At 61.6% G+C, this 65,372-nt stretch overlaps 5 protein-coding genes and 1 non-coding gene across 13 annotated transcripts; 3 read left to right on the top strand and 3 right to left on the bottom strand.

Moving 5' to 3' along the window:
- The first annotated feature begins 12,420 nt into the window (after positions 1–12,420).
- On the top strand, positions 12,421–17,846 carry LOC134562651 (dual specificity protein phosphatase 26-like). The gene is made up of 4 exons (XM_063420145.1): positions 12,421–12,692; positions 15,383–15,655; positions 16,496–16,704; positions 17,272–17,846. The coding sequence occupies exons 2-4, from the start codon at positions 15,477–15,479 to the stop codon at positions 17,469–17,471; spliced, it is 588 nt and encodes a 195-aa protein (XP_063276215.1). The 5' UTR covers positions 12,421–12,692; positions 15,383–15,476; the 3' UTR covers positions 17,472–17,846.
- A 1,332-nt stretch (positions 17,847–19,178) lies between these two features.
- LOC134562671 (small nucleolar RNA U13) lies at positions 19,179–19,271 on the bottom strand. The gene has a single exon (XR_010083236.1). It is a non-coding gene; the product is annotated as a small nucleolar RNA U13 (small nucleolar RNA).
- Positions 19,272–19,540: 269 nt separating this feature from the next.
- On the top strand, positions 19,541–24,090 carry LOC134562648 (TELO2-interacting protein 2-like). Of its 6 annotated transcripts, none has more exons than XR_010083233.1 (10): positions 19,541–19,681; positions 19,768–20,446; positions 20,654–20,840; positions 21,202–21,294; positions 21,594–21,778; positions 22,125–22,268; positions 22,699–22,881; positions 22,963–23,002; positions 23,180–23,304; positions 23,407–24,090. XR_010083233.1 is itself a non-coding variant. In XM_063420141.1 (8 exons), the coding sequence occupies exons 2-8, from the start codon at positions 19,938–19,940 to the stop codon at positions 24,039–24,041; spliced, it is 1,362 nt and encodes a 453-aa protein (XP_063276211.1). In that variant the 5' UTR covers positions 19,541–19,681; positions 19,768–19,937; the 3' UTR covers positions 24,042–24,090. The 6 variants fall into 6 exon arrangements, 1 of the variants encoding a protein (XP_063276211.1); XR_010083232.1 differs by having other exon boundaries at positions 22,699–22,922; positions 23,220–23,304; positions 23,345–24,090; XR_010083231.1 differs by having other exon boundaries at positions 22,699–22,922; positions 23,200–23,304; positions 23,345–24,090.
- A 45-nt stretch (positions 24,091–24,135) lies between these two features.
- LOC134562652 (protein MAK16 homolog) lies at positions 24,136–29,135 on the bottom strand. Its single transcript, XM_063420146.1, has 10 exons — positions 29,042–29,135; positions 28,652–28,701; positions 28,331–28,440; positions 27,435–27,499; positions 26,646–26,797; positions 25,911–25,965; positions 25,352–25,426; positions 25,041–25,157; positions 24,855–24,905; positions 24,136–24,616 (listed from the first exon to the last, which is right to left on the bottom strand). Exons 1-10 carry the CDS (start codon positions 29,054–29,056, stop codon positions 24,434–24,436), a joined length of 873 nt encoding a protein of 290 aa, XP_063276216.1. The 5' UTR covers positions 29,057–29,135; the 3' UTR covers positions 24,136–24,433.
- Positions 29,136–31,313: 2,178 nt separating this feature from the next.
- On the top strand, positions 31,314–41,018 carry LOC134562557 (V-type proton ATPase subunit B, brain isoform). The gene is made up of 14 exons (XM_063419999.1): positions 31,314–31,472; positions 33,604–33,659; positions 34,610–34,708; positions 35,359–35,452; positions 35,543–35,620; positions 36,043–36,182; positions 36,287–36,388; positions 36,825–36,922; positions 37,594–37,717; positions 38,190–38,340; positions 38,603–38,685; positions 38,774–38,878; positions 39,361–39,490; positions 39,587–41,018. The coding sequence occupies exons 1-14, from the start codon at positions 31,364–31,366 to the stop codon at positions 39,721–39,723; spliced, it is 1,506 nt and encodes a 501-aa protein (XP_063276069.1). The 5' UTR covers positions 31,314–31,363; the 3' UTR covers positions 39,724–41,018.
- A 4,520-nt stretch (positions 41,019–45,538) lies between these two features.
- On the bottom strand, positions 45,539–59,324 carry LOC134562556 (leucine zipper putative tumor suppressor 1-like). 3 transcript variants are annotated; one of them, XM_063419996.1, is made up of 4 exons: positions 59,186–59,324; positions 48,091–48,494; positions 46,826–47,650; positions 45,539–46,198 (listed from the first exon to the last, which is right to left on the bottom strand). In XM_063419996.1, the coding sequence occupies exons 2-4, from the start codon at positions 48,442–48,444 to the stop codon at positions 45,539–45,541; spliced, it is 1,839 nt and encodes a 612-aa protein (XP_063276066.1). In that variant the 5' UTR covers positions 48,445–48,494; positions 59,186–59,324. The 3 variants fall into 3 exon arrangements, with proteins under 3 accessions (XP_063276066.1, XP_063276067.1, XP_063276068.1); XM_063419997.1 differs by lacking the exon at positions 59,186–59,324 and adding an exon at positions 58,539–58,675; XM_063419998.1 differs by lacking the exon at positions 59,186–59,324 and adding an exon at positions 48,621–49,071.
- Between the last annotated feature and the right edge of the window lie 6,048 nt (positions 59,325–65,372).

The raw sequence follows: 65,372 nt of genomic DNA, 5'->3' as shown, positions 1-65,372 counted from the left end.
GTGGTTTCCTGGCAGATCCAGCGGGTTCCTGGCGGATCCAGGAGCAGCCTGGGGAGCCGTGGGGAGGGACGGGCTCTGTTTACAGACAGAACCGTTCCTTTAATCGCCGTTTCTGCCTCATTTTCCGAGCTCTGTGCTCCGGCTCGGGTCGTTAAGCAATGCCCGAGCCATCCCCACATCCCCAGCTCTGCTCTAATCAGCTCTGTAAACAAAACCTGCCGAGATGGAAAGGCCACAGCCTGATTACAGCCACCAATTTGGGCTCATTAAGTTCTGAGAAGGGAAAAAGCAAATGGAATCTTTATCAGTCTCGCTGAGGGGCTGGAGGGGGATTCCCACCCTCCTGAGGGGCAGGAGGAGCCCCCCAGGCACTCCCGGGGCTCTCTGGGGGTGTTTGAGGGGATTCAGCTCTGCCCTCACCCCAAAGCGAGGAAGGGAGTGATAAATTAATTAAATCTTCATCTGCCTGGAAGGGCCAGCAGGGCTGTGCCATTCCCCCTCTTCGCTGTGGAAGAGAAGAACAATTTAACAATTCCCAGCTTTCCTCTGCCTGTTGGGAGCTGTTCCCGTGGGATTGCCAATTTTATATTCTTTTCTGGCCATTTTAGATTTATTTCTTTTCCATGCCTGCAATTAAAGCAAACAAAGCCTGAAGCAGATCCCATCTCTGTTCCCATCTCTTCCCAGCCACGCTCTCTGTAATGTGTCACATTTTACCAATTAAAAACAAATTCTCATTGTGATCATCTGGGACTATTCCAGCAAAAAATCCCTGAATTTCACTGGGGAAAACTGAAATAATCCTCAGCGCTTGCTGGATAAACTCCTCCCCGTGGAGTCCTTCCTGCTGCAGGTGCTCCCCTGAATTCGGGGCGGATTTACTCAGAGTGTGCAATGGGAAAACCTCGGCCAAGTGTGAGAGGCTGGAATTTCCACTGGGAATGGGAAATTCAGGGAATGCTCAGAGGCAAAGCTGCGGTGCCTTCAGATGGAATCCTGCGTGATCGTATCTTTAATTTTATACCGAATAAATAAAATCCTTCCCCATCTCCCTCTGCAGATCCCCTCTTATCCTGGGACACTCCCCCGCCCCTCCGTGCCCTGTCCTTGTCCTTGTCCTTGTCCCTCCCTCCCGCAGCCCAAATCCTGAATTAAACCGGAGCAAGAGGCTCCCTCAGCGACTCCCGTGGGCGTCACAGCACGAGCTGAGGATTTAAAAACTGAAACAGGTTTTGCTTTCAGAGGAGGAGATGCAGCATGGGGTTATTTCTTCACTTTTCATGGTTTTTTCTGAGTCCTTTTAAACTTTTTTATTTTTTTTTTCCCCCAGCCATCACAGCTTTGAGCCCTGCAAAGAGGTTTGGGAGCTCGGGGCTCCTCTGTCACCTCCAGAGGGTGTGGAGGGTCCGTCCTGCCCGTGGGATTTGGGGTCTCACCTGGCCAAGGTGGGGAGCCGGGAATGTCACCCCCAATCCCAGGATGTCACCCCCAGCCTCGAGAATGCCACCCCCAACCCCGGGAATGTCACTTCCAACCCTGGGAATGTCACCCACCAATCCAGGGAATGTCACCCCCAGTCCCAGGATGTCACCTTCAACCCCGGGAATGTCAGTCCAAGCTCCGGGAATGTCACCTCCAGCCCTGGGAATGTCACCCACCAATCCAGGGAATGTCACCCCCAGTCCCAGGAATATCACTCCAAGCTCCAGGATGACGGAGTTTAGCAAGGCGCGGTTTTACCCCCGGCTGGTGGAGTTTAGCAAGGCCCGGTTTTCCCTGCAGCTGCTCGGGTTTCAGGGTTTTTCCCCAAAATCCCCGATTTTCGGAGTTTGCGGCGGCTGCGCAGCGCCACCCGCGGGCCGCGCCGAGGGAGCTTTGGGTGATTTTTTTGAACGATTCCATCACCAAAAAATCCCGCAGAGCTGCGGAGGCTCCCGCGGGGTCTGGGGCTGCTCCTCGTGCCTGTGACACAGGGATGGAGGGAGAGGTGGGATTTGGGCTGCACCAGGTTCGGTTTTAAGGAGAAAAGGAAGGAAATAAAGCGCAGTGAAAGCTGCAGGACACCCCCGACAGTTCTGTCCCTGCTCGGAGCAGAGTGAGGAGCGCACAGGAGCCGCCCCTGGGACACCTCAGGGAATATCCCGGCTCCAAGAATTCCCTGGAATTGCACAGGGACGCACAAACAGCCGTGGCAAAACGGCGTGAGAGAAAAAGGAAAAAAAGAAAAAAAGAAAAATAATAATTCCAGTATTTCCGAGTGCCCGATGCTGTTTTGCCTTTTGATGTTTGTTTTCTGCGCGGTGCCAGCAGCTCCTGGCAGCCCGGCTGCCAAGGCTCTTGTTCGGCCTGGTGCCTGCTCTCAGTATTTTTAGCAGAGCGGATCTTTAATCACGGGCCCATTGTTTTGGGGGCGGTTGTTTTATTTTCTGTTTTGTTTTCAGTTTTGTTTTCTGCGTGTCCAAAAGCAGAGCTGAGGCTCTGTGATGATCCCGCAGGCAGAGAGGACAAAGAGGGAGGGATGGGACAAACCCTGAGGCCGTCTAGAACAATGTTGAATTTAGCTGGAATTTAATTCCCTGCCCTCTGCTCCATCCACCTTTTTTACACAGAATGATGAATCCAGGCAGAGCAGAGCCCCCTCCGACACCCAGAAATTCAATATTTACGTGATGACACAAGCAAGTCACAGCCACAGCCGAGACTTTGCCGTGCTCAGGGCTCCCATTGTTGAGTTGATGCCTTAAATTTTATCTTTGGTGTTTTTCACTCCCTGTGGTGCCCAGGGTGCAGCTCTGAGCTCACACTCAGGCTCACTCAGCTCCTCACACTGCAGGGACACAAAAATCCTTTTCTGCTGAGGACCAAGGACAACTTTCAGCCCAAAAACACAGACAAGGCTGGAGGGAGGAACAAGAAGGATGGGACTGCATCACCTGCAGCTGGAATTGGACAATTCAACCAAATATGCAAATAGACCAAAACTTATAAAAGTGTGAGTGAGACCTCGTGACCAGGAGTCCATTTGAGGTCCATTTTGGATCAATTTTGGGTCCATTTTGTGCCCATTTTGTGCCCATTTTGTGCCCATTTTGGTTCCATTTCATGCCCATTTTGGGTCCATTTTGGGTCCACCTTGGGTGCAGCCCTGGCCAGGCTCTTGCCCAAGGTTCACCCTTCAAGACCTTTCAATAAATCTCTATTTTATTCCCCAGCTCTGCCCAGTCTGTTCCAGCTCAGCCTTCCCCAGGCACCCGTGTCTGATTTCTGGGGGTGGGGAACTCCTCACGTCCCCGAGGGCGCAGCAGATGCAGATTCAGGCTGGGCTTTTCATCCTTTCCTTTTAACGATCCCGCAATCAAAGGGGCTGATTTGGGATTTAAGAACCGCAGCTACGGGAGACGCTGACCTTGAATTTGTTCCCCCTTGAGGTGAATCTCACCGGAAAAACGCCGATTTTGGAGCTCAAAGCTGCGGTGAATTTCGGGAATTTCGCTGCTCTGTTGGCGTGTGTGTGATAAAGGAATTGAACAATGCAGCTCCGGGATCAGAGGCTTCAGAGCAGCTCAGAAAATCTCCGGTGATTATCTGGATCAATTCGGGAATGCGGAATTGATGGAAAAACTTTGCAGGAGCACCTGTTGGAATCCAAACCAGGCATTTTTCACCCTCACACATCGAATCCACAGCCGGGCCCAGCTGCAGAGCCAAACCCAGCAAAAAGGAGATTTTTCTGCGCAGTCAGGACGGGCTGAGAGCTCCCGTGGGCAGGTCCTGGCTGGTGAGAACCCAGCTTTTAACTCCCGGTCGCTTTTTTTCCCTCTCAAAAACCCCCATTTTCCCCAGATGGATACAAAGTTGCATTAAATGGCTGCAAAGTGGCAGAGGCAGGGATAAGATGGATTTCGGGAAGGAATTCCTGCCTGTGAGGGCGCTGGGATGGGATTCCCAGCGGATCCGTGGCTGCTCCATGCCTGGAGGTGCGGCTGGAGCAGCCTGGGGTGTGGGAGGTGTCCCTGGAATGGGATTTCGGGCAGATCCAGGTCCTGGCTGCTGCTCCTGGGGGTGCCCCTGCCCTCCCTGAGCCCCCGGCAGCACATCCGGCTTCTCCCGTGTAATTAAAGGGATAATTATTAATTATTCCCTGTCCAGAACATTTCCCTTTCTCATAGCCAGCCTGTGGAAGGATTAAAGTTGATTAAACGCAAATGTTGCTGTGGAGAGCTCCTCCAGTCCCAGACAGAGGCAGGAAAGGGGAGCAAAGGCGGGAGAAAATGAATGGAATATTCTGCAAATGCAGGAGAAAAGAGGCACCTGAGGAGAACAGATCCTGACAGAAGCAGCCGAATCAGAGGGGGAAATGTTATTCCCAATTATTTCCTGGTGGTTTCCTGCACGGGGAATTGGCCAAGCAAGGTCTGAGGGGTGCGCACAGATATTTATATATCAATAATTCCACGTTCTGTGCATGCCCATCACGGGAAAGCCACGGCAGTTCAGGAAGAGGGAATCTTGCAGGAGAGAAAGAAACTCAATCCCCAAGGCTCTCAAAGACTTTTATTTAACCAGCGTGAAAACGAAGCCAAAGCAAAGCAATTTCCTCCTTGCCCGCTCTCGGAGCAGCCCCAAAGTGGCCACAAATAAGGACCTGATGGGTCCTGAAAGCATCGCGGGCGAAAGGGATGGAAATGGCCCTTTCTTTCCCGGTAATTGCCTGCGCTCCGGCTGCCGAGGGACCGCGACTTTTCTAATTTGAAGCGCTCTGAAGTGCTTTGAATGTCGCTTTTCTCTCGGTGCCGCGGCCCGGCAGAAGCGCTGAGGAGGGATTTTCTGTGCCCGTAAACACAGCGATAAAACGGGTTTTATCTCTGTCCCCACAAAGCAGGGACGGCGACAATCGGGGATGGAGAGAGGGACAAAAACCGCGGGAAAGGGAATTGGGACACGGCAGGGAGAGAATGGGGTCTGTGATCACAGGGAAGGGAAGGTTTGGGAAGGTTTGGGAAGGGAAGGTTTGGGAAGGTTTGGGAAGGTTTGGGAAGGTTTGGGAAGGGAAGGTTTGGGAAGGTTTGGGAAGGTTTGGGAAGGTTTGGGAAGGTTTGGGAAGGGAAGGTTTGGGAAGGGAAGGTTTGGGAAGGTTTGGGAAGGTTTGGGAAGGTTTGGGAAGGTTTGGGAAGGTTTGGGAAGGGAAGGTTTGGGAAGGGAAGGTTTGGGAAGGGAAGGTTTGGGAAGGGAAGGGAAGGTTTGGGAAGGTTTGGGAAGGTTTGGGAAGGTTTGGGAAGGTTTGGGAAGGTTTGGGAAGGTTTGGGAAGGGAAGGGAAGGGAAGGGAAGGGAAGGGAAGGGAAGGGAAGGGAAGGGAAGGGAAGGGAAGGGAAGGGAAGGGAAGGGAAGGGAAGGGAAGGGAAGGGAAGGGAAGGGAAGGGAAGGGAAGGGAAGGGAAGGGAAGGGAAGGGAAGGGAAGGGAAGGGAAGGGAAGGGAAGGGAAGGGAAGGGAAGGGAAGGGAAGGGAAGGGAAGGGCCCTTCTGCTTTAGCTGAAGGCAGAGCAGGAGCAGCTCTCCCGTCTCTCCCCTTCCCTAAACAAACCCATCTGCAACACTTCCAATTTGAATCCAAATAATCTCTGGGCTTTGGGATTCGGCAGTGAACCAGCTCAGGGTCCACAGTCCCAGCGCCTGATGTTTGGGGGTGTTGGGATTTGGAGCTAATTAATTCAGCCACCTGTAATTGTTGCTCACATGTGCTGTCTGCCTTTTCCTTGGATGTATCGTATGGTTTGGAAAGCTGCAGACGGAGCCAGCCTGAATCCCAATCCCTCTGTGCGGCCTCCTTTTATTCCCAAAAATCTTTCCCTTATTTTGGTTTATTCAAGCTTTTTTCTTGTTCCCTCTTCCTTCCTCCCACCTCCCTCCTGCTGCTCTCTCCCTCTTCCTGGTCCTTGCTCAGAAACAGGCCCAGCAACAACAAAAATAATCTGAATTTCAGTGAGTGGTCGGGCTGGAATTGTCTTTTCCCCTCAGGGCTGGCCTCAGGATGGTGCTCCCAGCGCTGCCCCAGTGTCCCTGACTGGTTTTATCTCAGCACAAAAGCTCCAGTGCCGGGTGCTCCTGTCGGGAACAGGGCTCCAGGTGATAAATATTGCAGGATTTAGAAAGCCCAGGAGTCCTGTCCTGATTTCCGTCCCTTGGCAGGGAAAGGATGGGAGAAGAATGAAAAGATAATGAGTTTGGAGTTCGGAGAAATTAACTGGAAAAGGTTAATCCGTTCTTTTTAGGGCTGAGGGAAAACTTGGCTCAGGCTGGAGGGTCCTGGAGGCTGAGAGGGGCCACAGAGCTGTTCCCTGTGGGAATAAACTGGGAATGAACCCACAGCCACGGCTGGAGCGGGATTTCCCAGCTGTGGAGCCTGGAGCTGTCCTTGCCCAGAGCTGTCCCTGGGGCCAGGAGTGCCCAATCCTGCAGATTTTCCATTAAATCCAACATTTCCCAGTTCTCTGTGCTGTGCTGAGCTCCCAGAGCTGTCCCTGGGGTCAGGAGAGCCCAATCCTGCAGATTTTCCATTAAATCCAACATTTCCCAGTTCTCTGTGCTGTGCTGAGCTCCCAGAGCTGTCCCTGGGGTTGGGAGAGCCCAGTCCTGCAGATTTTCCATTCAATCCAACATTTCCCAGTTCTCTGTGGCAAGAGCTGCTCCAGGGAGTTCAGGGCTCATCCAGGGAGCTTTGGGAGCTCCTCCAGGAGGCTGCACTTAATTAAAACTGCAGAAGGGAGCAATTAATTAGCCCGGGCTGGGCAGTCCTGCAGAGTGGAGCAGCTCCCCAATCTCCCTTTTATCTCGTCGTTGATCCAGAGCCATCAGCTCCGATCATTCTCCCGGCTTTGATGGGTTCATTTGGAAACCACCCCGACAACAGCGGGATCGTTTCACTTTTCATTTAATTCGCCTCCCCTTCCTTCTCAGCGCTGCGGGGAGTTGATGCTCCGACCTCGGAGGGTGCGGGTTGGGCACCAAGGCCGGGGAAAGGATGATTTGGGATGATTTGGGATGATTTGGGATGATTTGGGATGATTTAGGAGGGTTTAGGATGATTTAGGAGGATTTGTGGCATTTCCAGGTGCTGCGGTGTGTCCCAGCCGTGCTGGTCGTTCCAGCACTGCAGAGTTTGGGGCCGGGAAAAGAAAAATGATGGATTTGTGGCTAGGTGGGAACTCCCTCAGCAATATTTCCTGGGCTGGCAGCGGCTTCTCGTGAAACATCCGCCACCTCCCGTGCTGTAAATCACCTTAGCAGGGGGAGCTGCCCTGATTTACACCAGATCCGGCCTTTATTCATTATTGAGGGCTGGAATGAATCCCCGCGGAGAAATCAGAGCAGTTCGGGAGGCTGGGATGGTTCCCTGCGAGTGTTTATCCGGCCCAGACAACTTCCAGAAACTCGGAGAGACGAAAACATCGGGCTGAGGCGAGCGTGAGTAATTGAGGCTGGGGACGAGGAGGTGTAATTACAATTAGCTGCACAAGAGCGTTAATCACGGCGATAATCGCGCGTCAGCGCTTTCCAAAAGGGAAGGGAGCGGTGATGAAGTGGCCCCAGAACCGCTTTTGTGACAAAAACCCCGCGGGGGAGAGCAGGGGGGGACAGGAGGCGCAGTCCGGGTGTTTGGCACTGCTGTGCTCGGCCCCTCTCAGCCGAGAGCTCACCCTGGGTGAGTGTTTGACATTCCCACCCCGAATTCCCCTCCGTCCCAGAGCCCAGCCCCCAGGAAAGCCAGGGATGGGCTGTGGAACAACTTTTATCCGAGCTCCTCCAGACCTGGAGCCTCTCTGAGGGCCTGAGAGTGGAGAAAACACATTTGGGGAGCGGTGAAACCACCCGGGGACAGCGTGGGTGTCCCAGGGGATCTGGGAGCAGGGAAGGGAGGAGCTCTCGGAATCCTTCAGCTCCTCGGAATCCTTCAGCTCTCAGAATCCTTCAGCCCCTCCCTCGAACGAGATATTTGGATGTGTTTCCATGGCAGCAGTCGAAGAGGGGTCCTTGTGGGGGTGTCTGAGCATTCCCAAGGGACCTTTCCCTTTCCCTGGGAGCAGACGCAGCTTTTTCACCGGGGCTTCAAAATGGGGAGAAATAGAAAAAGGAGCGGCTGCCAGAACATCGGATAAAAGAGGAGGGAAAATAAAAAAACCCAACCCGGCTCACATGAAACAAGGTGGAGAGGGAGAAAGGGAAATCAAAAGAATAAATTTACTGTAACTGAAAGATTTACTGAAGGATTCATTAGGGTTACACCGAAGCTGGGCTCAGTTCCCCTCCTACTGACAGGAGGGGGTTTGGTGGTGGTCCAGCCTGGAAGGAGCGAGGACATCCCTCCCTTTCCCCTCTCCCTTTTCCCTCTCCCTGTTTCCCCTCCCTTTTCCCTCTCCTTTCCCCTCTCCCTTTCCCCTCTCCCTTTCCCCCTCTCGCTTTCCCCTCTCCCTTTCCCCTCTCTCCCTTTCCCCTCTCCCTTTTCCCTCTCCCTTTCCCCTCTCTCCCTTTCCCCTCTCCCTTTTCCCTCTCCTTTCCCCTCTCCCTTTCCCCTCTCCCTTTCCCCTCTCCCTTTTCCCTCTCCCTTTTCCCCTCTCTCCCTTTCCCCTCTCCCTTTTCCCTCTCCATTTCCCCTCTCCCTTTCCTCTCTCCCTTTCCCCTCTCCCTTTCCCCTCTCCCTTTCCCCTCTCCCTTCCCCTCTCCCTTCCCCTCTCCCTCTCCCCCAGCCCGGTGTGACCCTGCAGGTCTGGCTCTGTTAAACCCGGCTTAGCAGGGCCGAGCTGTGCCCTGCTGTGTCCCAGGGGACGGGGACATTCCAGCCCGGGGGCTCCCAGTGCAGATCCTGGGGAGAAGGGCAGGGTGGGGAAGAGGGGACAGCAAATTTGGGAAGAGGAGTCCCTGGCAGGAGGCTGAGCCTGAGGGTTCCGGCTTTGCAGCAGCCACCAGGTGCTTTAATTTTCTCTCCTGTTTCTCAGCATAATTTCTATTATTTTCTGTCTGATCTACGCAAGGCAGGCCCCAGGATGGATTTCGGTGCCTGCGCTCTGTGACTGAACATTTCCCCGTGCCACGGGACGCTGATTTCATTTGGATTTCTAATTTATTTCACTATGCCGTGGAATAATTAGAATTATTAAAGCCAAACTGCTCTCTGCTGCCTGTTTCCATTAGGCAAAGCAGCTCAGGCTGTCAGGGCTGTGGGGGGCAGCAGAAGGTTTGGATTTTATCACCTCCCAACCTTTTGTCCTCCGTGACCTTTTCCTCTTTTTTTTTAGCTAAAATTAATATTGGTGCAGAAAACCAGAGGGTTTCTCACCACAGCAGCAAATTCCTGCTGGGGGAAGGTTTTTCCTTTGGGAGGGTTTGGGGGATGCTCTGGCCGCCCTTTCCCAGCTAAATCAGCGGCTCTGCTGGGTTCTCCTTCCTGCCACAGCAGAATTTCCATGCTGGCAGCAGATGGAAAACCGGGCTGGAAGCCCAAGCCCTGTTCCCACCAAGGGACAGGAGGGTGGGATGGCTCCCAATGGAACCAGAGCTGTTCCTCAACAAAAAATGGTAAAATCCAGCGCAAATGGTAAAAAACCATTTAAAAAACCAGCCTGAGGCACAGCAGGGTGTGCTGGTGAAATCCTGACCTGGAGACGTGGAGGGTTCTACAAAGGGCTGGGATGGAACCGGGAAATTCCAGGGTTTTTTTGGAATAGATCGACAGATCCAAGTGAGAGCCTTCAGGGGAGGAGCAGGGAAGGATTCCCGGCCTGGGGAATCACGCAGGTGGATTTTCAGGGGGAAAACAATTCCTGGAATGGGATTGGGAAAATCAAAATCATGGTGGGGTCTGATCAGCTTCAAAACAGAAACATGGAGCCAGGGAAAATGGGAATTCCAAGGGAAGGGAATTCCTGGGGAAGGTTTGGGAAGGGAAGGTTTGGGAAGGGTCTTCTGGGTATTTTGGTATTAAAATTAAAAATTAATTTTGAGTTTAAAGCCGGCCAAGAGCGGCTCTGGAGCTCCCCTGCCCTTCCCGCCTTGGGCCGAGCCGCAGTGTGACAGAGCTCAGAGGTGATTTATGTATGACCAGAGCAGCCTCCAGTGGCTGCATCCGGGAACTTTTCAGCCGCGCTCCCATCCCATGGATCCCATCCCATTATCCCATCCCATCCCAATGATCCCATCCCAGTGATCCCATCCCATCTATCCCATCCCATCCCAGTGATCCCAGCCCAGCCCATTACCCCAGCCCAGCCCACTGATCCCATCCCATCCCAAATTCCCATCCCATCCCATCCCATTATCCCATCCCACTGATCCCATCCCATCCCAAATTCTCATCCCAATCCCATCCCATCCCAGGGGCTCCTGCAGCCCCGGCCCCGCTCTCAGGTCCCTGCCCAGCCCCTGCTGCTCTGCCCCCTGCTCCCAAATCCTTTGGGTGTGCCACGGAGCACCGGGGGTGACACAGCGGGCACAGCCAGGGGGGTGACAGGACACAGAGCTGTCCTGTCCTGCAGCTGGCAGGGACAGGAGGTGACAGGGCCCCTGGACATTCCTGTGACCTGTCCTGCAGCTGGCAGGGACAGGAGGTGACAGGGCCCCTGGACATTCCTGTGACCTGTCCTGCAGCTGGCAGGGACAGGAGGTGACAGGGCCCCTGGACATTCCTGTGACCTGTCCTGCAGCTGGCAGGGACAGGAGGTGACAGGGCCCCTGGACATTCCTGTGACCTGTCCTGCAGCTGGCAGGGACAGGAGGTGACAGGGCCCCTGGACATTCCTGTGACCTGTCCTGCAGCTTCCCCGAGGGAACAGCTCCGAGGAAACGCTGCCAGGAGGAGGCAGAGATTGGGGCTGGCCTTTAAATCCTTCCCTGTGCCTCAGGGATTTGTTCTCGGGGGGGATTTTCCTTGCCAGGCCCTTCAGGAGCTGCTCAGGGGCAGAGCAGGGAGCAGGTGACAGTGACACAGAGCCCAGGGGCTGGGAGCAGGTGACAGTGACACAGAGCCCCGGGGCTGGCCCAGCTCCAGGCTCAGCCTCGTGACTCCAAGGGCAGCAGCTCCAGGAGCTTCTCCGAGCGGATAAATCGGGGAACGGGGGGAGCAGAGGGCTCTGGGCCGTGCCTGAGCACAGAAATCCCCGATCTTTTCCTGGGCGCAGCTGAAATTTATCCGAGGAGCCCTCGTGGCTGTGCCGGGCCCTCCTGGCTGCTCCTCGGAGCGATCCCGGCGTTGTCACTGGAGGCAACGCTCTGCAGAACACTCATCCACCTCCTTTTCTGCCGTGTTGTGGGTTTTTTCTTTTATTTTAAATTCACATTTAACCTCCTGTGCTGGGGCTTGCAGGTGTTTGTGTTCAGAGACGTTTTCCACCCTGCTGGGCAGGCGATTCCCTGGGGAGGGCCGGGGCTCTGCTGGCTGGGCTGAAGTGTCTGACAGAGCTCAGGGATTCCGTCTCAGTGCCCGATATTTGGGGAGTGTGGCCGGGCAGAAGTGAAAACTCATTTTTTCTGCAGGTAGGGATCACCAGCCGCATTTCCCAGCGTTCAGGACGGGTTTTTCCCAAGCTGGAAAATCCCACAGGCTCAGTGAGGACGGAGAAGCAGCCCCCGCCCAGGAACCCCCTGCTCAATCCTGGGATAATCCCGGGATTATATCCCAGGATAAACACGGGTCAGCTGCAAAAAAAAACCACAAACAAACAAAAACAAAAGGAGAAATTGCCGGGCTTCAATCGAGCAGGACTGGGGGAGGGCCCGCCGTAAATCCGGGAATGTTCAGCCTGAATAACTCATTTCCATTCTCCCTCGGTTGTTTTTCCCACCACACTCCCACTTCCCGATCTGAGTCAAACTTTTCTCCGGGAAGGCAGCGCTTCAAAGGGAAAGGGAGCAGATTCCGCCTGGAAAATGTTTAACTGAAACATTGCAGCACTTGTGAAACGAATGGTGGCGTTTAGGAGCTGTCAAAACAACAACAAAAAAGCTTCAGTCGTGAGCGAGTCCCCTCTTTTTTTCTTTTTTTTTTCTTTTTTTTTTTTTTTTTTAATTTTTTTTTTAATTTTTTTTTTAATTTAGGGTTTTTTCCCCCAGGGGAAAAAAAAATATTCCCTGACTTCGACAGGAAATTGTAAATTGTCTTAATTTGGAATGGAACCATGGAACCACAGAACGAGGTGATCTTTAAGGTCCTTTCCGAGCCAAGCCACTCTGATTTGACATCCCCACATCAATCCAAGGTTTATTTTCTTTGCAAACGGAGAAAACCTCAGCGAGCCCTGGATGAACAAAGGGAGGGGGAGGACGAGGCCAGCTGGAAAAAAATAAAAACCACAGAAAAACCTCGCCTGGAGACGGCTGCAGCTCCCCGGGGAGGGAATTCACGTTCTCAGCGCCGCTTTGGCAGCGTTTCCTCCTCTCGGCGGCTCCGGGAGGAGCGGAGGGGGACGGGCGCTGCCCGCGCTCTGGGGACGCTGCTGTTGTCGCTGTCGCTGCCGCGCGTGTCCCGCGGTCCCCTCCGCGCCCAGCCTGGCATAAACAACGCTGCCTCTGGCCATGTCATGCCTTAAAATAGATGTTCCTACATCAGCCTCTCTCCAGCGGCGGCGGCAGCAGCGAGACGCGGACATGGCCGACTGGAGCTGATCCCGCTCCGATCCTGCCCCGGCTCCCGGCGCTCGCCAAGGTACGCGCGGGGCTGGCCCGGCGCTCCCCGCCCTCCCGGGCTGGCCCGGAGCCTCGGCTCGGCTCCCTCCGGCATCCCGCGGGATCGGTCCTGCATCCCATGGGACCATCCCTGCATCCCCCGGGGTCATCCCTGCATCCTGCACCTCTCCCTGCATCCCCCGGGGTCATCCCTGCATCCTGCACTGCTCCCCGCTCCCCCCGGGCCCTTCCCCCACCCCAGAGGACAATCCCCCCACCCCCCGGGTCCTTCCCCTCCTTCCCCTCCCTCCGGGCCGGGCTCAGGGCGGGGGGAGCAGCGCGCAGCCCCCGGCTCTGCCCCCAGCCAGGGCCCGGGAGGGGCCAGGGGCGCTCGGGGGCTGCTCCAGCCCCGGTGTGGGTCACAGCCTCTCCCCCGAGCCCCCCGGGGCTGGGGGCGGCCGCAGCCCGGGCCGGGGGATTTGTGTTTTTCCAGCCCAGCCGTGGCGGTAAGAGGGGCTGGAATTCCGCCCCTCCAGCCCTCCCCATGCTCCAGCCGGTCCCCAGCCCCGGCCAAGGTCACCCAGCGCCCGAGGGGCCGGAGGGGCTCTGCCGGACCGGGGGCTCTGCCGGGCCGGGGGGCTCTGCCAGGGCCGGGGGGGCTCTGCCGGGCCGGGGGGGCTCTGCCGGGCCGGGGGGGCTCTGCCAGGGCCGGGGGGCTCTGCCGGGCCGGGGGGGCTCTGCCAGGGCCGGGGGGCTCTGCCGGGCCCGGGTTCCCAGCCCGGAGGAGCCCGGGGGGGGTCGGAGCAGGGAGGACGCCCCGGCCCTGGGCTGAGCTGTGCTGGGGACAGCGGTGACACCCGGGCAGGGCTGGCAGCGCCCCGGGGTGCCCGGCAGGGTCTGACCGCCCCCCCGGGCAGGGAAGGGACAGGGGGACATCGCTGGGACCCTCTGGGCTCCCCCCGAGCTCCCCCCTGCCCTTGCCCGTCTTGTCCTCCGCGGTGCCAAGAAATGCCCGGAGGCTCCGGGGGATCCTTCCTCCCAGGAGGAGGGAGCCGAGGAGGGACAGGAGCCTCGGGGGTGTCCCCGAGGAGGGACAGGAGCCTCGGGGGTGTCCCCGAGGAGGAACAGGAGCCTCTGGGATGTCCCCGAGGAGGGACAGGCGGTGCCCGGCCGGGCCAGTCCGAGGTCGCTGCGCCCCCCCAGCCCCAGCCGGGCTCCAGGGCGGCAGCAGCGGGGTGAGAAGGAGAATTCGTCCTCCCGAGGGAGGGGCAGCAGCGAAGGCAGCGCAAAAAGGCCTCTCGGGGCACATCTGGCAGCGGGAGCTGCGCGGGGGAGGGTCCTTGCAGATGTGCGACAGCAGTGCCAAGGTTTGGGAGCGGTGCCAAGGTTTGGGAGCGGGGCTGTGCCCTGCAGGAGTTTCCTCATGCCCCCAGTTAACCCTTCCCAGGCCAGAGCAGCCCTGGGTGCCCCGGGGCAGCTGCAGGCCGGTGCCCACGGAGGGTTAACCCTGCCCCGCCCTCCCTGCAGGGTTTTGTGCCGCCCTGGAGGCGCTGGGCCCCGGCCAGGCTGCCTGGTGCCATCTGGAATCCTCCACCTGCTCGGGGCTTTTCCTCCCCGCTGCTGGGGCCGTGCCCGGGCCTGGCCGCCGTTCCTGGCAGCGCCAGCCCCGAGCTGGCAGCGTCCCCTGGCAGCAGAGGTGGCCCCAGTGCAGGGCAGCATCTCCTGCCAAGGCGGCCTCGGCCCAAGGTGGTGGGGCTGGAGCGAGAGCCGGGCCCGTGGGGACGCGGGGCTCTGGCACAGCCGGAGCCTCTCCCCAGCCCCAGCACAGCCGGAGCCTCTCCCCAGCCCTGGCACAGCCGGAGCCTCTCCCCAGCCCTGGCACAGCCGGAGCCTCTCCCCAGCCCTGGCACAGCCGGAGCCTCTTCCCAGCCCTGGCACAGCCGGAGCCTCTCCCCAGCAGTTTTCCTTTTCCCTCCTGGGGGGGCTTTGGGGAATGCTGGGCTGGTGCTGGGCTGGCGCTGGGTGGGCAGCCCGGCACCAGCAGGGTGAGACCCGGCTGCTCTGGGCTGTTTCTGCAGCAGAGACCCCAAACTGCAGCTCCAGAGAACCCCAAAATCCCCGAGGCTGGGAAGGCCCTCCAGGGCCATCGAGCCCGAGCTGTGCCCGGTGCCCTCCTTGTCCCCAGCCCAGGGCACCGAGTGCCACCTCCAGCTGTTCCTTGGTGACTCCAACCCCCCTGGGCACTTCCAAGGCCTGAGCTCCCTTTCCATGGAGAAATTCCTGCTGCTGTCCCCCCTGAGCCTCCCCTGGCCCAGCCTGGGGCCGTTCCCTCTCCTCCTGTCCCCGTTCCTGGAGCAGATCCCAAATCCCCCCGGCTGTCCCCTCCTGTCAGGGACTTGTGCAGAGCCACAAGGTCCCCCCTGAGCCTCCTTTTCTGCAGGCTGAGCCCCTTCCCAGCTCCCTCAGGAATTCTCCAGCCTCTTCCCAGCTCCCTCAGGAATTCTCCAGCCTCTTCCCAGCTCCCTCAGGAATTCTCCAGCCCCTTCCCAGCTCCCTCAGGAATTCTCCAGCCCCTTCCTAGCTCCCTCAGCCCCTCCTGGTGCTTCCCCAGCTCCCCCAGCCCCTCCTGGTGCTCCAGCCCCTTTCCCATCCCCATCCCTCCCCCGGACGCCCCCAGCCCCCGGTGAGGAGCCGTTTTCTCCTGACAGCCTCTCCCCTCCTTCCCCACAGGACCGTGGGTGGCAGCAGCAGCAGGAGCGACCCCCAGCCCCCCGCCCGGCCCCGCCGCCCCCCCAGGCATGCCGTGTGGCTCTGGGCGGCTCCCATGGCGTTCCTGTCCAGGCTCTACAGGAACAGCGGCCGCTCCCCGAGCCGCGCCCCGCGGGACGAGCGCGGGGGCCGCCCCATCCTCAGCGTGTTCGAGCTGGAGCGGCTGCTCTACACCGGCAAAACCGCCTGCAACCACGCCGACGAGGTGTGGCCCGGCCTCTACCTGGGCGACCAGTGAGTGTGGCTGGGCCAGCGCCGGCCCCTCCGGCCCTGCCGGGGTCGGGGGTGACACATGGAGGTCGCGGGTCGTGTCCGGATTTGGGCGTTTGTCATTTCTTACCTCCTTACACACTCACAGCCGTGAGCTCTGAGCAGCAAGGTAGAGAAAGGGGGTAAAATGGAGCGCCTCTGACTCTTTGCAGGGTTATTTAAGTGTTAATCACCCAATAACGAGGTGACACCCGTATTATTTGTATTTCTGACCCGATAATGACCGCCCAAGGCCCGCAATGCAGGCATTTTTCACCCGGTTACAAAAAAACACCCAAACCCGTGAAAGGGAAGGAGGAGGCAGGGAGGTCACAGCTGGGCACAGCTGGGTTGTCCTCGAGCTCTGAAATTGCCTTAAATCCCCAAAATCTCAAAGATCCACCAGGTTTTTACACCCAGCTCTCTCAGCCAGAAACCCCCTCCCCAGAGGAACAGGCTGGATGAGAGCACTGTCCCCTCAGGTCACAGCCCCAGCCTGTGTCCCGAGCTCCTTCTGTTCATCCAGAACGGCCTTTCCACCGTGCTGGGACACTTCTGGCGGTCTGAGGTGTCCCCTCTGTGCTGTGCCCGTGTCCTTGCAGAGACTGAGCTGGGACAGAGGGGGAGGAGGTGACAGGGCTGTGCAGGGAGGGCATGCACGGAGCCAGGGCCGTGAGATCTCCGTAAACCCCAACAACCCCAAAAATCCTGCCGGGTTTTCACACCCAGCCCTCTCACCCTGAAACCCCCGTCCAGGACGGCCTTCCTGGGTGTGCTGGGACACTTCTGGTGCCCTGAGGTGTCCCCTCCCCGCTGTGCCCGCAGGGACATCGCGTCCAACCGGCGGGAGCTGCTGGCGCTGCGCATCACCCACGTGCTGAACGCCTCGCACTGCCGCTGGCGCGGCGGCGCCGAGCTCTACGAGGGCACGGGCATCCGCTACCTGGGCATCGAGGCGCACGACTCGCCCTCCTTCGACATGAGCCCCTACTTCTACCCCGCCGCTGACTTCATCCACCAGGCCCTCAACGAAGGTCCCCGGGAGAGGGAGGAGGGGCGGGGGGAGCTGCCCTGGGGAGGAGGGGAGATGAGGGGGTGAAGGGTGCTGGGAAAGGAAGGTGGGGATGGTGTCACCTCGTGGGATCACCTCGAGGGTGTCCCATGGATGGGATCACCCCAGTGGTGTCCCCTGGATGGGATGACTCCAATGATGTCCCCTCACAGGATGACCCCAGTGGTGTCCCCTCACAGGATGACCCCAGTGGTGTCTCCTGTTTGGGATAGCCCCAATGATGTCCCCTCACAGGATGACCCCAATGGTGTCCCCTGATGGCATCACCCCCTCCCCAGAGGACCAGGCTGCATGAGAGCACTGTCCCCTCAGGCCACAGCCCCAGCCTGTGTCCCGAGCTCCTTCTGGCCCTCTCCTGTCCCTTTTGGGCCACCAGGACACGCTGACCCCTTTGCCACGGGGTGACCTCGGTGCCTCACAGCCCCTCCTGCCCCGCCAGGTGCTGCCCACCTGAGCCCTGGCCCCGGGTGCTGGGTGGGTTTGGAATTTGGGTTTTCCCGGCCGTGACGCAGCCGCTGTGTCCCCGCAGGGAGGATCCTGGTGCACTGCGCCGTCGGGGTCAGCAGGTCGGCCACTCTGGTCCTCGCCTACCTCATGATCCGCCACCACATGCCCCTGGTGGAAGCCATAAAGACGGTCAAGGACCACCGCGGGATCATCCCCAACCGCGGCTTCCTGCGCCAGCTGGTGGCCCTGGACAACGCCCTGCGCCTCAAGAGGAGCTCCTGAGGGGCTCCTGCGGGTCACCCACAGCCCCCCCAGCTCCGGGGGTCCCCCGTGGGCCAGGCCAGGCCCCCCACCCTCAGTTCTGCCCCGGGGAGGCCCGGCCATGGCCCCTCCCCGCCCGCTCGCCCCGCGCCGCCTCCGGAGGGACCCGGCCCCGTGTCCTCCGTCACCCTGCGGCCTCCAGGGAGCCTTCAAGGCTTTGTCACCCGCCCTGGCCTCTGTGTCCCCCCCTGCCAGGACACTGCAGCTCTGTGTGTCCCCTGTGGTGTGTCCCGTGTGCTCGTGGTGAGGTCTGGGCTCAGGCCAGCTCCTGTCCTTGTGTTTGGGTGTTGTCCGTGCCTTGTGTCCCCCTGTGAAAATAAAGGCAGTGCTAAGGAAGAGCCCGGGCACGCCTCGTGGGCTTGGGGACAGCCCAGGCTGGCATCTGCCACAGCCCTGGGGGACAGAGCGGCACCCGAGCGCTCGGGGTCGAGATGGAGCCGAGTGCCCCCACATTCTCAGTCCAGGGGTCAAACCTGAGCCCCCAGTCTGTGACCAAAGCTGAGCCCCTGCTCACGTCCTGTCCTGGGGTTGCCCCTGGCCCTGCTGTCCCAGCAGTGGGGACAAAGGGGGGCTCCTGCTTGGATCAGAGCTGGGCTGGCAGTGCCAGGGTCACCCAGCCTGGCTGGCACAGGCTGGGATGAACTGGGATAACCCTGGGGACATCCCGGGGCTGGCACAGACTGGGATGAACCAGGATAACCCTGGGGACATCCCAGGGCTGGGACAGGCTGGGATGAACCAGGATAACCCTGGGGACATCCCAGGGCTGGGACAGGCTGGGATGAACCAGGATAACCCTCGGGACACACCCCAGGCTGAGATGGAGCTGGGATGAACCGGGATAACCCTCGGGACACACCCCAGGCCCGGGACAGGCTGGGGATTCGATGTGGGGATGTGTGGGCCCGGATCAGGAGGAATCCCCGTCCCGCGGGTGTTTTGGGGACTGGGCTGAGCTCCCGGCTGTTTCCAGGCAGGATTTCCCAGCCGTGGCATTTCACAGCCGCCCTCAGGCTCAGTGTCACCTCCCACGGCAGCCCCGCGCCGTCTGCCTGCAGCAAATCCGGCTGCAGGAGGAGCCGGGGGTGCTGCTGCGCCTTCCACAGACCGTGAGTGCAGCCGGCAGAGCGGGCGGGAACGGGGAATTCCCGGCGGGACTGGAGAATTCCCGGTGGGATTGGAGGATTCCCGGTGGGATTGGAGGATTCCCGGCGGGATTGGAGAATTCCCGGCGGGATTGGAGGATTCCCGGTGGGATTGGGCATTCCCGCATTCCCTCCGCCCGCAGGTGCCCGCTGAAGGGCTGGGTGTGCCCTGCGTGTGCCCCGTGTGCAGCAAAGCCGCGGCGGGGCCGGGGCAGCCCCGAGCCGGCATTGGGATCCTCCTGGAGCCGCACACCCAGCAGGATCCAGAGGGATCCACTGGGATGTTCCCAGCCTAGGAATTACTCTGCTTTTAACGCGTGCAGTAAAGATGACGTCAGCAGTGACATGACACACCCATGGCCTATTCCCGGGTTTGCATTTTCACTGTTTTTGACGTTTGGCGGTAATGATTACGTCAGCAGTGACATCACACACCCGTGGCCCATTCCCGGGTTTGCGTTTCCCGCTGTTTTTGACGTGTGACGTTAAAGATGACGTCACGGTGACGTCAGGACCCCCCGGCGGTCAGATGGGGCTGTGCCGTGTCGTAACGCAGGGCGCACACGTCACGCAGCCGCGTGAACTCCCATTCATCATCTCCATGAACCGGAAGGATCGCGGCACCGCTCCCCGCGCCCCGCCCTACCCCCGCGCCACCGCTCTGGCGCTCACGGCGACACCGCTGTCCCCACGGAGCCGTGCCCGTGCCGTGTGTCACCGCCCCGCCGAACCGCTCCGCCCGTTCCTCCCGGCCCCGTTCTCCTTCTTTCCGCCCCGCACCGCCGCTCCGCCGCGCACCGGGGCCCGTAATTAGCCATGCTAATTTATGTACACAAAGCCACGCCCCCGCCGCTGCCGGCTTTACGGCAACCGGGCGGATTTGCGACAGCGCGTGGTGCGGGTGACGGGACCGGGGGAGCGCGGGGGTCCCTGAGGGGGACCCGAGGGTCTTTGAGGTGTCCCGGTGGCGCTCCGGGGTCCCTGAGGGGGTCCCGGGGGCGCTCCGGGGTCCCTGAGAGGTCCCGGGTGTCCCTGAGGGGGTCCCGGGTGTGCTCCGGGGTCCCTGAGGGGGTCCCTGCGGTGTCCCGGGGGTCCCTGAGGGTGTCCCTGAGGGGTCCCTGAGGGGGTCCCGGGTGTCCCTGAGGGGGTCCCGGGTGTGCTCCGGGGTCCCTGAGGGGGTCCCTGCGGTGTCCCGGGGCTGCCCGGCGCTCCCCGCTGCCCGCAGGGCGCTGCTGCCCCCGGCCATGTGTCGGTAGCGCGGTTCTGGCGGAGCTCCCTCGCCATGGAGGGCAGCGGCCCCAGCCCGGAGCCCTGGGCCGGGCGGGCGCTGCCGGAGCCCGCCGAGCTGGCGGCGCTGCTGGACGCGGCCGATCCGCGCTGCCCGCCCGGGCTGGCGGAGCTGGCGGCGGCTCTGGGCGCCTCGGCGGCCCCGCCGCGCCGGGAGCGGGACGGAGCCGAGCCCCGCGGGCAGGACGCGGCGGGGGCAGCCGCGGCGGAGCGGGCGGAGCGCGCTGGGTCCCTGTTCCTGCTGCTGCTGCAGAAGCTGGAGGCTGCCCGGGGCTGCCCCGTGCCCCGCACGGTGCTGGGACACGCGTTCATCTTCGCCGTCACGCACAAGGACGAGCGGCCCTGGAGCACGGCGAGGAGCCGGGCAGTGGCCCGGGAGCTGCTGGAGCGCCTGGTGCGGGCTGCGGGCTGCGCGTCCGTGGAGGAGTTCCTGCAGGGAAAGGACGGGGATGAGCAAGGAGGATTCGGAGCGGTGATGGGGCTGCTGAAGCAGGAGTTAACCAAGTGAGTGGGGAGTGCGGAGTGTTGGGAGGGTCCCTGTTGGAAATACTGGGACGCTCAGGAGATGATAAATGCAAAGCCTGGAGCTTTACAGATGCCCAGCAGTGGAGGGTGTTGGGGGATGACTGTCAGGGTTTGCTGCCAGCTGAGAGCCTGGAGCACACGGGGAACGAGCACCCCGCGTTCCCTGAGCCGCGTTTGTCCCTGCAGGGACACCTGGAAGTGCAACCCCGCCTCCAAAGTCGTGTTCAGCTGGGCGCTGCTGCGCGTCCGCCGGCCCTGGCTGTGCCCGCACCTCGAGCGGGTCCTGCCGCCCGCGCTGCTCCTCTCCGACGACTTCCAGGAGGAGAACAAAGTGCTGGGCGTGCGCTGCCTGCACCACATCGTCCTCAACGTGGTGAGGGGCAGGGCAGGGCAGTGTGTGAAGGGAGGGTCAATCACAGAACTGAGCTGGGAGGGACCTGCGGGGATCCGGGTCCCTCCCCTGGCCCTGCACAGACCCCCCGGTCTCATCCATGAGAGCGTTCCTGGAGCTCCGGCACCCTCGGGGGGAAGAACCTTTCCCTAAAACCCAACCTGACCCTGCCCTGACCCTGCTCCAGCCGTTCCCTCCTGTGGGTCAGGTTCCTAACTTCCCTTCCTGGTGCAGGGCAGGGTTTAACCTGCATTTACAGCAGCTCCTCACCTGTCCCAGGCCGTGCTTTACTCGGGTTTTTGTGCTGCCCAGGGTAACTGTGTCCTGCTGTCTGTTGTCGCAGCCAGGAGCGGATCTGTGCCAGTTCAACAGGGCCCAGGTGGTGTTCCACGCCCTCTACAACCACCTCTACTCCCGGGAGGCTCCTCTCATCCAGGTGGGACGGCTGCACTCGGTTCCGGGGCCCTGGGGCAGTGGCAGCCCCTCGGTTTGAGGCGGGAGGCTGAGCCTGGGCCCTGTCACAGCCCAGCCAGGCTGTCACCAGCCTGTGGGACAAACTAACTGGGTAGATTCCAGAAAATATCCCAGAGGGAAGAGCTCTTACCTCCTGCCCCATTCCAGGTGGGCAGGGAGGAGCTTTGAAGCACTCAGCTCGGCCGTGGGTGCCCACAGGGTGGGATTTGCTGTTTTTTGGAGAGAACACGGGCTCAGATTCCCCCTCTGTCCCCCATCCAGGCAGTGCTGCTGTGCCTGCTGGACCTGCTGCCCGTCCTGGAGCGATGCCAGCGGCACCAGGGCCACGGCAGAGCCACGGGCCCCTGGGACCAGGTGCTGCAGCTGGTGCTGACCCACATGGAGGCCGAGCATCGGCTGGCACTGCGCAGGGTGTACGCAGGGACCCTGCCAGCCTTCGTCACCAGGTGGGACTGAGGGGACACCGGGGGGTGTCACCTTCCTGAGGGGGTGAGAGCTGTGCCCACCTTCCTGAGAGGTGAGAGCTGTGCCTGGGGCTGTGCCCACCTTCCTGAGGGGTGAGAGCTGTGCCTGGGGCTGTGCCCACCTTCCTGAGGGGTGAGAGCTGTGCCTGGGGCTGTGCCCACCTTCCTGAGGGGTGAGAGCTGTACCTGGAGCTGTGCCCACCTTCCTAAGGGGGTGAGAGCACAGGGACAGGCCCTGGGTGTCCAAGGGTGAGCTCTCCCTCCTCAAGCTGTTTTTGGGATCCAGGGGTATCTGTCCTCCCTCCTCAGGACATGTTTGTGCCTCCAGGCTCGGCATCCTCATCGTGAGGCACCTGAAGAGGCTGGAGCGAGTCATCCTGGGCTACCTGGAGGTCTCTGATGGCCCCGAGGAGGAGGCCAGGCTGGGAATCCTGGAGACTCTGCAGCGCACCATAGAGCACGCCTGGCCCAGGTACCTCTCTGGGGGGATTACACCCACAAAAACTCTCCTGGAAGCCTGTCCTGACATGGATGTTTCATTCTTATCCTAAATGTTTCCACTTTAAGACCCAAAGTTACTTTTTGTTAAGGAAAAGGCCCTGAAATCCCAAGGGAAAATCTGTCCTGGGAAGTCCTCAGTGTTAAAATCTGTCCTCACTCACTATTACTGAAAAAGCTGGCTCCAGAATGAAGCTGGGCCTTATTTTGATCCAACTTAAGCATGAATTAAATCCAAGTGGAGTGAATCCTGTGCTGTGGCCTGGGCTGTGCACATTCCCACCACCCTCCCGAGCTTCCCGCGTGCCCGGGGCTGTCCTGGCACCGATCCCGCCCCACGCCAGCCCCCAGCCGTGCTGTCCCCGTGCCAGGGAAGGGTTTGGAACGAGGTTTTTCCCTTTCAGGATGCCCTGCAGGCTGCCCGTGCTGCTGCAGGCGCTGCTGAGGCTGATCTGGGACGTGCACACGGAGCGGGGCCCGACCCCCGAGCCCGTCAGAGCCGCGCTGCTGCAGGGAGCCACGCAGAGCCTGACCCTGCTGGACCGCTGCTGCCACGGCCGCGTCAAGGTGAGCCAGGGCAGGTAAAGGTGAGACAGGACAGGGTGAGGGTGAGCCAGGGCAGGTAAAGGTGAGCCAGGGCTCCCTGCTGCTGCCACAGCCGCGTCAAGGTGAGCCAGGGCAGGTAAAGGTGAGCCAGGGCAGGTAAAGGTGAGACAGGGCTCCCTGCTGCTGCCACAGCCGCGTCAAGGGGAGGCAGGGCAGGTAAAGGTGAGACAGGGATGGGTGAGGGGGAGCCAGGGCTGGGTTAAGGTGAGACAGGGCAGGTAAAGGTGAGACAAGGATGGGTGAAGGTGAGCCAGGGCTCCCTGCCAGGGCCGGGTCAAGGTGAGGCAGGGCAGGTAAAGGTGAGGCAGGGCAGGTAAAGGTGAGCCAGGGCAGGTAAAGGTGAGACAGGGCTCCCTGCTGCTGCCACGGCCGCGTCAAGGTGAGCCAGGGCAGGTAAAGGTGAGGTAGGGCAGGTAAAGGTGAGGTAGGGCAGGTAAAGGTGAGACAGGGATGGGTGAGGGGGAGCCAGGGCTGGGTTAAGGTGAGACAGGGCAGGTAAAGGTGAGACAGGGATGGGTGAAGGTGAGCCAGGGCTCCCTGCCAGGGCCGGGTCAAGGTGAGGCAGGGCAGGTAAAGGTGAGGCAGAAGCAGGTAAAGGTGAGCCAGGGCTCCCTGCTGCTGCCACGGCCACGTCAAGGTGAGCCAGGGCAGGTAAAGGTGAGACAGGGATGGGTGAAGGGGAGCCAGGGCAGGTAAAGGTGAGACAGGGATGGGCAAAGGTGAGCCAGGGCTCCCTGCCAGGGCCAGGTCAAGGTGAGGCAGGACCGGGTGAAGGTGAGACAGCGATGGGCGAAGGAGAGCCGAGGCCAGGCAAAGGTGAGCCAGGGCTCCCTGCTGCCTGCCAGGGCTGGGTGAAGGAAGGGAAGCCAGGGCTCCCTGCTGCCTGCCAGGGCCCTCCTCCCTCTCAGTCCAGCAGGAATTTGAATTTCCCCCCTCCCCAGCACCAGCAATAAGTGACTCCATAGCTGTGGAGGGGGCTCAGCCCGGGCTCTGCTCTGCAGAGGGCAGGGGACACCAGGGCTGCGTGCAGGGCACTGGGGACGTGCTGTTCTCGCTGCAGGTGCTGCTGCAGGGGCTGCAGGGCAGCTGCCAGGAGAGCCGGGTGCAGGAGTGCCTCAGGAAGGTGCAGGAGAGCACCTGAGGTGCCTGATGCTGCTCATCCCTTTTGTACAATAAAATCCTTGTATTTATTGAAGAGTTCTGTCGTTCTTGTCCCACCTGCGAGCCCTACACGCCCTCCAGACACGTCCAAGGGCCCCCAGGGCCACGTGAGGTTTCTCAGCCTTCCAGCAGAGCCCCCAGGCCCCTCCTGGAGCAGGGTGTGGGCTGAGCTCTTTGTGCTTGCAGGGGAGGTGGGGATGTTCCTTCCTTTGTACAAACTCCCTGCATTGCCTGGGCTCGGGCAGAACCCCCTGCTCCTGCAGGAAATGTGCAGTGCAAAGCTCCTGTGCAGGGGTGGCAGGTGGGGACAGATCCTGGAGCCTGGGGACACCTGAGTGCTGGCAGTCAGTACAGAACAGGAGCAGGGAGGGCTCAGGCTGCTTTTGTCTTGGTGCTGGGCTCTGTTTCCTCCTCGTACTCTATCTCAATGTGGGGACGTTTCCTCCTGGCTGGGCCCTTCAGGGGCGTTTTCCCTTTGGATTTGGAGTGGGAGGCTTTCTTCTCCACTTCCTCCTCCTGCTCCTCTTCACTGCTTGTCTCCAACTTATCCATGTCCTGAGGAAGGATTGGGAGAGCAGAGGTGTCAGGGCAGGGTGTGTAACTGAACCTCCTCTCCCCCACACCCCCTCGAGCACGGTCCCATTCCACAACCCCTGGCTCCAGAGCAGCCGGGCTGGGCTCCCACTGCACAATTCCCTCCCACAGCTCTGATTTTACTCCTCTTTCCCATCCCCACAGGCACCCAAGGGTGCCCGGGCAGCTCAGGCTCAGTTTGTGCCTGTGCTTCACCCACCTCGAAGTCGCTGAGCTCGCTGTCCTCTGCTTCCACAAACTCCCTTTTATCCTGCAAGGAACAGGCAGGGCTGAGCACAGCAGTGTCACAGAGAGCCACCAAGGCCACCACAGGGTTCTTCTGAGCTGGCCTGAGTTGTTCTCAGCCAGCAGGAAGCACAGCCCAGCTCAGGGCTGGAAGCTTTACCTCATCATCATCATCTTCCTCCTCCCCCTCTGCCTCAGACTCGCTCTCGCTCTCCGCATCCTGCTGCTGCAGGGCCTTGTCAAAGGCGTGGATGGGGAAGTTGTAAATGTCTCCATACTGAAAGGAAAAATGGGATTTTCTGTAAATCATAGAAAAAAGAAGGACTTTGGGCTGGGGGGCACTGACAGCCCACACGGGCAGCACCAGCCTGAGGCGTGGATCAGCCCCTTCCTGCAGGGATGAGGGGAGCCCCGGAGTTTTGGGGCTCCCCGGAGTTCTGGGCACCCCCAGAGCCCCCGTGAGCCCCTCACCGTGTCCTGCTTCAGCCTCTCCAGCAGCTCCTTCTCGATGGCGTTGTCCAGCTGGGCAGCGATCAGGGCTTTCTCCTGAACACAGAGCAGAGGGGTGAGGAGAGGGCAGCGGGGACAGGGGCACGAGGGGACAGGGGCATGAGGGGACAGGGGCAGTGACAGGAAGGGACAGGGGCATGAGGGGACAGGGGCAGTGACAGGAAGGGACAGGGGCATGAGGGGACAGGGGCAGTGACAGGAAGGGACAGGGGCAGTCACTGGGGACAGGAGCAGTCACTGGGACAGGAGCAGTGACAGGAAGGGACAGGGGCAGTCACTGGGGACAGGAGCAGTCACTGGGACAGGAGCAGTGACGGGAGGTGACAGGAGCAGTCATTAGGGACAGGAGCAATCACTGGGGACAGCAACAGTGGCAGGAGGTGACAGGAGCAGTGGCAGGAGGTGACACAGAGCAGTCCCTGGGGACAGGAGCAGTCACTGGGGACAGGAGGTGACACAGAGCAGTCACTGGGGACAGGAGGTGACACAGAGCAGTCCCTGAGACAGGAACAGCCCTCACCTCTCGCCTGTTCTCGCGCCTCTCGATCTTCCTGCGCAGCGGGACCAGCTTCCTCCTGCAGGGAACAGGCACTGGTGTGTCCCGCCTCTGGCAGCAGCAGCCAGCAGCTGGAGCACCCCAGATGTGTGCAATGCCCTGGGGGCACCCCTGGGTGCCTCAGGATGAGGAAGATCTAAAGCTGTGGGCGTCCAAAGGGTGGGGAAGGGTCTGGAGGGGCCACAGGAGGAGCAGCTCCCCCGAGGGACAGCTCTGCTCTCTGGGACAGGGACAGGGGACGGCTGAGCTGTGCCAGGGCAGGCTCAGGCTGGAATTTAGGGCAAGGTTCTTCCCCACAGGGTGCTGGGCACAGCCCCGAGGCTGCTGGAGCTCCCAGATGGACACTGCTCCCTGTGGGGCTGCTGGGGGGTCTGTGCAGGGCCAGGATTTGGGATCAGTGACCCCTGAGGGCCCTCCCAGCTCAGGACACTCCCCCAGTGCATTCACACAGGGGAATCCTGCAGCTTATCCACACCAGAGCCATCTAAAGCACATTCACAACCAGAGCCATCTAAAGCACATTCACAACCAGAGCCATCTAAAGCACATTCACACGAGATTCCTGCAGCTCTTCCATCTAAAGCCACTCAGGAAAACGGGACCAGCTCCGTGTGCCAGCAGTGCCAGTGGCTCAGCAGAGGGGCAGAAGGTCCCTGTGGTCCCTGCCATGCCCTGCCCGTGTCCCTTCCTGTCCCTTACTGTCTCTTGAGGGTCAGCTTGCGGATGCGGATCAGGTACTGCGTGATCTTGGTGAACCTCTGCTTGCACTTGTGGCGCAGGAAGCGGGGCCAGTAGATGAGGTTCTCGTCGATCTCCTCCAGAGCCTTCTCGTAGTTCTTGCTCAGCAGCACCTGCAGGGACCGGGGAAGGGGTGGGTGACAGGGCAGGACAGAAAAGGGACGTTTGGGAGGGGCTGCATCGCTCCCAGAGTGACGGAACCATTAAGGAAAAGCCCTCCAAGGTCCCTTGTCCCCAGCCCTGAGCACTGAGTGCCACCTCCTGTCCTTCCCTGAGCAGCCTCTCCATGGAGAAATTCCTGCTGCTGTCCGACCTGAGCCTCCCCTGGCCCAGTTCCCTCTCCCAGGACACCCTCCCTGCCCTCTGTGGGGACACCAGAGCTGCTGGCACCGCTGTGTCCCCACTGGCACTGCCCTGTCCCCGCTGTCACTGCCCTGTCCCTGTTGTCACCCCTGTGTCCCTGCTGTCACTGCCCTGTCCCCGCTGTCACTGCCCTGTCCCTGTTGTCACCGCTGTGTCCCTGCTGTCACTGCCCTGTCCCCGCTGTCACTGCCCTGTCCCCGCTGTCACCCCTGTGTCCCTGCTGTCACTGCCCTGTCCCCGCTGTCACTGCCCTGTCCCTGTTGTCACCCCTGTGTCCCTGCTGTCACTGCCCTGTCCCCGCTGTCACTGCCATGTCCCCGCTGGCACTGCCGTGTCCCCGCTGTCCCCACCCTGTCCCCGCTGTCCCCACCCTGTCCCTGAGCTCACCCGCTCCCAGAGGCGCCGCGGGAACGCCGCCCTCTCGATGGTTTTCATGTAGAGGTAGCAGCGACCTGGCAAAGGGAACAAACAACCCCCTGAGCCCTGCCCAGAGCCGGGCTGTCCCCGCAGTGCCACCCACGCAGTGCCACCCACGCAGTGCCACCCACGCAGTGCCACCCACGGGCTGGCCGGACCCCAGACCCACCCAGGGTGGGCAGGACCTCCCAGACCAAACCCAGCCCTTGATCCCCACCCAGAGCACCGAGGGCACAGCCGGGCACTGCCGAGGGGCAGAGCCAGAGCACCGAGGGCACAGCCGGGCACTGCCGAGGGGCACAGCCGGGCACTGCCGAGGGGCACAGCCGGGCACTGCCGAGGGCACAGCCGGGCACTGCCGAGGGGCACAGCCGGGCACTGCCGAGGGGCACAGCCGGGCACTGCCGAGGGCACAGCCGGGCACTGCCGAGGGGCACAGCCGGGCACTGCCGAGGGCACAGCCGGGCACTGCCGAGGGCACAGCCGGGCACTGCCGAGGGGCACAGCCGGGCACTGCCGAGGGCACAGCCGGGCACTGCCGAGGGGCACAGCCGGGCACTGCCGAGGGGCACAGCCGGGCACTGCCGAGGGGCACAGCCGGGCACTGCCGAGGGGCACAGCCGGGCACCGCCGAGGGGCACAGCCGGGCACTGCCGTGGGCACAGCCGGGCACCGCCGAGGGGCACAGCCGGGCACTGCCGAGGGGCACAGCTGGGCACTGCCGAGGGGCACAGCCGGGCACTGCCGAGGGGCACAGCCGGGCACTGCCGAGGGGCACATGCAGGCACTGCCGTGTCACCCGCGGGGACAGGGGACCCCCAGCCCCTTCCCCAGCCCCTCTCCCTGAGGGCACCCCCTGCTCCCACCTTTCTCCTCGCGGACCGTGGCGTACTGGCTGTTGGCCAGCGGGCAGGAGGAGCGGTTGCACAGCCCGGTGAGGTTGAACTCGTTCCGGCAGAAGTTCTGAGTCTTGGTGCTGCACAAACGGGCGGGGAATCAGCGAGGGCAGGGCGGGAGGAGCCCGCTGCTCCCGCAGCTCAGCCCATCCCCTGTGCCTCTCACATGCGGCCGGGGGGCGCAGAGGTGGCGCTGGGGGGTTTGGGGGTACCCGAGCGTGTCCCCCCCGCTCCTTCCCCTTTGGGACCCCCCAGACTCCCCCAAACTCCCCCAAACTCCCCCAAACTCACGTCATCTTGTAGGAGCAGAACTGCCTGTTCCCCAGCATGCTCCACACCACCTGCGGGGACACATAGCGCCTGAGCCTCCGTGACACCGCTCACCGGCCCCCTGTCCCCCCTGTCCCCTCTGTCCCCTCCGGCGCGGCTGTGGCGGGGCAGACCCCGCAAACAGCGGGGAGGGAGATCCCTCCATCGGGGTTGAGATCGGGGCATCTGCCGTGCCCCGAGAGGCGCAGGCACAGCAGAACCGCTGCTGCCAAGGCCCCACTGCCACCCCCCGGTCCTTGTGTCCCCCCCCTGGAGCCACAGGGACAGGGACAGGGACAGGGGTCCCCGGCCACGTGGGGCGGGCGCGCGGTCGGGCGCTCGACACGGCGCCGAAAGAACGCTCAGACTCACATCGTCCGAATGCATGGTGGCGGTGATGACAGAGGTGGCGGCGGTGACACAGAGGACAGTGGCGGTGACAGCGGTGGCGGTGACAGCGGGGACTGACGGTGCTGAGGGACTCGGCCGCGCGGTCTAGGGCGCCGCCATTACAGGAAAGGGCGGGGCGCGCGAAGTCTCGCGAGAGCGGCGGCCCCGGGGGCGGGGAAAAAGGCGGGGAATGGAGCGGAGAAATGGCGGGAAAAGGGCGGGAAAGGGCGGGAAAGGGCGGGAAAGGGCGGGGAAAGGGCGGGGAAAGGGCGGGAAAGGGCGGGAAGGAGAGAAGGAGAGAAGGAGAGAAGGAGAGAAGGAGAGAGGGAGAGAAGGAGAGAAGGAGAGCAGGGGAGAGCAGGGGAGGGCAGGGGAGAGCAGGGGAGGGCAGGGGAGGGCAGGGGAGAGCAGGGGAGAGCAGGGGAGAGCAGGGGAGAGCAGGGGAGAGCAGGGGAGAGCAGGGGAGAGCAGGGGAGAGGAGTGTCCCCGGTCCCTGCAGCTCTCTCTGGAGCCTCTCGGGAGTGTCCTGGAGCTCTCCCTGCGTCAGCAGGGGTGGGCTGAGGGCTGCCAGGGAGGTTTGTCCTCACCGCCAGCTCCCAACAGGGCTGATCCCTCCTCGAGCACCGGGATTCCTGCCTGGATCAGGGCACTGGGATTTCGGAGCTCTGGGATTCTGGAACACCCAGATTTCAGAGCACCAGGATTTCAGAGCTCTGGTATTCTTGCTGGATTGGGGCAGTGGCCTGGGAATTTGGAGCTCTGGGATTTCAGGGCACAGGGATTTCAGAGCTCTGGGATTCTGGAGCACCAGGATTTCTGCCTGGATCAGGGCACCTGGCTCAGGATTCTGGAGCTCTGGGATTCCTGCCCGGATCCAGGCACCTGGCCCAGGAGCTCTGGGGGATGTTGGGACCAACAGGTTGTGCTCCCTCCTCAGCTCAGGGCTGCCTCCTGCTCTCCGTGGCTTTTCCCGGTGCTGTTCTCCTCCTCCAGGGGCCAGGGGACATTCCCAGCCAGGCTGGTTCCCCCCAGGCAGAGCTGGGTGGGAAATCCCCCCACGCCTGGCGAGGTTTTGCCGTGGGGGCTCTCCCTTTCCTCCCATCATTTCTGTTCTCCTAAACTTCTGACTCTGGGCTCCGCGATTTCCCTTTTAAACCCCAACCCGACGCCATCCTTCATCCAGGACATGGAGATTTACTGCAGGGAGAGGGAATAAATCCTGAATTTATTCACCTTTCCTCCGCTGGCACATAAATCTGCCGCTGGGGCCGTTTATCTGCCTCCTGCAGGCCCCAACCCCACCACCAATAACGGTGGATGAGAATATCCCGCCCGGGAATTCCCTGGGGAGCGTTCGAGCGGGAGCTGGAGCCTCTAAATGGATTTCAGGAGCGGAGAATCGAAGGGCCGGGGCTGGAGTTTGCTCTCCCTGTGTCGGAGCCGAGGCGGGGCCTGAGCGGTGCAGCAGCACCATCTGCTGCGGGAGCCCGGGGCTGCGGGGCCGGGAGAGATCCCAGCTCTCCTTCAGCCTGCGGAGACCTTCCCCTTTTTCCTTTCCTCCCCGTTTCTCTTAATTTGATCCTTTCTATGGAATTCTCTGTTCTGTTTGCTCCCTCCCTGGGAGGTTTCCTTTCCCTCTGCCTCGTTGCTCCCCCAGGCAGCTCAGGATCACCCAGATCTCTCTGCAGACGCTTTCCCCAAATATTTCCAGTTCTGAGCCAGCAGGAGGGAGGGGATTGATTTAAATCCCCAACCCGTTCTGGCTCGCTGTTCTGTCTTTCTTGCTTTCTTTCCCTTGGATTTTTATCCTTCTTTTTCTCTGTTTTCCCATCTCTCATTACTTTTATCTTTTTCTCTTTTTTCTTTCCTTTTCCTTATTTTCTTCTTCCTCTTTTCTCTTGCCCTTTCTCCTCACCCCTTTCCTCTTTTGACTTTTCAATTTTTTAGTTCTTATCCACTAACCCTCTTCCCCTTCCCCTTCCCCTTCCTCTTCCCCTTCCCCTTCCCCTTCCTCTTCCCCTTCCTCTTCCCCTTCCTCTTCCCCTTCCTCTTTTTCTTCCCCTTCCTCTTCCTCATCCTCTTCCCCTTCCCCTTCCCCTTCCCAATTTCCTTTTCCCTTTCAGGACCTGGGACAGCTCCGGCTCCGCCCCCGCCGCCGGTGGGCGTGACCCGCGTACATGGGCGTGTCCCGTGCGTCCCTGGGCGTGTCCCGTGCGTCACTGGGCGTGTCCCGTGCGTCACTGGGCGTGTCCCTGCCCCGCTATAACTGCGCATGCGCGGCCGCCCCCTCACAGCCGGTCCAACATGGCGGCGGTGCGGGCGCTGCGCGGGGCCGTGAACGGCGCCGGGCCCGGCGGGCCCCGCGAGCAGGCGGCGGCGCTGACCCGCGATTTCCTGTCCCAGCCGCGCCTCAGTGAGTGCGGGCCCCGCGGGGGACCCGGGGGGCTGCGGGGAGGGGGAGCGGCCCCGCTCGGCCGCCGCAGCCCCGCGCTGGCCCAGCCGCTCAGAGCAGTCTGGGCTCGGGCTGTAATTAACCACCGTAATTAACGCCGGGAGAGGGGGGATTGGGCAGCGCGCTGGTGACACGGCCCGTCCCGTGCTGTCCTGAAGAGCCGGGGTTTGTACCGGGAGATGGTGGGGCTGGGCTGGAGTCTGTGCTTGAACGCTGAATTGAGAAATCGGGTGAAAAAAGGGAAACGCGGGGCGTTGGTAAAATCCCTTTGTGGATTTCTCCTTTGGGAGAAATCAGGGTGTGTGGAGGTGTTTTTTTCTGGCACCAGTTACATAAAATGGCTTTAGCTGTGCCCTCGATAGCCGCAGGAGCTGCAGGGGTCACGGATCCTTGGGCAATACCTGTCAGGTTTGGGAGCCAAATCCATCCCTGCAGTTCCTGCTCTGAGCACAGGCTCCTGTCGGGGTCGCAGCCAAGGTGACCCCGGGATTTTCCATGTGCATTCCGCTTTTCCCTGAGCTGCCATCGGGCTGGGGCTGCAAAACGTTCCAGGATGGGTTTGGTGTGTCCTGGAGCTGGTGTGGGAGGAGGATTGAGGAAGGAGAGCTCATGAGGCAGTCACGGGGTGAGAGGCCTCACTCAGGGTCAGCTTTTCCATGGCCTGTGGGCTGCAAACCCCCGGGGGGGCTCTGGGTGGGTGCAGAGCCCTCGGGGGGTGGCTCTGAGGTGACCCAGAGCCCTCGGGGGGGTCTCTGGGCTGACCCAGAGCCCTCGGGGGGGTCTCTGGGCTGACCCAGAGCCCTCGGGGGGGTCTCTGGGCTGACCCAGAGCCCTCGGGGGGGTCTCTGTGCTGACCCAGAGCCCTCCCGGGGGTCTCTGGGCTGATTCCTGAGCTGATTCCTCTCCTGGATAATCCTGGCTGCCTCTCCCTGCCCAAGGGGCAGTGAAGCGGCAGGGCTCTGTCTCAGGATTTTAGAAGGACTTCAGGAGCAAACCTGAGGGGTTGAGTTTAACCCCAGCCCCCCGAGCCCGGAGCAGTTTATTTATTGCCTTTAAGAGCTCACATTGTAACAGTTTCAGCTTTTTTATTGCAGGGTAAACACGGGGCTGTTGACAGTGCACACAGCACTGGGGCAGCTGCCAGGCCCGGGGTGGAAGGGAGGCCCTGGTGATTCCCTGGTGATCCCTGCTGGGATTTCTGATCCTCCCTGGGCTCTGCCAGGCCTTGGTGATTCCCTGGTGATCCCTGCTGGGATTTCTGATCCTCCCTGGGCTCTGCCAGGCCCTGGTGATTCCCTGGTGATCCCTGCTGGGATCTGTGCTCCTGCCTGGGCTCTGCCAGGCCCTGGTGATTCCCTGGTGATCCCTGCTGGGATCTGTGCTCCTGCCTGGGCTCTGCCAGGCCCTGGTGATTCCCTGGTGATCCCTGCTGGGATCTGTGCTCCTGCCTGGGCTCTGCCAGGCCCTGGTGATTCCCTGGTGATCCCTGCTGGGATTTCTGATCCTCCCTGGGCTCTGCCAGGCCCTGGTGATTCCCTGGTGATCCCTGCTGGGATTTCTGATCCTGCCTGGGCTCTGCCAGGCCCTGGTGATTCCCTGGTGATCCCTGCCGGGCTCTGTGGCCCTGCCTGGGCTCTGGGTGCCCCCACACTCTGATTTCCCCCCCTGGCACAGCCGTGGCTGCTCCCCGTGACCCTGAGGCAGCTCTGACTCAGGATCTCCTCCCTCTGCGGGTCAGGCGATGCCTTTTCCCTGAGCTGGCGGCAAAATCCTCACTTGGAGTCACAGAACCATGGAAGGGTTTGGGCTGGAGGGGACTGGGAGCCCGTCCAGTGCCACCCCTGCCTTGGGGACACCTCCTGCTGTCCCGGGGTGTTCCAGCCTGAGCAGGGAACTCCTGTCACGGAGGAGAAAACCCCAGGATCCCGTCAGTGTCACCTCCAGGCAGCAGGAGAAGTGCTGGACACCAAATCCTGTCCCTAATAAACAGAAATGAGCCCCAAATCTGAGCCTGGTGATGGGAATGGGGTGGAAATCAGGCTGTGGGATATTCCTGAGGCAGTGCCTGACTCCTGCCTGGTGCTTTTTGCAGCTTACAAAACCGTGTCGGGTGTGAACGGGCCCCTGGTCATCCTGGACCAGGTCAAGGTAAATTCTCTGCTCTGCATGAAGATTTGGGGAGGGAGAAGGTGGGAAAGGGGAAATCCTGACTGCTGGGAAACCCCCCAGAGCCATTCTGGAACAATCCTGACTGCTGGGAAAGCCCCCAGAGCCATTCTGGAACAATCCTGACTGCTGGGAAACCCCCCAGAGCCATTCTGGAACAATCCTGACTGCTGGGAAACCCCCCAGAGCCATTCCGGAACAATCCTGACTGCTGGGAAACCCCCCAGAGCCATTCTGGAACAATCCTGACTGCTGGGAAACCCCCCAGAGCCATTCTAGAACAATCCTGACTGCTGGGAAACCCCCCAGAGCCATTCTAGAACAATCCTGACTGCTGGGAAACCCCCCAGAGCCATTCCAGTACAATCCTGACTGCTGGGAAACCCCCCAGAGCCATTCTGGAACAATCCTGACAATCCCAGAGCCATTCCAGTACAATCCTGACTGCTGGGATAAAGGGGATTCCTCTGGGAAGGAAAGGAAACAGAGTCTGGTTTTACCAACCCCTGGAACATTGATTAAATCCCAGTGAAAGGAGCCTGTTTGCTTTGTTCCCAACCCCTCTGTTTCCACACCAGTGCTCTGGAAGGGGAAGCTGTGCACACCCCTGGCTTCTTTTCAGGCTGCTCTTAAAGGGCAAAGCTGCTGCAGGTTTTTCCTCTTCTCAGAGGCTGCACTGGGGCTTTCTGCCACTGTTGGGAACTAGAACTGATTCTGGCAGCTCCAACCCTGCAAATATTGATTATATTCCTATAAAAATATTGATTATTCCCATAAAAACAGCTTTAACCTGGGGGGTTTCACACCCTGGGGAGGAGTTTGGTTCTGATATTCAATTATCCTTAAAACCCGAGTGTTTTCCGTGGTTGGGGGTGTTGATTTTTGTTTTCTGGCCGGGGTTTGATGCCTGTGCCCCCCCTGTGCCCCCCCAGTTCCCCAGGTACGCCGAGATCGTGCACCTGACCCTGCCCGACGGCACCCGGCGCAGCGGGCAGGTCCTGGAGGTCAGCGGCTCCAAGGCTGTGGTTCAGGTACGAGCAGAGGCTCTTTCCTCATCGTTTGTTCATCAGGATGAGCCCTGAACCGAACCAGACCTGTCTGGAGATGCGTTCTCTTTGAAAGAAAACAACAAATCGCCTGCTTGTTCCAAGTGCAGGTGGCATCAGTAATTTGAGGAGATTTCTGGTAGTGCAATGTGACATTTTCATTCCCCCCTCCCTGGGTCCCTTTCCGCCCTCCCTGGGTCCATTCTCATCCCCACTGGATTTATTTCCACCCTCCCTGGGTTCCTTTGCTGCTGGATTAAAGGAATCCCCTTTATTAAATCCCTTTTATTAAAAAGGAATCCCCAAATTAAAGGAATTTGCAGTACTGGATTCCAGATCAGCCCTGTGCTGGTGTTTCTCCTAAAAAGCTGTTTCCTGTTCATGTTATTTTATCTGAAGAGCTTGGGAGGGGAAAACACTTGAGATCAAAGGAGTTGCACCAGGTTTGGTGGCTGCTGCTGGTACAATTCATGAATTTCTTTAAAAGCAGAGTTCTGTGGTGTTTTCTGCGCTCTTGGAGCCCTTCACAGAGCAGCTGCTGTTGGTGCCCTGGGGCTGCCGCAGCGTTCAGGAGCTGCTCTGAAGCTCAGAGCTCTGTCCTGTGCCTGGTTTTGATTTTCCTGCTGCCTTTGCAGGTGTTTGAGGGCACCTCAGGGATCGATGCCAAGAAAACCTCGTGTGAGTTCACGGGGGACATCCTGCGCACGCCGGTCTCGGAGGACATGCTGGGTGAGGGCTCACCTGGGGATGGCAGGGACGGATTTATCCACAGTGAGCTGTTTGCACAATAATTCTCATTTTTGTTGCTGTTCCCTGCAGGCAGAGTGTTCAATGGATCAGGGAAACCCATCGACAGAGGCCCCATTGTGTTGGCTGAGGATTTCCTGGACATTATGGGTTTGTTCTTAATCCTTTTCTGAGGGGGAGGAAAGTCAAACCTGGCGTGTTTCACCTTTCTGGATTTACATATTGGGTTTAGAACACAAGCTTTAACCTGGGAGGAGCTTAATTTCATTTTTAAGTACGTATATATCATCAAATTCTAATTAAATTACCCAATGCAGGGAGATGAGGGAGCAGAACACTTCTTGCAGTGTTTGGAGGCTGCTCTTTATTATTTGTAGATTTAATTCTACAACACCTCGAGGTGAAATGCTGATAACCTGGCAGGGTTTTAAATCATTCTCACCACTGACATGAGCATTGAACACCAGAGTCTGGGGGTCTGAAGGGCTCAGGGGTGACCAGGTGTCATTGTTTGGTGTCACAGTGGGGTTTGTCCAGGGAGTAATGTTGTGTTCTCTCCCAAAATCCCCCAGGCCAGCCCATCAACCCCCAGTGTCGGATCTATCCAGAGGAGATGATCCAGACTGGCATTTCAGCCATAGATGGCATGAACAGCATTGCCAGGGGCCAGAAAATCCCCATTTTCTCAGCTGCTGGGCTGCCCCACAACGAGGTGAGGCCCCAGAGCTGCTCTGAACCTGGGGGGAGTCAAAACCCAATTTAATTCTGGGCAATGGAACAGCACCAAATGCCAATCCTGGAACGTTTCTTGCCTAGATTGCAGCTCAGATCTGTCGCCAGGCTGGCTTGGTGAAGAAGTCCAAGGATGTGATGGATTACAGCGAGGAGAACTTTGCCATCGTCTTTGCTGCCATGGGGGTGAGCCCACAGGGCTGGGGGAATCAGGGACAGTGTGAGAGGGGCTGGTCTGAGCAGCTTTTGTGAGCGTGGAGTTAAAGAAAGGGTGGAAACCCCAAGGGCTGGAAGGGCTGGGATCTGCCTCTGGGGCTGGCTGCCCCATCCTGGAAGTGTCCAAGGGTGGATGAGGCTCGGAGCACCCTGGGGTGGTGGGGGGGTCCCTGCCCATGGCACTGGGGGCGTTTTGGGGGCTCCATCCCACCCAAACCATTCCGTGAGTCCAACACGGCGTGGCTGATCAGGGTGGAGTGTCTCAGACTGGAACTCCACAAGCTGCTCCCTCTGGGAGTGCAGAGGAGCCTGATGGAGGGAGATCTCTGCTGTGGGTTATTATTGAGCTAATCAGCCCTTAATTGGGTGCAGAATGTGCCAATCTAAACCCAGAACTGTGCTTCAGGTGAACATGGAAACCGCTCGCTTCTTCAAGTCCGACTTCGAGGAGAACGGCTCCATGGACAACGTGTGCCTGTTCCTGAACCTGGCCAACGACCCCACGTGAGGGGACACCCCTGGCAGGGGACAGGCTGGGGGGGACACCCCTGGCAGGGGACAGGCTGGGGGGACACCCCTGGCAGGGGACAGGCCAGGGGGGACACCCCTGGCAGGGGACAGGCCGGGGGGGACACCCCTGGCAGGGGACAGGCTGGGGGGCACACCCCTGGCAGGGGACAGGCTGGGGGGGACACCCCTGGCGGGGGACAGGCTGGGGGAGCAGGGCAGCCGGAGGGGACAGGCTGGGGGAGCAGGGGAGCCAGGGGGGACGGGGCTCGCTGGCCCTGCGGGTGCTGCGTGGGAGGGCGTGGTGGCTGCAGCGGTGCAGGTGGGGCTGCAGGTGGGGCTGCAGGTGGGGCTGCAGGTGGGGCTGCAGGTGGGGCTGCAGGTGGGGCTGCAGGTGGGGCTGCAGGTGGGGCAGGGGTGCTGGTGGGGCTGCAGGTAGAGCTGCAGGTGGGGCAGGGGTGCAGGGTGGAGCTGCAGGTGGGGCAGTGGTGAAGCAGCTCCAGCTGAAATGGTGCTGATGGTGCTCCAGCTGCAATGCCAGTGCAGTTCCAGCTGCCAGTGCAGTTCCAGCCGCCGGTGCCGGTGCTGCAGCTGCAATGCAGGTGCTGCAGGGGTGCCTGGTGCCCGGCTGTGCCCTGCAGCCGTGCTGAGGCAGGGCTGTGTTGCAGCATCGAGCGCATCATCACGCCGCGCCTGGCGCTGACCACGGCCGAGTTCCTGGCGTACCAGTGCGAGAAGCACGTGCTGGTCATCCTGACAGACATGAGCTCCTACGCCGAGGCTCTCAGAGAGGTGTGTGCTCATTAGGGTGCTAATTAACGCGTTAATTGGCAGAAGGGGGTGGTGTGAAGTGAGGAGCGAAGCTGCTGCCCAAGCTGTTGGGAGCAGCCAGTGGAGGTTCAGCTGGTCCTTGCCTGGCTGGGTTTGTTTCCCTGGTGCCAATTCCACCCCTGGCAGTGCCCAAGGCCAGGTGGGACAGGGCTGGGAGCAGCCTGGGACAGGGGGAGGTGTCCCTGCCATGGCACAGGTGGCACTGGATGATATTTAAATTTCCAAACCACCCCATAATTCCACGGACCAGCAGTTTGAGACCCTGATTCTGGATTTGCCCTGTCCTGTCACCCACGGCTGTGCTGCCAAACACCTCAGGGGGGTCTGTGTGGCTGCACCGGGCAGGAAGAGGTGCCTGAAGCACCCCAAACCCGGGCAGACAGCGGCTCCCTGGGCAGGATGTGACCCCTGGCCGTGTTTGGTGGCTGTGCAGGTGTCAGCAGCCCGCGAGGAGGTGCCCGGGCGCCGAGGCTTCCCCGGGTACATGTACACCGACCTGGCCACCATCTACGAGCGCGCGGGGCGTGTGGAGGGCAGGAACGGCTCCATCACGCAGATCCCCATCCTCACCATGCCCAACGACGGTGAGTCACTGCCAGGGCCCTCCCAGGGCTGCCCTGGGGGCACACAGGCTCACACCAGCCCCGTGGCCTCGGGGTTACCTTAATACTCCAGGTTTTGGCTGCTTTCTCCTCAAAATGCTTTGCCCTTTTGAGGCCCGACCCAAGAGCGCTTGGGATTTGTGAGGGAATAATTGCTGGAGTCACCTGGCAACAGAAAACTGCAGCTAAGATGGATATAAAAGGGCTGAAAACATTCAAACCATTTATTTTTTTTCCCCCACAGATATTACTCATCCCATCCCTGACTTGACTGGGTACATCACCGAGGGGCAGATCTACGTGGACAGGCAGCTGCACAACAGGCAGGTGCGTACCTCGCTGCTCACAAGGTGCTCAGGGTTATTCCCATTTTTTAATGACTCCTGTTAATTGCTGGCTGGTGTTTTCCCCCCAGATTTACCCCCCCATCAACGTCCTGCCCTCGCTGTCCCGGCTGATGAAGTCGGCCATCGGCGAGGGGATGACCAGGAAGGACCACGCTGACGTGTCCAACCAGCTGGTGGGTGGAGAGTCCCTCTGGGGTGGGGGCTGCCTTCCTTGGGCTGCCCAGCTGGGATCCAGAACATTCCTGAGGCTGCTTTAGTGCCTTCAGTTAGAGGCTGTGGGTTTGAACAGGTTAGAGAGGAGGGAGCAGCTGAGCTGGGGGGGTTCACCTGGAGGAGCTCCAGGGAGAGCTCAGAGCCCCTTGCCAGGGTCCAAAGGGGCTCCAGGAGAGCTGGAGAGGGACTGGGGACAAGGGATGGAGGGACAGGACACAGGGAATGGCTTCCCACTGGGAAAGGGGAGATTTAGATGGGATATTGGGCAGGAATTCCTGGCTGGGCTGGAATTCCAGAGGAGCTGTGGCTGCCCCTGGATCCCTGGCAGTGCCCAGGGCCAGGCTGGGATATCCTGGCCCGGTGGGAGGTGTCAGGGCGTGGCAGGGCTGGGATGAGCTGATTTGGGTCCTGGCAGCCCCTCCTGACCCCTTTCCCCTCGCAGTACGCCTGCTACGCCATCGGCAAGGACGTGCAGGCCATGAAGGCCGTGGTGGGCGAGGAGGCACTGACCTCGGACGATCTGCTGTACCTGGAGTTCCTGCAGAAGTTTGAGAAGAACTTCATCGCTCAGGGTGAGGCTCCCAGCGGGTGCCAGCAGGGCAGGGCCGTGCCAGGGCTGCCCGTGGCACTCCCTGTCCCTCTGTCTGTCCCTCTGTCTGTCCCCTCAGGGCCCTACGAGAACCGCACCGTGTACGAGACCCTGGACATTGGCTGGCAGCTGCTCAGGATCTTCCCCAAGGAGATGCTCAAGAGGATCCCCCAGACCACGCTGGCCGAGTTCTACCCCCGGGATGCCAAGCACTAGCCCGGCCGCCCGCGCCCTGCTCCGCCAGACGCTGGTTTGGTTTCCTTTTCCCTGTGTTGGTGTTTCCCTGTCGCCCTCCCAGCTCCAGCCAGCAGCAGGTGACATCCGCTGAGAGCAGTTTGGAAAATGTCCCTTCTCCCCCAGCCTGCGTCTCCAGGAGGGTGTTGAGGCCAGCTTGAAAAATGTGCAATAGCCACCGTGAGGTTTGGGCTTTGAAATGAGGCTTTTGTGGGGTTTTCGTGGCCAGAAATTGCAAATCTTCACTTCCAAACCGTGGGTTAGAAAACATGGGAGAGGAAATGTGACTCGCAGGATTCCTTGGTGAAAAATGCAAGTTTTTAACCAGGGCTGCACATTCTGGAAGGTTTGTGTGAACTGAGGACAGGGGGTGGCACTGGGGACTTCCCCACCAGCAAAGGTGGGAAAGTCCTTGTCCTTTCAGAGGACAAAGGCCAGTGAGGTGCTACCTGAGAGCAGCAGGATAAAGCTCAATTACTGAATTACAGCTTTTAAATTGAAGTTTGCAGAGTAAATTCCCTCCTTCACCCTTTTTTTTGGTTGAATTCTGGAGATGCCAAACAGGACCAGCAGCTCAGCAGTGTCACCACAGCTGTTGGTGCTTGTGCTGCTGCTCCAGGGGATCCAGAGAGCTGAAACCCACCCCAAAACCTGCCTCAGCTTTTAAACCACGGCCTGCCCTGCACCAGGCACAGGAGCTGATAAAAAAGGCAGCTTTTATTGTGAGAAAGGATATTCCAAACCTGCTCCAGGTGTGCCAGGCCGTGCCGTGGCTGGGGCTGTTGTGGTTTTGCACTCCAGGCACGGATTTGCCTCAGCCCTGGGCTCAGCATTCCCGCTCTGCAGCCTGGCTGGGCAATTCCGTGTTGTTCCCTCTGCAGCGGGTTCAGCCGAGGCTGCTGCCCGCCGCCGCTGCTGCTGGCACAATTCCACAATTCCACGCTTCTTCCAGGCTTCCCTGTAGTCTGAGCTCTGCTCTGGCTCACCAGAGCATGTTGCACCTCCCTGCACGCCTTCAGGCCCGTCTGGGAAGGTGCTAACATGACTGGAATGTGCTAATTCCAGCTTTCCCTGACGTCCCCGTGTGTGCAGTTCTCTGGTTTGTTCCGTGTTCTCTGTGGCTGCGACAGCTCCTTGATTCCAGTGCATTCCACCCAAAGCTGTGCCCAGTCTCTTTTTTTTCCTGAGGTCAGGATGGGAGGGCGGAAGCGTTGGCATGAAAATACTTTAATGTAGAGAATCTCTAAATAAATTAAATATGGAAGGTGTTAAACAAACTTCAGTGGTTCCAGGGGTGAAAAATCACTTGGGCTCTTGGGCTGGGGTGTCCCTGTCCCCAGGGATCCTGGGAATGGGATTGAGGGTCCCTGGAGCTGTGGCTGAGGAGGAGGAGGGTCTGACCTTCAGCCTCACCCAGCAGTCACGGGGAAAGGCTTTGCAGGAATGTGCAGGGAATGTGACCCCTCTGTCCTCACATCCCTCCCTCCCCACAGGCAGTGGGTGCTGGGGGAGGCTTGGAAACCTTAAACTGAAGGAAATGAGCTTTATTCCCCGGTTTGGTTGGGATTTGGGGCATGATCAGCAGTGGGGAGGGGGGTCAGGGTGACCCCTGGGCAGGGCCCGGGGTTAGGACAGAGCCTGGCCCAGGTGGGGACAGCCTGAGCCTGGCACAGGGCCCTGGAAAAGGGGAATGGGCAAACAAACCTGGGAATGGCCAAACCCGGGAATGCCCAAACCAAACCCGGGAATGACCAAACCAAACCCGGGAATGACCAAACCAAACCCGGGAATGACCAAACCAAACCCGGGAATGGCAAACCCGGGAATGACCAAACCAAACTCAGGAATGACCAAACCCGGGAATGACCAAAGCCAGGAACGGCAGCCCAGCCTTGGTTCCCCTTCCCCGCAGGCCCTGGGGCTCAGCCCAGGGTTCCCCCGAGGAGCTGCTCGGTGCTGCGGGATGCACAGAGGCCCTGGGGCTGTCCCTGTGTCCCCTGGCAGTGTCCCCTGGCAGTGTCCCCTGGCAGTGTCCCCTGGCAGTGCCACGGCAGCTCCTGGCACGGCTCGGCCCGGCCCGGGGGCAGCAGGTACCGGCTCACAGCCCGTGCTGCTCTCCCAGCTGCCGCCGCCGGACGGTTCCAGGCCGGCTGCTTTTTTAATTCAGATTTTTTTATCCCATAATGAGTAACGAGCACCGCCCGGGGGCTCCGCGCCTCGCCGAGGGCTGGCAGCCGGAGCCTGCCACGGGCACACGCCAGCTGTCCCCTGGCTGGGGCGGGGAGGGGACAGCGCCGGGCGGGTCCGTGCCTGCCCCGGGGCTCGGGGCCGGTGGCAGATGCGAGGCAGGGCCGGCTCCAGGCTGGTGGGCAGAGCTGCGGGCGCTCATTTGCACATCAAAAGCGGCTTTTGAGCACCAGACCCGGCCCTGCGAGCGCGGGGTGGCTCCGATCGGTTCTGCGTCCCGGGCAGCGCCGCGGACGGGCTGGGGCTGGGTTGGGTTTGGGATTTGGGTTCGGTTTCGATTTGGGTTTGGGGTTCGGTTTGGGTTTGGGACTGGCTCTGCCCTCCACACAGCCACACACCCGCGCGGTGCCGCCGCGGCGTTTTAAGGAGATGCAAATCGGCTTTTCCCCGTCTCGGGGCTCATTTGCATGCGCTCATTAATCCAACGATCCCGCGGCAGCTGCAGCGGGGCTGGGGCAGCGCAGGGAGCCCCGGGCCGGGGGATGCTCCAGCCGGGCTCCTGCTCCTTTTGCCCCCCAAACCGGAGCCCGCGGTGTCCCCGGTGGTCCCGGAACCACCCCGGTGGTGCCCAGGGAGCCCTGGCCTCACCCGGGGCTGATTTCCCCCGGGATTACCCGGCCTCGCTGCTGCTCTCCCGGTTCCCATCCCGTGCCAGGTCCGTGCCAGGGACAGCACAAGGCTGGCACGGCTCTGCCTCAGCAGCAGCTTCAGGAGGGAGCAGAGCTGGGATCAGCCCTGGGTTTGGGAGAAGCGGGGGGCTCAGGCTGGATTATCCCGCCCTCCCTGATCCACCCCATCCCTGCTTTTCCATGCTCGGGCTATCCCCGCTGCAGAGCAGAGATAACTCGGGAAAAAGCAGGGCCAGGTGCAAGCTGTCCCCAGAGGGGACCCTGGCGGGCTGTGATAAATTCGGGGGGCTGGAAAATCCCCGGAATGCCGCCGAGCACCCGAGAGAGGCTGGGGAAGTTTTAAAAAATTTATTTATAAATAAAAACATAAAATTAACCAGTAGTTTACATCAGTCACCAGATAAAACATACAAAAAAACGACCAAAAAAAAGAGAAAACCTGCAGAAAAATAATTCTCTGTCGGGGCTGGGGCTCCCAGGCGGAGCACGCAGCCGGAATGCGGCAGCACACGGAGCGGAGCTGTGCGAAGGCAGCACGGAGGCCTCTGGAGGTCACACCACAGAGCTGGGGACACGCTGGGGACACGCCTGGGGACACGCCTGGGGACAGGGACGGCGCCGCCGGGGCAGCGGCAGCGGGGATGGCCGCGCTGGGGCGAGCTCGGGAAGGGCTCTGCTCGCCCGCCCGGGCCGGGGCTGTGCCCTGGGGGATGCCCGAGGTCCCCGCCGGTCCCGGTCCTGCGGCAGGGCCGGGCGGGGCCGGGCAGGGCCAGGCGGGGCTCGGCCCCGGCTGCGCCCGCGGGAACCGGAGCGCGGCTCTTACCGGCGGGGCGAGGGTGGGGACAGGCTGGGCAGTGCCAGGACAGGCCGGGCAATGCCAGGAGTGGCTGGGCAGTGCCAGGACAGGCTGGGCAGTGCCAGGTTCAGCTGGGCAATGCCAGGAGTGGTTGGGCAGTGCCAGGTTCAGCTGGGCAGTGCCAGGAGTGGTTGGGCAGTGCCAGGACAGGCTCGGCAGTGCCAGGACAGATTAGTCAATTCCAGGAGTGCCCGGGCAGTGCCAGGCCCAGGTGGGCAGTGCCAGGCCCAGCCAGGAGCCCTGGGGCACTGGTTTGGGGTGCTCAGGGCCGGGCACAGAAGGCACAGACTGGTTCCTGTGTGCCCCTTTCCGGGCTGGAATGGCGCGAGGGACGCGGAATTTTGCACAGCTTGGAGCCCTTGGCCGAATTGGCGGCGTTGGGATTGTGCAAGAACCCCCCCTCCCCCCGCCGTGAGCCCTGGAATGGGGCAGTGGGTCAAGAATTGCAGCAAAATTCTCATTGCACTGGCACGGGGGGCCCAGGCTGGAGCCCCCACCCACAAACCGGGCCCTGCTGGTTCCCTCCCCAGCCAGGGGGACACGAGGGTCACCAGCAGCGCCACCTCATCATCCGTGGAGCCACTCACCAGTGGCAGGAGGACGTTTTAAGAGCTGGGGTAGAGATTAAGGTGGAAGTGGCTGTTTTGGGTGTCCTCTCCAGCTTCCCTTGGCGGATCCCGCGGGATCCGGGCCCGGGAGGAGATAAGGCAGCCGGGGGTCCCGGGGGGGACAGCCCCAGCGAGTGCGAGGCCGTGGGGTGAACACAAACCCCGCCCTTGGTCAGGCCGTGGCGGGGACGTTCCTGGGAATCCTCGGATCCGGGAAAAGGGATGGAGTCCTTGTCCAGGGGGGGCTGGGAATGGCGGGCAGGGAGGGCTGGGAGTGCTGTGGGTGCAGTGCAGGGTGGGCTGTGCTCGGACTGAGCGGGGATTCCGGGGTTGGGGCTGGGGCTGTGTGCGGGTGGGACCTTCCTGAGGCCCGCAGGGGCTGGCAGGGGGCATGTGGCAGTGGCAGGAGGTGGCTCTGTGCTCCCACGGCGCTGGGAGCGGCGCCGACGGAGGATGAGGAGGAGTGGGAGCTTCCTCCAGGGTGCTGGGGCAGATTCCTGTCACGGGCAGTGGGCAGGACTGTGCTGTGCCACCCCTGGGGCTGTGCCATCCCCGGGGCTGTGCCACCCCTGGGGCTGTGCCACCCCTGGGGCTGTGCCACCCCTGGGGCTGTGCCATCCCCGGGGCTGGGCACACACTGGGACAGATTCCTGTCACCATCAGTGGCAGGACTGGGCTGTGCCACCCCTGGGGCTGTGCCAGGCCGGGCTCCCCCGAGCCTGGCACGGAGCATCCCCTGGGCACGGATGGCAGGGAATTCCCTGGAGCCCTGGTCCCCGGGGCAGAGGGGGCGGTGTCGGGGCAGGGGAGCTGCGGGCACGTCACCATTGGCACGAGTGGCTTGGTCACCTCTGGAACACGACGGGCGGCGCAGGGACGGGGGGACACGGCTCAGCTCGGCTGTACAGGGGGCCCGGGGCTCTCCCGGGCTGCGAGGAGAGGCCGGCGGTGTGGATCTGGAGCAGATCTGGGCTCAGACCTCGGCTCAGATCTTGACGCAGATCTCGACACAGATCCGGCTCAGATCTCAGCTGAGATCTTGGCACAGATCTTGGCACAGATCTTGGCTCAGATCTTGGCTCAGATCCTGGCTCAGATCTTGGCACAGATATTGGCTCAGATCTCAGCTCAGATCTGGCTCAGATCCTGGCTCAGATCCTGGCTCAGATCCCGGGTCAGATCCCGGGTCAGATCTCAGCTCAGATCCCGGCTCAGATCCCGGCTCAGATCTGGCTCAGATCCTGGGTCAGATCCCGGCTCAGATCTGGCTCAGATCTCAGCTCAGATCCTGGGTCAGATCTCAGCTCAGATCTGGCTCAGATCTCGGCTCCGATCCTGACTCAGATCTCGGCTCAGATCTCAACGCAGATCTCAACGCAGATCTCAACACAGATCTCGGCTCAGATCTGGCTCAGATCTGGCTCAGATCTAGCTCAGATCCCGGCTCAGATCCCGGCTCAGATCTCGGTGGCGATGATGTCCTCGTAGGGGACGTCAGCGCCGGGGATCTCCAGCTCGATGGGCTCCTTGCCGTCCTCGCCCGCCGCCAGCTGCTGCAGCATCTTCTCCAGGCTCTGGTTCCTCTTGTACATGTGCAGGTAGCTCTGCTGCAGCTGCTTCTGGTAGTGGATCACCTTCTCCTTCTCCTCCTTCCACGTCTGCCGCTCGTGCTGGAAGCTGCAGCTCATCTGCTCGTTGTTGTCGCGCTCGGCCTTCAGCTCTGCCCGCAGCCGCTCCAGCTGCCCCTGCAGGGCCTGGGCATCGTCCCCGCCCGGCCGGGGCCCCTGGCGGGCCTCGCTGAGCTGCTCCCGCAGCGCGGCCAGCTCGGAGCGCAGCTCCAGGATCTCCTGCTCCAGCAGGTTCACCTTCTCCCGCAGCAGCTCCGACTCGTTCTTCTTGCGCTGCAGCTCGTTCTCGCACACCTCCAGCTCCATGGCCTTGGTGCGCAGCGACACCTCCAGCTCCTGCGCCTTCACCTCCAGCCCCTCCATCTTCAGCCTCAGCTCCTTCAGCTGCGCCTTCAGGCTCAGGATCTCCGTGGTCTTGGTGGTGAGCTCGGTCTGCGACTCCTTCAGCTGCTGCTTCAGCAGGGAGATCTCCCCGGATTTCTGGCACACCTGGGGGGAGTGAACGCCCAGGTTAGGGCTGGACAGGGGGCACCCCGTGTGAGCTGGGCACAGCTGGGGCACGTGGAGACCCCGAATTTAACTGATTCACAAGTATCTATTGCTGATTTAATTAGAATTATTTATAGTTAACATTACTAATACCTCGTGTTGGAATTTCCAGCAGATTAACGGTGTTTGCTCAGCCATTCCAGGGAGCGAGCAAATTAAGCAGAGAGCGGAAGGTTTTACTGCTCCCTAACAAACAGCCAAGGCCAGCCCGAGCAGTTCCTATTTCCTTGTGGGAAGGCAGCTTTACTGCTCCTGTGGGGCAGCAAAAGCCCGAGCTGGGGGCCGGGAATGTGGAGTTATTTCAGTGCCTGAGGGGTTTTGTGCTGTGCTGTTCCCTGGGTGAGGGGAAGGGTTCAGAGGGGCAGGGAGAGCCTCAGCCCAGCTCCCCGGGATTCCACATCCACCTCCTACAGCCTGGGGGTCTCCTGGGATTCCACATCCACCTCCTACAGCCTGGGGGTCTCCTGGCATTTCACACCCATCTCCTACAGCCTGGGACGCCCCTGGTGGGTGCAGGGACATGGGAAGGGCTGGGGGCTTTGGAACCCTCCCCCCTGTGCCCCTCACCTCCCACTGCGTCTCCTCCAGCGCCGGGGCGAAGCTGGTCTTCTCCTTCTCGTAGGACCTCAGCTTGGTCTCCAGCAGGTTCTGCTCCTTCATGAGCTTCTCCAGCTCCTCCCGCAGCTGCTGCTTCTCCTGCTGCAGCTGGAACACCTGCAGGTGCAGCACCTGCTGCGTCCGCTGCGTTTTCTGCGAGGTCTGCTTCAGCTTGCTGTTGCACTTCTGCTTCAGCCCCTCCAGCTCCTCCTTGCAGCGCCGCTGCTTCTCCTCGTAGGCCTGGCAGGAGCTGATCTCCTTCTCCTCGAAGCTTGACTGCAGCTCCTGCAGCTCCCCCTCCCTCTCCAGCAGCTTCTGCTCCAGCTCCTGCACGGTGCAGTCGTCGGTGGCGAGGGGCGAGCGCACGCAGGCGCTCTTCTCGCCGGGGTGGTGGTGCTGGGGGGCCTTGCCGGGGTTCAGGATCTTGTTGCCGCCGTCGGAGAAGGACATGGCCTTGAGGCTCATCATGTTGCTGTCCTGGATGACGGCGCACTGCAGGATGTTGTGGGCAGAGCCCCCGAAGCGGCTCAGGGGGCCCATGGGGGTGACCAGGGGCTCCAGCTGGTAGCTGCTGCTGGTGCTGTGCGTGGGCAGGCTGGACATGGAGTTGCGGCCGGAGTCGGAGAGGCCCCCCGAGCACGGCAGCGGCCGCAGCTCCTGCTCCTTGCCCTTCTCCGGGGGGTGCAGCTGCGGGCCCAGGGGCCCCCCGGCCTCGGGGGACGGGTGCAGGATGGCCCCGGAGCGCGGCAGCACCGGCTTGAAGGCCGTGGGGCGAGGCAGCGGCTTCTCCCCGGCCTGCCAGGGGAGAGCAGAGCCCGTCAGCGCCCACCTGAGCTGATCCTCGGTGCCCTCACACCCCCTCCGCCCCCCGGGACGGCACCCCCGTGGTGGGACAGCACCCGTGGCCCCTGAGGGCTCGGGGGATGCTCGGGGGATGCTCAGGGGTTGCTCAGAGGATGTTTGGGGGATGCTCGGGGGATGCTCGGGGGATGCTCGGGGGATGCTCAGGGGGATGCTCAGGGAATGCTTGGGGCATGCTTTGGGGGATGCTGCTGGCTAAAACTGCTTTGGGAATGAAAGGATCCAACCTCCCAGGAGCAGAGGGTGGCAGAGTGCTCCAGCTGCCCCTGTTTCCCCCTGAGCTGCCTCACAGCCCTGTGACGGGACCTGCAGGGAACTTTGGGGACAGACGGGACATCCCCCCACTGCCAGGGCCGCTTTTCCCCCTCACTCACCACTTCCAGCTGGCTGGGGAAGGGCATCAGCTTCTGCGGCGTGGGCGTGCCGAAGTCCAGCCCGCTGGTCCCGGCGGGCGCGCCCAGCTCGCCGCCCCCCAGGGCGGTGTAGTCCGGCCGCTGCTGCGAGCCGTGCGCCTTCTGGCTGACCTTGATGTAAAAGAAATCTTCATTTTTGCTGCTCTTGGAGCCGGCCTTGTGGCCCGGGTCCTGCGAGAAGCCGAAGCGCAGCAGCCCGTCCGAGTAGCGGTTGAGCTTCTTGAGGTGCGAGGATTTGCGCAGCCGGTACTGCGAGGCGCGGCAGTGCTTGCTGTGGAAGCTGTGGCCCGAGATGAGGCTGCTGACGCTGCCCATGCTGCTCCCGGATCATAGCAGAGCCCTCGGGGCGGCCGGGGGCGCCGAGCCTGCGGACACGGGGACACGGGGACACGGGGTCAGCACGGAGGAGCCACCCGCGGGTGGTGGCAGAGCTCGGGTTTGGGGGTTTGGGGGCTGAGATTTTCAGGCTCTCTGTTCTAACAGGCCCTGACCCTCAAGCAATCCCTCCATTTCAGAAGCCTCTTCCACCTGAGGCCGTGGGAGAGGCTTCCAGAACCGAGCGGTGGCACCGGGCTGCTGTGGGGCTGATGTTTCTGGGGCTCAGAGGTCTCAGCCTGCTGGCAGCTGCTGACTTTTTTCCCCGAGGGAAAATCTCTCAAGAAAGCTTCTTCCTCCCAGCGCTCCTCTTAACCCGCCTGCAAAGGGGCTCCGCGAGGCTTAATTAGCGTTAATGGCTCTGGGCACTCGAGGGGATGAGAGGCGCTGTGAGTGCCGCAGTCGGGGCGCTCTGCTCACCCGCTTCTTTGGGAGGGGGAAAACAGAAATAAAATAAAATAAAATAAAATAAAATAAAATAAAATAAAATAAAATAAAATAAAATAAAATAAAATAAAATAAAATAAAATAAAATAAAATAAAATAAAATAAAATAAAATAAAATAAAATAAAATAAAATAAAATAAAATAAAACCCGGCCCCTGGTGGCCTCCGCCACTTGGCTCTGATGGGGATGCGGATCCACCTCGGTAATTAGGGCCGAGCTGGGAGAAGGAACCGGATCCTGCTCTGTGCTGTGCCTGGAGCAGCTCAGAGCTCCCGCGGGGCGCTCCAGCCCTCTCCAGAGCTCCCCAGACCGAGTTCCCGCGGTCCAAGCAGGAATCTGGGGGTTAAAATGGGGGTGGGAGAGGCCTGGAGGGGTGCAGGGGTGCAGGGGTGCAGGAACGCTGTGCCGGGGCCTCCTCCCTGCCCCATCCTCAATCCCAGAGTCAGTTCTCATTTTCCCATTTCTCTTCACCCACTCCTCTCTTTTCCCACTCCTCTCTTTTCCCACTCCTCTCTTTTCCCACTCCTCTTTCCCCCTCTCGGCTCCCGCTGCTCCCGGGACGGTCACAGCTCCCGGGGGATCACCCAGGGCAGCCCCTGGGGGGAGCGTGGGGGGTCCTGGGGGCAGCTCCCCGCCAGCAGCAGGGGCAGAGCCCACGGGATCGGGGGAGAACACGTGGATTCACCCACTCGGGCTTGTGAGCGGCATCTCCTGCTGGCAGCCGTGCCCGCCCCGCACGTGGGAGCCGCTCGCCCGCCCGGCGCCTCCTTCCCCCGCGGGCGGCACCGATTCCACCTCACCCCCTCAGCTCTTCCCCTTCCCCACCGCAGCTCCCCCGCGCCTCCCCGGGCCGGTCAGGAGCCCTCAGTTCCTCCCGGGCCTCGGGGTGCTGCTCTGCTCCCTCCTGCCGGTCCTGTTCTCCCCCCTCCTCCCCTCTGGAATGCCAGCGCTTCCTCCTCCTTCCCCCCCGAGCTCTCGCCCACTCCTTCTCCCTCCTGGATTATTTATTATTCATCCTCGCCGTGCAGATGCTCCCACACATTTGGGTGTTTATTGGGAGGCGCACGGAGAAGGCAGAGCAGCTGCCGAGAGCCCGGCTCGGGGCTCAGCCTCCTTCCCCTTCCCCCGAGCGCTGCCAGGGGCTGTGGCCCTGTCCCACTGAGTTTGGGGACAGCGGGAATGCGGCCCTGGGGCGAAACCAGGCATCTCCATGGTGAAAAGCGCTATCTCGGCTCAGTGCAGAGCTCTGAGTGCAGCATCCGCACTGAGCCGGGCTTGGGAGCTGCACCAAACCCGGCCTGAGCCCCCAGGACCCCAAACGCTGCTGAACCCCCCGGGCTGAGGAGACGAAGCCGCCCTGGGCTCTGTGAGTGCCTGCCCGGCTCTGCTCCAGCTCCTGCTGCTCTCCCCGCGTCCTCCTGGGCCAGGCTCTCCAAACCCTGCTCCTTTTGCTCCTCAGACCCTGCCGGTTTTCCTCTCCAAACCCTGCCTGTTTTCCCCTCCAAAACCTGCTTTTTGCCCTCCAAACCCTGTTCCTTTTACTCCCCAAACCCTGCTCTTTTTGCTCCTCAAACCCTGCTCTTTAAGTCTCCAAACCCTGCCGGTTTTCCTCTCCAAACCCTGCTCTTTTTGCTCCCCGAACAAAGAGCAGCCCCCAGGGCCCGCAGAGCCCCGGGCGCAGCGCACCGAGCCCCCAGCCCGTGCCCGAGCCCCTCCCGGCGCTGCCGGGGCTGGATTCAGCCCCAGCCCGGGCAGGCGCCGGCTCTCGGTGCTCCTTTGTGCCTCGGGGCCCCACAACGAGCCCTTCATTCACTGCCGCTCATTGTCCCCGCTCATTCAGGGCCGCTTTGACCGCGGGCCGGCGTGAATGGAGCACAAAGCGCTCCCCGTGCGTCCCGCCCCGCTCTGCCATCAGCCGGGGAGGGGGACACTCGTCGAGAAGAATAACCCGCCTCGATTACACGTTCCAGGCACTCGAAGGGCGCGGGAGTCCATCACACTCCGCGCCGTGCCAGCGAGCACCGGGACAATCCGCGCCCGCCGCCCGCCGGGGGAGCCCGCGGTGGCGGGGCCGGGTGGGCTCCGTGCCAGGGTGGCGCTGCCACTGTCCCATGGCAGCTGGGCACGGGTGGGCTCCGTGCCAGGGTGGCACTGCCACTGTCCCCTGGCAGCTGGGCATCCCTGCAGGCCTGCGGGGAAGGTGAGACCGCTCAATAGCAAAAAAAAAGAAGGCCCAAAAAAAAATTTAAAAAGGCAATTTGCATCGCAGCGGCGGCACCAGGTCCTGCGGGAGGGTGGCTTGGGTCAGGGTCACTTGTGTCACCCTTGTGTCACCCTTGCTCCTGCTGGGAAGGGCAGAAACGATCGCTGAATTCAGCAGCGGCTTCGGGAAGGAGCCGCGGGCACCCGAGGAGCGATCGGGTCGGGGGTCCCGCCCGGGCTGTGCCAGCGAGCGCCGCGCCGGGCGGGCGGGGAGAGCAACCCCGGGGGGACCGGGACAGGGCCGGGGAGAGCAACCCCGGGGGAACCGGGACAGGGCCGGGGAGAGCAACCCCGGGGGAACCGGGACAGGGCCGGGGCTCCGAGCTGCGCTGGGGCACGGCGGGAGGGGTTTCTGCGGCTCCCGGTGATTCACAGCCCGGCTCCGGGGCTGGGGAAGGGCCGCGCTGCCCCGGGGCCGAGCGGGGGGAGGCTCCCGGCCCTGCCCGGGGACGATTGCTCAACCCGGTGTCAGCAGCGTCCCGTGACTCCCCAACAGAGCCTCCCGTTCGCTCCCTGCGGCCTCAGCCCAGCAAATCCCGGCCTGGGGAAGGGATCTGCTCCTCTCCCCTCTGCCTCGCAGCCGCCCGAGGACGTGCGAGTGACACAAGCGCTGGGAGGCTCCAGCAGCAGCGGGATCCCCCGGGATCCTGCAGGGATCGCAGCCCTGGGGAGAGCCGGGCGTGAGGAGAGGACTGGGCATGGCACTGGAAAGGGTTCTGCCCCCGGAGGGTGCTGGGCTCTGCCCCCGGAGGGTGCTGGGCACTGCCCAGGGAGGCCCCGAGGCTGCCGGAGCCCCAGGGATGAGATTATCGGGGGTCCGTGCAGGGCCAGGGGAGGGGCTCTGATCCCCGCGGGTCCCTCCCAGCTCAGGACACTCTGTGATTCTGTGATTAACCCTCTGCAATGCCCCCAGATCGTGAGTGATGATCTGAACCTCCCTTGCTCCATCTCCTCCTGCCTGCCAGCCCGGCCGGCCTCGGAACGGAGTCCCCAAAATCTGTTTGGGAATCTGCTGCTCCCAGGCCATCGCTGGAGCTGACCCTGCGTGTGCCCCGAGCCAGGAGGGGTTTCTGGGGTCCAACCCCGAGCCAGGAGGGATTTCTGGGGTCCAACCCCCCCCCAGCTCTCCCCACGCAGCTGCGGAGAGCTCCAGAGCCCAGAAAATCGCGGCATTTTGGGGAGCTGGGCTGGGAACAGCCCCGGCCCCTCCTGACCCCGGGCAGGGGCTGCTCCCCTCCGGCTCCATGGGCTGGATGCTCCCTCCTGGGTTCAGGGCAGCCAGGAATGCCCCAGGGGCTCGGGGATTCCTGTTCCTCCCACCTCCAGCCCCTTCCCCTCCTCCTGACACCAACATTTGTGTGAATGAACCCCCAGCCCTGCCTGTGCCCTGCCACAGAGCAGAACCCGAGCTCCCCTCGCTCTTTTTTGGGTTAAATCCACCCCAGGCCCCCCCAGCTCGCAGCCCCGGCCCCACCACGAGCCGGACCCCCCCTGTGCCCCCCGAGCTGCCCGGCCCCGGCCCCGGTGCTGCCGCCGGGCTTCGGGAGCGCGGTGATTCACGGAGCACCCACACGAGCCGCGTCAGCCACGCTGGGTACAAAGGGAACGCGTGTGAGACACCGTTAAATATTCCTGGGGCGGAGAGAAAGATCCTTTCAGCTCCCGTAATTCCTCCCAGCATCTGGCTTTTCGCGCTAATGAGCGACTGAGACGGCAATTAGAGCCCGGCTAATTGGCAGCGCAGAAATGCCGCTGGCTGCTCGGGGACACCTGAAGGGTGGCGGTGACACTGCGTCCAGCCCGGGGAATGAATTCACCAAACCTGGGGGATAAATTCACCCAGCCCGGGGAATGAATTCACCGAACCCGGGGAGAGAATTCACCCAGCCCGGGGAGAATTCACCCAGCCCGGGCACTGAATTCACCCAGCCCGGGGAATGAATTCACCGAACCCGGGGAGAGAATTCACCCAGCCCGGGGAGTGAATTCACCCAGCCCGGGCACTGAATTCACCCAGCCCGGGGAATGAATTCACCCAGCCCGGGGAGTGAATTCACCCAGCCCGGGCACTGAATTCACCCAGCCCGGGCAGTGAATTCACGCCCCTCCAGTGCCAGGCACCCTCGGCCCGTGGGGAACAGCCACGGCACCAAATTTGGGGCCAATTTGGGCGGCTGTGGGGGCCAGCGGGTCGCCGAGGGAGCCAGAGCTGCAGGTGAGGGGCGGCCCCTCCTGCCCGCCCCCCCCCGCTCGGGCTGCGATATTTTGGGAGCCGTCTGGGGCTGGCAGGTGGTGCCGGGGTGGTGACAGCTGAGCTCGGCTTTCACTCGGGAGCCGCCAGGGCCCTGCTCACGCTGCTGTTCCCGACCCTGCCCGCGCAATCTGCCGGGCTGGGAGCTCCGGGCGGCTCGGGGATGGATCCTGGGACTCCTGCCCGGCTCCGGGCGGCTTGGGGATGGATCCGGGAGCTCCTGCCCGGCTCCGGGGGGCTCGGGGATGGATCCGGGAGCTCCTGCCTGGCTCCGGGGGGCTCGGGGATGGAGCCCGGAGCTCCTGCCTGTGCCGTGCCGAGCCTGGCAAGGCCGGGCATCCCACACTCCTCCCGCACTCTGTCCCCGGGGTCTGCCCGGTGGAAAGGCTTTGTCTGCCCGGCTAAAAATAGCAGGGACTTCGTGTAACTCGAGAGGAGCCCGAAACGCTTCTCCTGCCAGCTTTGCGCTTCCACGTGGCTCCATCCCCTGAATTATGGATAAAACCGGGCTGAGGGGCAACAAACCCATCTCCCTCCATCCACCAAACCCCCAAAAGCTGCAGGAAACGCCTGGGCCGAGGCTCTTTGTGCTGCACAACCCCCCAGGCACGCGGAGGGGAGCAGCATCCTCCCCGTGCACAGGCAAAATTTAGCAGCGGTGCTCAGGCTGCCATGGAGACGGGGCCGTGCTTGCAATCCCCGCGCCTTTTATTGTCTCTCCCCCTCTCCCCGAGCGGCTGAGAAGCAGCCAGGAGCAGCAGGGCTGGCACTGCCCCCCCTGGCACTGCCCCCCTGGCACTGCCCCCCTGGCACTGTCCCCCTGGCGCTGTCCCCCTGGCGCTGTCCCCCTGGCCCTGCCCCCCTGGCATTGCCCCCCTGGTGCTGTCCCCTGCTCCTGGTGCCCGCCTGGGTCCCCTCTCTGCCCCCTCACCCCTCTCAGGGCTGCTTTGGGCACCCCCTGCCCGTCTCTGGGCACCATGAAGGAAATTTGGGCTGCTCTCGCTGGGCCTTGCTGGGTTCAGACGGGCACCGAGAGGGGCACGGAGCCACCCCTGCTGTCCCCTCCTGCCTGGACGGGAACGGGGGGGACAGGGGCGGAAATTGGGCTGGTTTGGGGCTTTTTCCTAAAGCCAAGGGCTGGGCACTGCCCGAGAAACAGGAGGGGAGTAGCTGGCCCTGGCAGCAGCTGAAAGCCCCAAATCTCCATCCCCAGCCTGAGGAAAACCAGAGCCTCTCCCAGGCAGGGCCTAAAGGTCCTCCTCAAACTGAACCCCAGATCTGGGCTGGGCTCTGCTGTGGTTCCTCCTGGGCTGCCCCTCCCTGTCTGTGGCACCAGTTACACCCCAGATTGTCTAAATTTGGGGATTTTTGTGCCCCTGCCTGGCGCTCAGAGCTGGGAAAAGGCAAAAAGTGCTCGCTGATGAGGAGCCAAGCTCAGCCCTCAATGTGAGGAGCATCTGCTGCCTCTGTCTCCTCACCCCCAGCTCCTCTCCTGCTTCCCAGAGTGTCACATCCCATCCCAACGCTCCAAAGCAGCAGCAGAACGGGGAAAAAAAGGAAAAAAAAAAAAAAAAAAGGCAAATTCAGTTCTGGCTTCCTGTTTTGCTCTTCCTCTCTCTCGCAGGCTTGGCCCGTGGTGAAATCCACCCCTTTAATGCGTGGCTGCCAAAGAGAGCAGCTCTCCCAACGGGGAAATGTGCATCGAAGTTGCAGGGAATATTTAATTAACCTTTCAAGGAGCTCTTCCCTCAGTGGCTGGCGGAGATGTCACTGGATTGTTCCGAGGGCTGAGGGCAGGACTGGGGAGGAGCAGGAGGAGGAAAAGGGGCAGGTAAAGATCCAAACCTGGATCCTGAGCTGGGACCTCGGGGCTTGGCTTGGGCAAGGAGCCAAATCCTCCAATCCCCTAAATCCACAGCCCTGCGTCCAGGAAAGCCGGGAGAACCCCCAGGGAACGCTCGGGGTGGCAGCAGGGACACTCGGGAGGCCTCTCCTCCTCCAGGAAGCTCCGGCTGCATCCCCCCATCTCCCAGGCCTCGGGGGTTCTCCCTTCTCCCCAGGTCAGAGCTCGGGGGGCGAGGCTCTCCCATAAATTAAAAATGTCCTTCTGGGAGGGGCTGCCTTCTGCTGCCACGAGGGGATCAATGGGAATATCAATTCCGTAATTATTTCAGCAGGAAAAGTTCTGCCTGTGAGGAAGAGGAGGCAGAGGAGGAAGGTCTGGCTGGGAGCGCTGCAGGGGGAGGCAGAGCCGCAGGTTCTCTGCTGCAGGAATCCCAGCGCAGCCCCTTCCCCGGGATGCGGCTCCCCAAATCCCGGGAAGAAAAAGAAAATCCGGGAACGCCCGGAGCCTCCCTGCTGGCACGGGCTTCTCCCGGGGCAGGGAGCGAGCACAGCCCCGGCAGCGGCGCAGGGAATGCGCCACGTGCCCGATCTTTGTGCATTCCCTGCTATTTTTAACTAATCCCGAATGGAAACGCCGCTCGCAGCCGCGGCCTCGCTCCTTCCCCGCTGCTCCGCCTGACCCGGTGCTCTCGGATAAATCCCCCCGAGGGCAGCTGGCGAACGCGGGACACCGAATAAATCAGGGCAGGGGGTGGATTGGAGACCTCCCAAGAGCCGGGAGTATTTATAAACACGCCGGGCAGGGCTCAGGGGGGACAGGGAAAATAAAAAACCCCTTCAGGCTTCCTGTGGGGGCTGAGCTTTCCCTGAGCGTGCGGGGTGAGGGTCCCACGGCTCTGCCAGGGGCCGTGCGGGGTGAGGGTCCCACGGCTCTGCCAGGCCGGGCTGCTCCCAGAGCAGCGTTAGGAGCAGTTTTAGGAGCAGTTTTAGCAGCAGTTTCGCAGCCGCTTTAGCAGCACTTCCCGGAATAGCTGCGGTGCTACTACGGTTTCACACTTGGCCACGCAGCGCTGCCGGTGGCCCCGGGTGACTCGGTGGCCCGGGAAGGGGCCCTGCAGCTCGGCTCTGCCTCTCGGGGGTTTTTGGGATGGTCCCAAGGATCAGATTCGTGCCCCAGCCTCGGCCGGGCCCTGCTCTGGCCCTGCTCTGTGCTGCCCATCTCTGCGTGCCGCGGATGCCTCACCTGAGCCTCACCTGAGCGTGACTGGGCCTGCCCACTGCACACTGAGCCCTCCCGAGAGGGGAACAGCGGGATTTGGGGCCGGGCAGGGAGCAGGGGGTGCAGGAGCAGCGGCAGCTCCCTGGACAGACCCTTGTCCCCTCCACTGCCACCTTGTCCCCGTTGTGCCCTGCACACCTGACACGGGAGGCGGGTCCGGGCAGCCCCCGGGCCGGGGGGGCTCTGGGGGCTCTGCAGGGGCTCGGGGCTGTTCTGGAGCTCTCGTTCCGCTGCCTGAGCCTCGCCTGCCTTCGCCTCCCCCCGCTGGGCAGCGCTGCTGGCGGGGAGCGGTGACTCACGGGTGGGTGGCACCGAGCGGCCCCGGCCCGGTCCCGCGGCCCCGCCGGGCCAGGGGGGGCTGGCCCGGGCCCGGGCACGGCGGGGGCTGCCAGGGCCGGGGGTCCCGCAGCGGGAGCAGCCCCGGGGCCGCGATTGTGTCGCCGAGCGCCCTCCTGCAGCTGCCGGTAATGACCCCCAACGTTAATTGCCTCCAACGTTAATTGCCCCCAGCGCCGGTGGCGGGGGTTTGGCACTCGCAGCTCATTAACGGCCCCGGTGATTAACGGGGCCCGGGCCGGGCGGCTCCGCAGCCCCGGGAAGAGCCTGGCTGGGACACAGGGGCGAGCTGGACACTCCAAGGGACAGAGGGTGACACTGGGAAAGCCTGGCTGGGGTGCAGGGGACAGAGTGTGACACTGGGAAAGCCTGGCTGGGGACACAGGGGACAGAGGGTGACACTGGGAAAGCCTGGCTGGGGACACAGGGGACAGAGGGTGACACTGGGAAAGCCTGGCTGGGGACACAGGGGACAGAGGGTGACACTGGGAAAGCCTGGCTGGGGCACAGGGGACGGAGTGTGACACCTCTGGCTGGGGCACAGAGGTGAGCTGGACACTCCAAGGGACAGATGTGCCACTGGCCGGGGCTGGCGTGGGAGGCAGGGCTGGGCAGGGATCCCTGCAGCTTCCCGGGAAAGGTGAATCCGTGTCTGGAGCCGCGGTTGATAACGGGGGAGGGTTGGTGTTGGGGTTTTTTTCCCTGCTCGTTTTCCTCTCGCCGCAGCCTCCGGTGAGGAAAACGAGCTCTGGGGAGGGGTTTGGGCAGCCATGGGAACTCCCCTGGAAACGCTCGGGCCTGCTCCAAAAACGGGCCCGGCGCCGGTCCCTGCCGGGCAGGAGAAGGGCACGGGGAGAGCAGCAGGGACAGAAACCCCCCTGGCCGGGGGTGCCCGGGGCTCGGCCCTGCCGGACGGGTCAGCCACGGGGGGTGGTGGCAGAAGGGGACAGCGGGAAACCGATCCCAAATGGCCCAGGAGAACGGGAGGGACAGCGGGGACGCGGCTGTGCCACCCCTGCGGCCGGGACCCGGGCCGGGGGCACATCCCTGGGGGGAGGGATCAGCACTGGGGGGTCCCGCACGACCCTGGGGGCTCTTCTGGGTGTGGGACCTCCTGCCACAAGCGGAGGGGCCCGAGCCGTGGGAAGGGACAGCAGGGACAGCCCAGGCCGTGTTCGGCCCCTCCAGAGATGTCACCGTGCAAAGAACGCTCGGGTGGCCGAGCCAGGACGGGAATGTCGCGTGCCGGTGCGGGAATGTCGCATGCCAGGACCTGTCCCCGTGCTCGGTGCCCCCGCGGAGCCCCGGGCTGCGCAGAGCTGTCCCCGAGCGCTCGGTGTCACCGGGGGTGAGCGCTGGCCGCTCTCCAGCGCTGCTTTTCCAGGCGGGATCCACCCCCGGCTCTCCCCGCGGGAGCTGCGCGGCCTCCGGGCAGCGCTGCCCTCCCTCCCACGCCCTCCCCGGGCCGCAGAGCCGGGCTCGGAGCGAGGGCAGCCCCTCGGAGCCCCGCCAGCGGCGCTGCCGCAGCCAGGTGCGGGTGGCATTTCCCTCACGGGTCCCCGCGCCAGGCGCAGCCCCCGCGTTTGTTCATCCCCTCCCTCCCTCCCACCCACCCGGGCCTGCCCGCGCAGCTCCAGCGGCGGAGAATTCCTGCGGGAGCAGCAGCCCCTTCCCGGGATGGCTCCGAGCTGATGACAACAAACCAAAGGCATCCGCTCCTTCCCTTCCTTCCCCTCTTCCCGGGGCTCTGTAACCCGAGGCAGCCGCACCGAGGTGCTGAACAGGCAGAATTTTCTCGCTGCCGTGTGAAAAGAAGTTTTCCAGACTTCAGAGGGAAGCGAAAAGCCAGAGCTGAGCCCCGGGGGAGCCTCGGGCGGGCAGAGAGCGGTGGGAGCCGGGAACGGGGCCGAGTCCGGCCTCACTCCCGGGCCGATCCCGACCCTTTGTGACCGAGCCCCGTCCTCGAGCCCCGTCCCCGAGCCCCGAGCCCCGTCCCCGCGGCAGTGCGGGGCATCCCCGGGGCCGCCGTGCCCGGCGGGGGGGTCACCCCGAAGCCATCGCGCTGTGGGGAGCCCCGACCGCGCATCTCAGCCCCTCCGGGTCCCCTCGGTGTCCCCGGTGTCCCGTCAGCGTCCCCGCAGCTCCCCTGGCAGCGTCCCCCGGTGCCGCCAGCGCTTCCCCCGCGCGTCCCCTGCGTGTCCCTGCCCGGAGCCCCCCGGGCGCTGCCCCCGGGTGTCCCCGCGGTGTCCCCCGTGCCCACCTCGGGTGGCCGCTGGCTCCTCGGCGCGGCGCGGGGCTCCGCGGGGCTCCCGGAGCCGGCCCGGCCGCAGCATCCCCGGCGCGGCGGCGGAGGAGGAGCCTCGGCCCCGCGCCCGCGCACCGGGCCCGCCCCGGCGCGGCCCCCGGCTTTGTGCGCCGGCCCCCGGCCCCTCCTCTGCGCCCCCGGCCCCTCCTCTGGGCCGGGGCTCGGGAGAGAGCGAGGTTTGCTGCTGGCTGTGCGGCAGATGCTGCGGGAGAGGGGAGAGGTGCATTTGTGGATGTGTGGATTTGTGCATTTGTGCATTTGTGCGTTTGGACTCTCCCGGCGCTGGGGCTGGGTCCGGCGCCCTGGGAAGCTCCGCGGGATCGGAGCCCAGAGCCCGGGGGAAGCAGCCAGAGCGGGGCGCCCGCCCGGCCGGGGAAGGTCCGGGCTGAAGTTCCTGTTCTGCTGGATCCGGAGCGAGCACTTGGAGCAGAAATCCCGGCCTGGGGTGTGCACAGCACAGCCGGAACCGGTGACACCGACAGGGACACGGTCCCCGGGCCCCGGAGCACCGGCAGCGCCCTCGGTGGGGCTGGGGACTGCTGGGCCAGGACGGCCCGGCCCCTCCCGGGCTCGTCGGAGTGCGAGGGACGCTCTAAGGGAGCCCTGAACATCCCGGCCGGATCAGTTCAGGCCGGGCCCCGCTCGGGCTGTGCTTGCCCGCAGTGAGCTCTGCCCTGCCGCTGCTGCCCGAGGCATTTTGCAGTGTCCGCGCCGTGCCCGCGGCTCCCGGGCAGGCTGGGGCCAGGCTGGGGGCGCAGGGACCTCCCCACCTCCCTCCCGTCCCTGCTCAGAGCCCGGGGCGCTGTTCGCCTCTCCCCCCTCACCTGCCCGGGCTCTCCCTGCCCGCAGCTCTCCCGCCCGCGCTGACGCAGCGCTCAGGAATCCTCCGGGCAGCCGGCGGCGCATCTGGGCCTGTCCCGGCACGGAACGGCACGGCCGGAACGCGGGAGGGAGGATGGCCCGGGCCGGGACAGGATCCCGGTGCAGCACAGGATCCCAGTGCAGTGCAGGATCCCCGTCCCAGCACAGGATCCCCGTCCCAGCACAGGATCCCCATTCCAATTCCAGCACAGGATCCCATTCCAGCACAGGATCCCAGTGCAGCACAGGATCCCCGTTCCAGCACAGGATCCCCATTCCAGTCCCACCATAGGATCCCAGTGCAGCACAGGATCCCAGTGCAGTGCAGGATCCCAACACAGGATCCCCGTCCCAGCACAGGATCCCAGTGCAGCACAGGATCCCCGTTCCAGTACAGGATCCCCATTCCAGTACAGGATCCCATTCCAGCACAGGATCCCAGTGCAGCACAGGATTCCAGTCCAGTACAGGATCCCCCATTTTTTGGAACGAGAGGACTCCAGGCCTCAGGAACAGGGTCTAACCCAGTCTCGCACTGGGCTGCTGGGTGGGATTGGGATCATGGTACCCCACGGCATTGGGATGGTGTCCCACAGCATTGGGATCACGGTGTCCCGCGGCATTGGGATCATGGTGTCCCACGGGATTGGGATCATGGTGTCCCGCGGCATTGGGATCATGGTGTCCCGCGGCATTGGGATCATGGTGTCCCACGGGACTGGGATCATGGTGTCCCGCGGATGGAGCTGCAGCCCGGGCAGGCTGGCGGAGCTCAGCACTGGGTTTTGCTCCTCTGCCCCGCTGGGAGCGGCGCCAGCACCGCAGGAAGGGGCGGGAGGGGTGACCCCAAATCCCGCCCTCCGCCCCCCGTGTTTGACAGGAGCAGGACGGTCCTGGGGGGTGGAGCCGGGGTGAGGTCTGGGTGATTTCTGTGATTTCTGTGACTGATTTCTGTGACTGATTCCCGTGATTTCTGTGATTCCCGTGATTTCTGTGATTTCTGTGACTGATTTCTGTGACTGATTCCCTTGATTTCCCGTGATTTCTGTGATTTCTGACTGATTCCCGTGCTTTCCGTGACTCGTGGCGCTCTCTCGGCACACGGGATCCACCCCCTGCCTTTTTTGGGCGCCGTTTCCTGGCAGCTCCCTCGGTGCCTGCGCCGGGCTGAGCAGCGCTCCCGCAATCCCTGCGAGAGCAGCGGCGGCGATCTGCGATTGCCGGAGCTCCGGAGGGAACGGGAGGAAGAGGAGGGAGAGGGGAGGAGGAGAAGGAGAAGGAGAAGGAGAAGGAGAAGGAGAAGGAGAAGGAGAAGGAGAAGGAGAAGGAGAAGGAGAAGGAGAAGGAGAAGGAGAAGGAGAAGGAGAAGGAGAAGGAGAAGGAGAAGGAGAAGGAGAAGGAGAAGGAGAAGGGAGGGAGGAGGAGGAGACAAAAGAGGAGAAGGAGGAGAGGGAAGAGAATGAGGAGGAGGAGAAGGAGGAGAAGAAGAAAAAGGAGAGGGGGGTTTGTTTCCCTGGAGAGAATTCGGGCAGGGAAATTCAGGGGTTTGTTTCCCTGGAGGGGATTTGGGCCGGGAAATTCGGGGGTTTGTTTCCCTGGAGAGAATTCGGGCAGGGAAATGTTCCCGGGCCCCGCTCAGCCCCGGCAGCTCCGGGTGGGCAGCGGGTCCCTCCCTCACCCCTTCCACCCCTCCCTCCTCCATCACCCCGGACGCAGCCCTAAGTGGATTTGCATGGATGCAGGGAATAAAATCCCTCATATTTTAGTACAAAGGAAAAGCAGAAATGACAAAGACAGAATTTCTCCCCTCCCCTCTTTTATTTCCCCTCTTTTTTTACCACGACCAGATTATTTACAAATCCGTTGAAATTGGATAGAACTCGGTTCGTGCTCGTTTGCTGCTCGGGGAGGGAATTACAAGATAATCAGATCAGTGATAAAAGCAAGAAGTAGGTGTGTGTTTAATGACTTTTTCCCCCACAGAACCATGAAGGAAGATTGGAGGAGTGAGGCAAAGGCTGGGAAAGGAAACAAAACCTCCAAAGGCTCTGCGGGGTTGGAGGGCTCTGAAGGCAGGGAAATCAATTGTACCTGGATTTTTCCAGGTGGATTTGAAACAGATCCAGGCCCTGGATGTGAGGTGGGAACCGCTGGGGGACAGGGAAGGGACAATCCCCAGAGCTGGGGTCACACGGGGGTGTCACAGCTCTCCTGGTTTGGAGGGTGGGTTGTGCTTCCCAAAACCACAGGGACGGGAATTTCCCTTCCAAGTGGAGAGAAAGGAGTTTTATCTGGGAGGTGAAGTGCTCCAAAACCCTGCTCTAAAATCCTGCTCCAAAATCCCGCTCCTGGTCTGGGGAGGGAGCTGAGGGCTGGAATCTCAGTGGAGGAAGGTGGGAAGGTGAGGGGGGATCCCAAAGACAGGGGCGAGCTGGAGCTGGATGCCACAGCTGGGGCGAGAATTGGGAATATCAGCAGGTCAAATATCCCAAACTATGTCATCCCAACCCCGGTGTCACAGCTGGGGTTATTTTTGGGTTATAATTTATAACCCAATTTATAATTGGGAATATCATTGAATGAGATATTATCCCAAACTCTGTCACCCCCAACCCAGGGGCTCTGGAGCAGAAGTTTTTTCCCCTTTTCAGAGAGAAAAGTTTTCTTTCCTTTTCCTCCTCAGCCTTTTCCTCCCCCAGCTCCTCCTCCTCCCCCTGCTCTCATTACTCACCGCTTATGCAATCCTTATCTCCCGAGCAGCAAAAGCCGTTCCTGGGCAGGAGCGAGCCCGGCTGACTCTGCCTGCCTGGGATTCCCCCCCAGGACGGCTCGGGGCGCTCTCCTGCTGCTTTCCAGGGAAAAAAAACCGAGGGAAAAGGGCCTGGATATCCCCAGGGGGGTTCAAGGCTCTGCTCTTCGCTTCTGCTCCATCGGCCTCCAGATCCAAATCCTCCTCAATAATTCAGCAGAGCTGCTGCACTCCGGGAGTGAATAATTCAGAGCTGGAGGAGGGAGCGGGGTTCTGCCAGCCTCGGGAGCAGGGCCGGGGCTGCTGCAGTACCCTCCCAGGGCAGAGCTTCCCTTCCCTTCCTTCCCTTTCCTTCCCTTTCCTTCCCTTCCCTTCCCTTCCCCCTTCCCTTCCCTTCCCTTCCCTTCCCTTCCCTTCCCTTCCCTTCCCTTCCCTTCCCTTCCCTTCCCTTCCCTTCCCTTCCCTTCCCTTCCCTTCCCTTCCCATCCCTACCCTTCCCTTCCCATCCCTTCCCTTCCCTTCCCTTCCCTTCCCCTTCCCTTCCCTTCCTTCCCTTCCCTTCCCTTCCCTTCCCTTCCCTTCCCTTCCCTTCCCTTCCCCTTCCCTTACCCTTCCCTCCCTTCCCTTCCCTTCCCAAACCTTCCCTTCCCTTCCCTTCCCAAACCTTCCCTTCCCAAACCTTCCCTTCCCTTCCCAAACCTTCCCTTCCCTTCCCAAACCTTCCCTTCCCTTCCCTTCCCAAACCTTCCCAACCTTCCCAAACCTTCCCAAACCTTCCCAAACCTTCCCAAACCTTCCCAAACCTTCCCAACACCTTCCCAAACCTTCCCAAACCTTCCCAAACCTTCCCAAACCTTCCCAAACCTTCCCAAACCTTCCCAAACCTTCCCAAACCTTCCCAAACCTTCCCTTCCCAAACCTTCCCAAACCTTCCCAAACCTTCCCAAACCTTCCCAAACCTTCCCAAACCTTCCCAAACCTTCCCTTCCCAAACCTTCCCTTCCAAACCTTCCCAAACCTTCCCTTCCCAAACCTTCCCAAACCTTCCTTCCCAAACCTTCCCAAACCTTCCCTTCCCAAACCTTCCCAAACCTTCCCTTCCCAAACCTTCCCAAACCTTCCCAAACCTTCCCAAACCTTCCCAAACCTTCCCTTCCCTTCCCAAACCTTCCCTTCCCTTCCCAAACCTTCCCTTCCCAAACCTTCCCTTCCCAAACCTTCCCAAACCTTCCCAAACCTTCCCAAACCTTCCCAAACCTTCCCTTCCCAAACCTTCCCAAACCTTCCCTTCCCAAACCTTCCCTTCCCAAACCTTCCCTTCCCAAACCTTCCCTTCCCAAACCTTCCCTTCCCAAACCTTCCCTTCCCAAACCTTCCCTTCCCAAACCTTCCCTTCCCAAACCTTCCCTTCCCAAACCTTCCCAAACCTTCCCTTCCCAAACCTTCCCAAACCTTCCCTTCCCAAACCTTCCCAAACCTTCCCAAACCTTCCCAAACCTTCCCAAACCTTCCCAAACCTTCCCAAACCTTCCCTTCCCAAACCTTCCCAAACCTTCCCAAACCTTCCCTTCCCAAACCTTCCCTTCCCTTCCCAAACCTTCCCAAACCTTCCCTTCCCAAACCTTCCCAAACCTTCCCAAACCTTCCCTTCCCAAACCTTCCCTTCCCTCTGCCCCGGGATTCTCCTAGTGGGAAAGGTGGAGGGGCTGGGGACTTGGAAGGGAGAAAATCCCACCTGGAAGGGAGGGAAATCCCACTAAGCTGGAGGAGAGCTCGGTAAAAATGAGGATTTCTCCAACACAGGGGCTGGAATTGCCTTCAAAGGCCCCTCGGGGATGATTTGGGGAGCTCGGGGCGGGAGCACCCCGAGTTTCCTGCGGGATCTGGGGCAGGCAGAGCCTCTCTGGGGGCTCTGGGACCCTCCGGGGTTTCTTTATTTCCCTCTCCGGGCTGTGAAAAACCCATTTGGCTGCGCTGTTGCAAATTCGAAGCCCTTAAACCAACTTAAATCACTGCTAAAGAGGAGCAGTAATTCCGGGATTTATTGAGCCAGGGGCTGCATAAACACGGATTTGAGGCGGTCTCACTAAATCAGAGCCAGGCCGGCAGCAGATTTTCCTCTCTGCTTATTCTCCAGAGCCCTTTAAGCCGGTTTCAGGTTGATTTAAGCCCAGCCTGGGCCGGGGGAGGCAGGAGAGCTGAAATTCCCATCCCTGGGAAAGCAGGGACGCTCCAAACTTGCCCAGCCCAGCCCCAACCTGGACCTGCACCTTTATTCAATAAAATCAGACCCAAAATCTTCTAAGAAAATGCCATTTCCCCCCCAAAATCCCATCCCAGGACTAGTTTTCACCCTGGATAAGTGTTTTTTTACTCTGGTAAGTGGGTTTTAGTCTGGAAAAGTGGGGATTTTTCTCCGAATAAGCAATTTTTACTCTGGATAAGCGGGGTTTCCCCTCTACATCCTAAAGGAGGGAGAGCTGAGGGTCGGCCCGCTCTGCCCTTCCTCATCCCGGCTTTTCCCGGCTGGAA

This window comes from Prinia subflava, chromosome 29 (genome assembly GCF_021018805.1).
Source record: "Prinia subflava isolate CZ2003 ecotype Zambia chromosome 29, Cam_Psub_1.2, whole genome shotgun sequence".
NCBI lineage: Eukaryota > Metazoa > Chordata > Aves > Passeriformes > Cisticolidae > Prinia > Prinia subflava.
The sequence above is the reverse complement of the archived record's forward strand: the minus strand, read 5'-3'. Positions and strand labels throughout refer to the sequence as shown.

Excerpts from the sequence above, each read along its gene's own strand:
- LOC134562651 (XM_063420145.1), top strand. The coding sequence starts at position 15,477 with ATGGCGTTCCTGTCCAGGCTCTACAGGAACAGCGGCCGCTCCCCGAGC. Across the intron at positions 15,656-16,495 it reads GGCCTCTACCTGGGCGACCA|GGACATCGCGTCCAACCGGC; the intron begins GTGAGTGTGGCT and ends CTGTGCCCGCAG. Across the intron at positions 16,705-17,271 it reads CCACCAGGCCCTCAACGAAG|GGAGGATCCTGGTGCACTGC; the intron begins GTCCCCGGGAGA and ends GTGTCCCCGCAG.
- LOC134562648 (XM_063420141.1), top strand. The coding sequence starts at position 19,938 with ATGGAGGGCAGCGGCCCCAGCCCGGAGCCCTGGGCCGGGCGGGCGCTG. Across the intron at positions 21,295-21,593 it reads GGGAGGCTCCTCTCATCCAG|GCAGTGCTGCTGTGCCTGCT; the intron begins GTGGGACGGCTG and ends TCCCCCATCCAG. Across the intron at positions 21,779-22,124 it reads CTGCCAGCCTTCGTCACCAG|GCTCGGCATCCTCATCGTGA; the intron begins GTGGGACTGAGG and ends TTGTGCCTCCAG.
- LOC134562652 (XM_063420146.1), bottom strand. Across the intron at positions 28,441-28,651 it reads TTCTGCTCCTACAAGATGAC|CACCAAGACTCAGAACTTCT; the intron begins GTGAGTTTGGGG and ends CCGTTTGTGCAG. Across the intron at positions 26,798-27,434 it reads CGCGGCGCCTCTGGGAGCGG|GTGCTGCTGAGCAAGAACTA; the intron begins GTGAGCTCAGGG and ends CGGTCCCTGCAG.
- LOC134562557 (XM_063419999.1), top strand. The coding sequence starts at position 31,364 with ATGGCGGCGGTGCGGGCGCTGCGCGGGGCCGTGAACGGCGCCGGGCCC. Across the intron at positions 36,923-37,593 it reads AACCTGGCCAACGACCCCAC|CATCGAGCGCATCATCACGC; the intron begins GTGAGGGGACAC and ends GCTGTGTTGCAG. Across the intron at positions 38,341-38,602 it reads CCTCACCATGCCCAACGACG|ATATTACTCATCCCATCCCT; the intron begins GTGAGTCACTGC and ends TTTCCCCCACAG.
- LOC134562556 (XM_063419996.1), bottom strand. The coding sequence starts at position 48,444 with ATGGGCAGCGTCAGCAGCCTCATCTCGGGCCACAGCTTCCACAGCAAG. Across the intron at positions 47,651-48,090 it reads TCCCCAGCCAGCTGGAAGTG|GCCGGGGAGAAGCCGCTGCC; the intron begins GTGAGTGAGGGG and ends CTCCCCTGGCAG. Across the intron at positions 46,199-46,825 it reads TGGAGGAGACGCAGTGGGAG|GTGTGCCAGAAATCCGGGGA; the intron begins GTGAGGGGCACA and ends CACTCCCCCCAG.